The sequence below is a fragment of the Arachis ipaensis genome, chromosome B6 (genome assembly GCF_059453495.1).
Source record: "Arachis ipaensis isolate K30076 ecotype BB chromosome B6, ASM5945349v1, whole genome shotgun sequence".
Classification (NCBI taxonomy): Eukaryota; Viridiplantae; Streptophyta; class Magnoliopsida; order Fabales; family Fabaceae; genus Arachis; species Arachis ipaensis.
This window is the reverse complement of record NC_142441.1, coordinates 120,973,201-121,045,289: the sequence shown is the minus strand read 5'-3', so window position 1 is coordinate 121,045,289 and position 72,089 is coordinate 120,973,201. Positions and strand designations below refer to the sequence as shown.

Sequence of the window (72,089 nt, the reverse complement as noted above, 5' to 3'; positions counted from 1 at the left end):
TGCAGCATAGAACCAGCGTTCAACGCCCTTTTTCGTCATATAAACTTGGCCAAAGTATGGACTATTATATATTGCTGGAAAGCCCTGGATGTCTACTTTCCAACGCAATTGGAAGCGCGCCATTTTGAGTTCTGTAGCTCCAAAAAATCCACTTTGAGTGCAGGGAGGTCAAAATCCAACAGCATCAGCAGTCCTTCTTCAATCCTCTGAATCTGATTTTTGCTCAAGTCCCTCAATTTTAGCCAGAAAATACCTGAAATCACAGAAAAACACACAAACTCATAGTAAAGTCCAGAAATGTGAATTTAACATAAAAACTAATGAAAACATCCCTAAAAGTAACTAGATTCTACTAAAAACATACTAAAAACAATGCCAAAAAGCGTATAAATTATCCGCTCATCATCTACTGTTCTTCATGAATTAATGCAAAGTACTATTGTTTTTGTATTCAATTCAAGCTTATTCTTATTCCAAGATATTCACTTGCACTTCAACCTGATGAATGTGATGATCCGTGACACTCATCATCATTCTCACCTATGAACGCGTGCCTGACAACCATTTCCGTTCTATCTGCAATAACTTGAGTGTGTATCTCTTAGCCTCCATTCCGAAAGATCGGAGTCTTCGTGGTATAAGCTAGAATCAATTGGAAGCATTCTTGAGATTCGAAAAGTCTAAACCTTGTCTGTGGTATTCCGAGTAAGATCTGGGATGGGATGACTGTGATGAGCTTCAAACTCGCGAGTGTTGGGCGTAGTGACAGACGCAAAAGGATCAATGGATTCTATTCCAACATGAGGAAGAACCGACAGATGATTAGCCGTGTGGTGACAGCGCATTTGGACCATTTTCACTGAGAGGACGGACGGTAGCCGTTGACAACGGTGATCCCCCAACATACAGCTTACCATGGAAAGGAGTATGAATGATTGAATAAAAGCAATAGGAAGGCAGAGATCCAGAAGGAACAAAGCATCTCCATACGCTTATCTGAAATCCCACCAATGAATTACATAAGTATCTCTATCTTATTTTATATTTTATTTATGATTTTAATTATCAAAACCTCATAACCATTTGAATCTGTCTGACTGATATTTACAAGATGACCATAGCTTGCTTCAAGCCGACAATCTCCGTGGGATCCACCCTTACTCACGTAAGGTTTATTACTTGGGCAACCCAGTGCACTTGCTGGTTAGTTGTGCGGAGTTGTGAAAAAGAGTTGAGATTACATTCGTGCGTACCAAGTTTTTGGCGCCGTTTTAGAGATCACAATTTCGTGCACCAGGCGACCAACCTCAATAACTAAGATAAGGAGTTTTCTGGGCTTAGCTGGCTACTATCGGAGATTCATCAAAGGCTTTTTACAAATAGCTTTGCCATTGACAAGGTTAACCCGCAAGGACGCGCCATTTGTTTGGACATCTGAGTGTGAGGGGAGCTTTCAAGCGTTGAAGCAAAAGTTAACCACCGTGCCTGTATTGGTGTTATCTGAGCCGAATGAACCATTTGAGGTGTATTGTGATGCCGCACTAAAGGGTCTGGGGTGTGTGCTGATGCAGCACCAGAATGTGGTGGCGTATGCCTCACGAAGTTAATTACCCGGCGCACGACCTGGAACTTGCTGTGGTTGTGTTTGCGCTAAAGGTGTGGAGACATTACCTCTATGGGGTTAAGTTCCAAGTTTTCTCTGATCACAAGAGCTTGAAATACCTCTTTGATCAGAAAGAGCTTAATATACGGCAGAGGAGGTGGATGGAGTTACTGAAGGACTACGACTTTGAGTTGAATTACCATTCGGGAAAAGCGAATGTTGTGGCGGATGCGTTAAGTCGGAAGTTGTTGTATGCTGCTTGGATGATGCTTCGAGAAGAGAAGTTGCTCAAGGCATTCGAGAGTCTGAAGATCAGTGTTCAAGAAGTGTCTGGAACTCTGTGTTTGATTCGATTACAAATCTTAAGTGATTTTAAATCCGAACTCCTGAAGGCTGACCAAAACGATGACGTGTTATCGAAGGTGTTGCCAGCTATTGAGCAAGGGAAGCAGTGGAGAGTGTCATGGGATCAAGATGGGTTATGGAGATTCAAGGGTAGGATCATTATGCCGGATGTTAGGATTTTGTGGCAAGATATCTTAAAAGAAGCACACAAAAGCGGATTCTCTATTCACCCGGGGAGTACTAAGATGTACAACGATCTAAAAGCTATGTTTTGGTGGCCTGGTATGAAGAATGATGTGGCGGAATATGTCTCAAAGTGCTTAACTTGTCAAAAGGTGAAGATTGAACACCAGAGACCTTCCGGGATGTTGCAACCCTTGGAGATTCTGCAATGGAAATGGGAGAGCATTGCGACGGATTTTATGTCAGGATTGCCAAGGACTAGGACCGGTTTTGATGCTGTCTGGGTGATTGTGGACCGACTGACAAAGTCGGCTCACTTTCTACCCATTCGGATGAACTATACTCTTAAGAAGTTAGCACGCTTGTACATAAAGGAGGTTGTGAGACTTCATGGTGTGCCTACTACTATAATTTCTGACTGAGATCCCTGTTTCACTTCGAGGTTCTAGGGTGCATTTAAGAGGGCTTTTAGAACCCGTTTGAGCTTGAGTACAGCTTACCATCCTCAAACAGATGGTCAATCCGAGAGGACGATCCAAACCCTAGAAGATATGTTGAGGGCTTGTGTTCTAGCCATGTGTTAGAACTTGAATCGGTCTAGTTAAAGGTAGATTTGACTCTACCGGTGACTCCGGTCAGAATTGATGGCATGAGTATTAAACGGTTGCGCGGGAAAGTGGTTTCATTAGTCAAAGTGGCTTGGAGTCGTGCTGGTATTGAGGAACACACTTGGGAACTTGATTCAGAGATGCGAACGGACTACCTGCACCTATTCTCACTTAACTGAATTCGAATTTTGTGGACAAAATTCCCATGTAGGTGGGTAGAATGTAAAATCCGGTTAATTAATGACTAATTAATCCATAAATTAAAGTTTATTCTAGAAAATAAGAAATGATATTTTTATGATTTAATATGATAGAGAAAATTAAGATGAGAATTTCGACACTAATTTTAAAGAATTTGGCTAAGATTGGGCCAAACGGGCCAAACCAGACCAACTGGGCCCGTATTGGGCCCTTGGCCCAACCCAAAAACCCATTAGAACAAAAGAACACAGCTCTTCCTCCCCTTCCTCAAAGCCAAACACGCTGAAACATGCAAGGAAAGGGGGAAGAACACTCTTCCAGAGTTCTAACCCTTACTTGATCTTCAAATCGCCATATCTTTTGATCTGGAGCTCCGATTGCCGCACCGTTTGTAGCCACGCAACCACATCACCAAGCTCTACAAAGCTCACAATTTTGTTTTTGAGGTAAACCACGTTCTCATCTCATTTCTTCCAGCCTTGATTTTCGAAATTTATGGATAAAAATGTTGAGATTTGTGAGCTTTTGATGTTATAGGATCCAACTAGCTTGAAGGAGAGGCTTAATCTTGTCTCCTTGATCCTTGGGTGTGGTAAGGTTCTCAACCCTAGTAGAATTTATTGGTTTATGATGTTTGGGTATTAAGTGGCTATGTTTGAATGTGATATTGTGGTATAGGTAGTGTATATATGTGTGTTGGAGTTTGATTAAAGTCTTGGAAAGCTTGGAAATGGGCCTTTTGTGCTGAAAATCTAGTTGAAGGGTGTTGGAGCTTTGAGAGCCTGTGAAATAGTGATATTTGAAGTGTTTCAGGTTGAGCGGGGAATCGACCAAGGTATGGTTTCGGTTTCCTGTATCTAAAATGTAATGTAGTGTGAAAACTTAGGCTAGAGACCCTAAGATAGGATTTGAAATATTGATGCTGTTCATTGGTTGAGATGAATTGTGTTGTTATGTATGTGATTAGTGGATTTTGGATGTTTTGATGGTATGATGTATGAGAGATATGCATATTTTGATATATGCTTAATAATTGGTTGAGATTGAATTATAGGTGAAACCAGGTTGATGGTGAGGATGATATTGATTGTATGTATTGATGGCTGATGGAATTGGTATTGTTAGAACTTGGGATGGGGAAAGATATATGATATGATATTTTGTTTAAAATTGAGTTATTTGATTGAGATTGGTCAAAATGGTGGATTGGTGGATTGTGAATTTAATAAGAATGTTAAAAATAGGAGTTGAGGAGGCTTGAGGTTGATTTTGGTAGGTTTTGGCTGGTTTTAAAAGGATTTGGAAGTGTATGTTTTGAAAATTGGAAGCTTGTGAACTGTTGTAAAAATGAATTTTTGATGAACTTCAACGGATCATATCTTGAGCTACCGTGTTTGAAATTTAATGAATTTTGTATCAAATAAAAGATAATTTAACAAGCTTTAAAATTGTTTAAATTTTGTGGGAATCTAAATTCTGTAAAAGAGATATGATCGTTGAAAGTTGGTGCATGAAATCTGAATTTTGTGAATGCTGCAGAATTTGTGATTTCTGGTTTGTGTGCGCATGCACACCCTGTGGATTTTTGAAACTGTGCCCACACACACACGGGAATGTGGCTACTGCTGGGAGCGTTAGCACGCTCTGTGCGCACACCCAACAACTAACAAAGTCTTGCAAGCTGTGCGCGCGCACAGCCTTGTGCGCCCGCACACGTTGGGAGGTGTATTCTGTTGATGGCGTTCGCACGTCCTGTGCATGCACTCAACAATGAAAAGTTTGTTTTCTGTGCATACACACAACTTGTGTGCACGCACGCTTTTTTAAAATTCTTCTGGGCGTGCGCACACACACCCCTGTGCGTACGCACACTGCCCTGTTTTCTTATAAAAACCTTGTTTTTAAATGTTTCATCTTCCTGACAAGCTTGTAATCTTCCGTGACCCTCTTTCCAGCAAGTATAATTTTCTTTGGTGTTTTTAAAACTGAATTTCAAGCTTGTAAGCGTCATTTTCATCCTTTAAGTCCTAAATCAATATAGAATGCCTAGTAATTAAGAAGAAGCTAAGGAAGGGGGTAACTTGTGGATGAAGAAAAGGGAAATATTAAGGTATTATGACCAATAATGATTGTATAAGTTGTTGGGGAGGATGGTGGGAGTGCTGTGTATGATATGAACCGAATGATTGTATGTGATGATGGGTATGGCTGGTTATGAATTTCGATTTTAAGCCGGATGGCTGAGATAGATATTGAATTATGGCTGAGAATGAATGCATAGATATGCTGATTAATTGATATTGTGATTGTTGCACTCCACCTATCTGAGATACGAGTTTCTCTGGGTGAAAGCAGTGGCTAGCCACCACGTGCTTCAGGTTGAGACTCGATACTCTACTGATCCTATGTTGTAAGTGTGGCCGGACACTGTGAAAGTTTCGGATGAGCTCGCCCCCGTGGATAAACACCGGTGAGGGTGTTGTATGTGAATTATGATTATGTTTGTGAATAACTCGAGTTGGGGATGCGCGACAGAGGGACAGTCCAATGGTTAGCTACCAGGACTTGTCGGGTTGGCTTTATAACCGACACAGATGAGACTCATCAGCCACTAGGACATGCATACATCATATGCATTATATGTGATTTATTTGGAATGCCTAATTGACTGCATAATTACTTGCTAATTGTCTAACTGTCATATCTTCTTCCTACTTGTGAATTTCCTTGTTTGATATAATTGTGTTTGTGATATTAAATTACCGGTGGCGGTTGGAAGGTTTGAAGGATTTGGAAAGGAGAGTTTTAGTTAGACTGAAGATCCTTAGTTAGTTGCCTATTTTCATTTTTCATGGTTTAGTTATGTTTATACGCTTTAATTATGAATTTGGGAGTCTAGGATTGCCTTCGGCTTTCCCAAGACATTATATGTTAGATAATTTGGCACTGTTACCATGCTGAGAACCTCCGATTCTCACCCATGCGAATTTTGTGGTTTTCAGATGCAGGATGTGAGGCTCCTCGCTGAGGCATGCTGGAGACTTCTGTTTTAGCAAAGATCCTTAGCTCTCGGAACTTTATTTTGGTTTTATGTACTTGCCTAGATACTTATTATCTCCAGTATATATATATATATATATATATATATATATATATATATATATATACTGTATTGACTCCTCTTAGAGATTATTTTGGAGACTCAGGTTTTGTAACTCTGTATTTTGGGTTTTCTTTTGGGTCGTTCCCTTATATATGTATGTATACTTCTATGCTCGGACCGGTTATCTTCGCAAACTGAGTCTTGAGCTTTGATATATGTATTTTTTGGCACTCTCTTGTATATATATTTTTGCGTTAGCTTACCTTATCTGCTTCGTTTACGTTATCGATCAGAGTGTTGCGCTTTTCAATTTAACGATTTTGTTTTACCCCTTTTTCTCCAAAGGCTCCTAGTTATAAACATTTTTCACAGTACTATATATACTAAATTTTATTTTTTTTGAGGTCGTAATACCTCGCCACCTCTGTTTTATGACTTAAGCATAAGACTCTGTGTGGTAGGGTGTTACATTATGGTATTAGAACAGTTCATTCCTGTAGAGCCTGAGGGACGAACTGACTATGCTTCTGTGCATTCTCTGTGTATGTGTTTATGTGCTATTGGGAGAATCCAAAATACATATATATACAATCCAAAATATCCCAACGACATAAAACAAAACACCTATTTCTCCAAGATAGCCTCTAAGAGGAACAAATATAAAATATATACAGAGGAGAATCTATTTATATATATATATATATATACATAGCATAAGTACAAAATACAACATCCCAAAATAAAACTTCGCTTGCATAGGAAGTCTCCAGACACTCAACGAGGTATCTCTCGACTTGCATCTGAAAAACAATAATATATGTATGGAATTAGAACCGGAGGTAATATATAAGGTCCCGAAAAAAGTTAGAGGCATTTTTTAGAACTCTGACACTTAGATTTCGGCTTAAAGATCCAATTAAACCAGAAATTAGGTAAGTTATCTAAGGCATTCAGTTTCTAAATCTAACTTTAACCTAACACTTCACTTTTTATCTCCTCCATCCCTCCGAATCACCAGTGGAACAACCCCCTCAGACCTCCACCAAGAGGGGTCTCTCAGAAAAAATACACATACAATTCAAGTAAGAAAAAGAAAAATAGAATATAAATACAGCAAATAGACAATTAGCAGATAAGCATAGTTAAACAATTAGGGAAACCAAGATAATGCACACTCAAGCAAAATATATAAATGCATATGATGTATGTCTGTCTTACGGCTGATGAGTCTCATCTGTCAGTTATATAGCCGACCCGATATGTCCCGGTAGCAAACCATTGGAGAGTCCCTCTGTGCGCGCATCCCCAAGCTCAAAAATAATATCTATTGAGTCAAACTCTAAGCTCACTAATATTCTATGGAGTCAAACTCCAAACTCAATTATATATATATGCATGCCCATGAGGGAACCCGCGAAGTTAAAGTGCCCAGTCATATCTTGCGACAGAGGGTCAGTAGAGTATCGAATCGCAACCTGGAATAAGTGGTGATGAGCTACTGCATCTACACAGAGAAACTCGTATCTCTGATAATAAAAGTGCATAAGCCATATAATCATTCAATATCAATCAATCATTATCAAGTTAGCCTTCATTCATTTCATATTCATCATTTCCGCACTTTTTAAACATAAATCATTACTTCATAAACTTTCCTCACTACCAGGTAACTCCCTCTTTAGGTTCACCCCTCTTCCTATAATTTGAAATTAGGTATCAGACTTTAGAAGGTAATTTTAGAGGTTTGGAAAGTTATAGGATTGGTTAAACGTTCGAAAATCTCATTTTTGACCAAAACAGGAGTTCTGCGTACGCATGCCATCTGCATACGCGAGTGGTGTAAAAAATGGGCATCTTGCGTACGCAATCCCTGGTCCGCGTGCGTGAGCTACAAAACAGCGAAGAATTCTCACGTCGCGTGCACATTCTTGCATACACGAGCATCCAAATTGGTGTGTCCGTGTATGCATGCCATGCTCTGCGTACGCGGAACGCCTGGGCAGAACCCAAATCCTGCATCGCGTGGACATCTCGCGTACGCATGCTCCCTTTTTTCTTTAAAAGTTGTTGAGTTTGCAGAAAATAGATTTTGACACCAAACTTCAAACGCGTATGACTTTTTCGTTAAAAATTATTTTTAGTCCGTTCTTCGAACGTCATAAACTTCACGAACCCAATTTTCATTTGAAACAAGTTTGACAAAATTTGAGAGTTCGAAAGCCATATTATATCCCGCTGAAGTTAGTCAAAAATCAAATTTTTACCAAAAGTATCACACCTATAAATTTCCAAAGCTCTTAATTCAAAACCAATGTTATTATACCCAAAACAACATTAAAGGTATTCAATGCAATTCCATATCCTTTCCATAACATGCTCAGACTCAATTTTATCACTTTCATTCCAATTAATCCAAAATCAAAACCATACAATTCATTATTATTCAATCTATCATCATCATAACTTACAATCATCAATAATCATTATCAATCCTCATCAATATCAATATGATTATTTTAATTTTTAGAAGACTAATTTAAAAAATGTGTGTTTGTTGGAGTTACAGTGTTGGTTAAAGTTACAGTTAGATAGAAGGAAGATTTTTTTTTCTATTATAATTGCCAGAGCTTTAGTTAGGTATTTGTTAGCAAAGTTTCTCTAGATAATTTGTGCTAGTTCATTAGTGTATTCATCTTTCTATCACAATCTATTACAATTTTTGAGGGACGAATCTAAATATTAATCAATCCTTTACAAAATTATTTTTTAATAATTTCAAATCCGTTAAAGATACTTAATAGTCGAAATTGTAAGAAAATGACTCTTGAGATATAAGAAAACACGTTGATAATCTCTGGGTATCTAATAAGAAAGTTTCTTCATACGTATACAGCTGTATATAAAGTCCCACATTGATTAGAGAAAGAAACAGAATCCAAAATGGATAATAGTAAAAATAATGACAAAGTCCCTACATCCATCCATTAAAATGCGTCTAAAAAAAATAGTATCCACATGTTTCATTTTCCTCCCTAACCAATGTAAAATTTTACACTACTAAGATATAGTTCCTCGAGGAACTCATCCTCAATTTACTTCAAAGAGTTTCAAGACCTAAGCAAAAGCATACGAGAATTTGATGGATTCCTACGAGAGAGATAACTTTATTCCTATCTCTGCCGCTATTTATTTGTACGAACGGATTTCCATTCTTATGAAAATTTTGCGGGTTCTTTTTAACCTCTTGTCATGGGTAATATCTATTTTTTTATTCAATAAAATATCATCGGACACATTTAAAATCAAGTTATCAAATATAAGGTACTCTTAACTTTGCCCCGTTTACCCAGTTGTCTAGGTGGTACTTTTCCAATTACAAATTTTGTACTCATTATTCTTATCCTAAAACACATAACGAATTTTCAATATTCACAAATATAATTTTCATTCCACTGTAACCTCTATTATATTTGTGCTATAAATGTTGTCTCGTCCTTAGCCCATTTTAAATAGGTCTTGGTCTTGTTTCAAATGATTTTCTTTCTTTTATTCTTGAGAAAATACTCAGTTTGGTCCTTGAAATTACGCTCGAGCTTCAATTTAGTTCTTGAAATTTCAATTGCCTCAATTTAGTCCCTAAACTTTTTAAATTTTAATTATGATAGTCCCTCTGCAGTGATTTTCATCACAGTGTCAATTGAAAAATTTAGAGACTAAATTGAGACAATTGAAACTTTAAAAACTAAATTAAAATTTGAGTATAACTTTAGGGACCAAATTGAGTATTTTCTCTTTATTTTTAATGTTAGAAAGAAATGACAACTCTCACTAATTATTAGTTTAGCAAATCGTCCTAATAAGATATGGTAGCGATTATTATAGTATTCAAAAGAATTTGTTAATATGTATATATTTTAATAATATTATATAAATAAAAACATTTGACTAAAATTTTAAAAAAAATATATTTTTTTTATATTCTTAATATATTAAAGACTAATTTGAATAAGTTTATAAGTAATTTGTTTTAACTTTTAACTTATGTAAAGTTACTACATTAATATTTGTTATAATTTTTAAATTAACTTGTGACTTTTCAAAAAATTATTTAAAGTATTTATGAAAAAAAAATTTAACTACTCTTATAATAAAATTTTTTTTTATCAATTTTCATTTAAAATAAACACTTTTGTAACTAAAAGATTAAATACAAAATAATTTATTTATAAAATAATTTTAATATAATTCTTTTTGTTTTATTTATTTTTTAAATAACTTAATTAAATTGTTTATCCAAATTGAGCTTAAATATATTAAAAACTTAAAATTTTTTATTATTATACTTTTAATATATATTTTTAAGGCACATTGTAGCTAAATGTTTTTTTTTCTGTTATACCTAATTTTCTCTGACTTATCACCAGTAATGATTTGATTCTAGAAAAAAACTTTCGTTTTTTCCCCTCATAAAAGAAACAATCTTTGGTGTAATCCATATATAAGCCATAGTTTTAGTTTCAAAAAGGAAAAAAAAAGCATAAATCACCAAATTATCTGTTTCATTCGAAGAGAAGAAGACATCAGAACAAAAATATAATTCAAAAAGAGTATTATATATGCTTGTTGGTTGAAAACAAAATAAAATATACTTGAAAAATAAAGTAATGTGCACGTTTCAATGATAGAATTGAAGTTTGGCCACATTGATAGGGAAAACAAAAGTAGTTCTGCAGGTCACATGGACATGGGTCGTCGTACCACACACACAAAAAAAACGTTATCAATTGCTGTTATGGATGTGATCCTTGGTATATATTTTGATCTGTTCCCAAGTCTGTCTCTAAAATAACGTAATTTAATTATTTATATAACTACAGGCTTTAGATGCAATAAACATCTTCCCATGGAAAATGATATGTACAAATGTGTCACACTCCAAAAATTTCCCATGAAATGCATGGTTGGGATTTTGGGAAGGAAAATGTGATTGCAATTATGATTGCTGGGTATTTGGAAGGTACTGGTGATAATAGTGAAGTACTGAAGATGATGGAAACATTTGGAGAGTATTTAGATTTAAGGAGTTTTTCCAGTTGAAAAAGTATACGAGTTGTTCCAAATTTCAGGGTATTTTTTGAAATTGTGAAAAATGTTGTGGTGAGTTTGTAATATTAGAAATTTTGAAACAGTTCCAATAGAAGTTTTTACACTACAAAAAAGTAGTTTAAAACTGTTGAAATTGACCAAAATATCTGACGATAATATTGTTACTGTTGGATTTATTATTGGACGAAATTAGACGCTATAAACATCACCGGTAATACATTATCATCGGATCACTTAAATTCATCGCTAATTATCATTGAAAATATCCTACGATAATAGCTTTAGGACAGTTAATACGATTTGGTTTTACCGTCGAAAAAAATTCAACAATAATGATAGTGTTACGATATGGATGTCCATACCCAGCAAAATTTAGCAGTGGGGGCAAAAATATAATAAAATTTAGGTACAAATAGTTTTTTTTGACTTTTTACGATACTCAATAAGTTAAGGACTAATTCCTTGTGAATTTAAGTTTCACCGACAATGAATTGTTACACATACGAGATAGAATTTGAACCTTCAATACTTATTTAAGCGGACAACTAAGCTATCACTTGACCAATCCAAATTAGTTTAAACATATTTAAAATTTTAAATGAGAACTATCTATACATATTGATAAGAACTAAAAATATATATACAATCACTTATTATAATATTTAAAATAATAAAAATATAATTTCATACACACAGTATAATATTCAAAATAATGAAAGAAAATAATTTATAATGACTTTTTTTAAACATGACTAAATATTATTTTTTATATATTTTTAAATAATTATTTTACTTTTTATTATTTCATATTTAATTATCAAATCTACTTATTATAGTCTTTATGGTATAAATAAATTTTTTAACTAAAATAATTACAATATATTAACATATAGATAATATATTTTTTTATCTTAAATAATTTTTAGAAAATTACTAATAATTTAAGTGATATTTAATTAAAAAACTAAATTTTAATTTAATTATTAATTAATTAACTAATATAATAAAGTTAATTATTACTATTTTTTGAATTTATTTATTTATTTTTTATACTAAATTAAATTTAATAAAATATTTTTTTAACATAAATACAAAAAAATTATTTATATTTTATTTTAAGATAAATATAATATAACAAGTATATATATATATATATATATATATATATATATATATATATATATAAGTATTAGTTTTTTTTTTTTAAAATTGTGGGGGCAAATGCCCCCTCTTCTATAAGCATGGGCCGTCCCTGTCCATATTCATCTATTCAGCATGATTTATTCTTCTTTTGAAGTTCTATTGGAAAGCACAAATATTAAAGGATATGCGGTGCATGCTTTCCCAATATTTGTAAAGTGAATCTTTTTACTAGTATAAATAGGGGAGTGAATCTTTTTACTAGTATAAATAGGGGAATAAGGCTGAGGCTTTATTACACAAGCAAGTAATAAGAAATCAATTCTCTCTTTATGTTGCAATCAAATACTCTTCTCTTTATATTTCTACTACAATTCTTTCTCTTCTTTTATTTTATAAGTATTTTAAATACTCTTTTCTATTACTCTTTACATATAATATTAATATCAATATTAATCATCTTTATTATATTGAGATAGTAATTGTAGTACTAGAATCTTCTATTTATACTTATTTACTTTATTTTATAATTACATCTTCCTTATTTATTTAGTTGTTTCACAACACGTTATCAGCACGAGACTCTGATCAAATTTTTAGGAAGACTCAGGTAACAATTTTTCATTATGTCGAAACTCTCTCATCTTGAATTCAATGCTCTTGATATATCTGGAAACAATTATTTATCATGGATATTAGATGCTGAAATCCATCTTGATTCAATGGATCTTGAAGATACCATTAAGGCTGAAAATAATGCATCCCAGAAGGATAAAGCCAAAGCCATGATTTTTCTTCGTCGTCATCTTGACGAAGGATTGAAAAATGAATATCTCACATTAAAAGATCCTGCAGATCTTTGGAAAGACCTTGAAGAAAGGTACAATCATCAAAAAACGGTGATACTTCCTCAAGCTCGATATGAATGGACGCACCTGCGTCTACAAGATTTTAAATCTATAAATAAATATAATTCTGCAATGTTTTGAATCACCTCACGAATGAAATTATGTGGGGAAAAGATAACTGATCATGATATGTTGGAGAAAACTTTCTCAACCTTCCATGCCTCGAATGTGCTCCTGCAGCAGCAGTATCGAGAAAAAGGGTTTAAAAAATATTCTGAGTTAATTTCTTACCTTCTTGTTGCTGAATGCAACAATGAGTTGCTTTTAAAGAATCACGAAGCGCACCCAGCTGGCGCCGTCCCATTTCCTGAAGTAAATGTGGCAAATTACCCTAGAAGAGGTAAATGACAAGGTTTTAATAACAAGAAAACTTATGGAAGAAAAAAGAATTATATTCAAAAGAGAGTATCTCACCAGAAGTGGGATAAAGAAAGAAATATCGGGCAGAGTAAATTAACAGAGGATAAGTGTTTCCGTTGTGGTGGAAAGGGCCATTGGTCACGTACCTGTCGTACCCCAAGGCACCTGGTCGATCTTTATCAGGCATCTTTGAAAAAGGATGACAAAGGAAAGGAAACAAATTTTGTTTCAAATGATACTGAAAATTCCACCACTCATTATGATGTATCTGATTTCTTTGAGGACCCTGAAGGAAATATTGGCCATTTGATCAATGATGGAATAGTTTAATATGTGAGATTGTGAAGTATCTATGTAAATAAATAATGTAAAGAATTTATTGTTAAGTTTTATTTTCTATGTATTTAAGTTTCAAATGTGATGTATATAAATAATGAAATATTAATGTTTATGAATTTTGAAATTATTAAATGTGTCAAATTTTAAAATAAAATTTTAGTATATGATATTATGTGCAGTATTTTTTAGAAAAATAATTCCGATCAAGTATTCAATTTAACTATGCATACTACTCATGTTATTATTATTTGTCTTTGAAGTAAATGGCAAGGATATATAATGAAGATGTATGCCTTGCGGATAGTGCAAGTTCGCACACAATTTTCAAAAGTGATATATATTTTACCCATATTGTGCCAAAAGAGGAATATGTTAATACTATCATTGGCTCATGCAATGTGATAGAAGGCTCCGGAAGAGCTATAATTTTGTTTACTGGAGGAACAAAATTTATAATAAATAATGCACTATTATCTACCAAGTCCCTGAGGAACTTGTTGAGTTTCAAAGATATTCGCCGAAATGGATATCATGTTGAGACAATGAATGAGGAAAATCATGAGTATTTATGTATCACAACTCATGATTCAAATAAGAAAGTTATATTAGAAAAATTACCCTCACTTTCATCTGGGTTGTATTATACTAAGATTAGTGCAATTGAATCACATGCCATTGTAAACCAGAAGTTTACTAGCCCAAATGAATTCATAACTTGGCATGATAGATTGGGTCATCCGGGAACAACCATGATGAGGAGAATTATTGAAAACTCTCATGGACATTCACTAAAGAACCAGAAGATTCTTAAAACTAGTAAATTTTATTGTGCTACATGTTCTCAAGGGAAGTTAATTTTAAGGCCATCACCAGTAAAGATTGGATTTGAGTCCCCTGAATTCCTAGAAAGGATTCAAGGTGATATATGTGGACCTATTCATCCACCATGTGGATCTTTTAGATATTTTATGGTCCTAATAGACGCATCTTCAAGATGGTCACATGTGTGCTTATTATCTTCTCGCAACCTGGCGTTTGCGAGATTATTGGCTCAAATTATTCGATTAAAAGCACAATTTCCAGAAAATCCAATTAAAACAATTCGTCTTGATAATGCTGGTGAATTTACTTCCCAAACTTTTGATGCTTATTGTATGGCTAATGGAATAAGTGTTGAACATCCAGTAGCTTATGTTCACACACAAAATGGGTTAGCAGAATCGCTTATTAAACGCCTCCAATTAATTGCTAGACCCTTACTTATGAGAACAAACCTCCCAACATCGGTTTGGGGCATGCTATTTTACATGCCGCAACACTTATTCGTTTGAGGCCAACGAGTTACCATCAGTTCTCTCCTATGCAATTAGCTTTTGGCCAGCAGCCAAATGTCTCCCATTTAAGAATATTTGGGTGTGCGATATATGTTCCCATTGCACCACCTAATCGCACCAAAATGGGACCCCAAAGAAAATTGGGGATATATGTTGGATATGATTCTCCCTCTATAGTGAGGTATCTTGAGATACAAACCGGAGATGTATTTAAAGCCCGATTTGCGGATTGTCATTTTGATGAATCAAAATTTCTAACATTAGAGGGAGAGAATAAGCTTCCTGAAAAGGAACTTAATTGGAATGCATCATCCTTGATGCATTTAGATCCTCGATCAGGGTAATGTGAACTAGAAGTTCAAAAGATTATACATTTGCAAAGAATAGCAAATGAATTGCCTGATGCATTTTCCGATACAAAGAGGATAACCAAATCTTATATACCAGCGGAAAATGCCCCAATTCAAATTGATGTCCCAGTAGGACAAGTAGCCACTAAAGCAAATTCACGCCAGAAGCGTGGCAGGGCGAAAAATGGCCCAATTCGAATTGATGTCCCAGTAGGACAAATAGCCACGGAAGCAAATACACGCCAGAAGCGTGACAGGCCTGTCGGTTCCAAAGATAAAAATCCTCGAAAGAGAAAAGAGGTAAATACGATTCCTGTTGAAAAAGACATAGTAAAGACACCTGCAGTTGTCCAAAATTCTGACATAGTGTTAACGCCAGAAGACGTTCAGGTACCTGAAAATTGTGAAAATGATGAGATCTCAATAAATTATGTCTTTACAGGAGAGAAATGGGACCGAAATAAGACAATTGTCAATGAAATATTTGCATATAATGTGGCATTAAATATCATGCATGAAAGTAAGGATCTTGAGCCAAGATCAGTCGAAGAATGTCGACAAAGGAATGATTGGCCAAAATGGAAAGAAGCCATGAAGGCTGAATTAGACTCACTTGCAAAACGTGAAGTCTTTGGACCTGTAGTCCGTACACCTGAAGATGTAAAACCTGTTGGATACCGATGGGTATTTGTGAGAAAATGAAATGAGAAAAATGAAGTTGTGCGCTATAAATTTCGACTTGTGGCACAAGATTTTTCACAAAGGCCCGGTATAGATTATGAAGAAACGTATTCCCCTGTAGTGGATGCGATAACATTGCGTTATTTGGTCAGTTTATCTGCATATCATAAACTGCATATGCATTTAATGGATGTGGTAACAGCCTATTTATACGGCTCATTAGATCGGGATATCTATATGAAAGTCCCTGAAAGACTAAAGATATTTAAACCATCCAGTGAATATTCGCAAGGGTTATACTCAGTCAAATTGCAAAGATCTTTATATGGTCTGAAGCAATCTGGACGAATGTGGTATAATCGTCTTACTGAGTATCTGGCCAAAAACGGATTCAAGAATGATGATATCTGCCCCTGTGTTTTCATAAAGAAAACTGCATCTGGATTCATTATTATTGCTGTGTACGTTGATGATTTAAATATCATTGGGACTCCTGAAGAGATTCCAACAATTATAAAAACTCTAAAAGAAGAGTTTGAGATGAAAGATCTTGGAAAGACTAAGTTTTGTCTCGGCCTGCAGATCGAGCATATAAAAAGTGGGATCTTTATTCATCAAGCATCATACACAGAGAAGATCTTGAAGAGATTTTATATGGATAAGTCACATCCATTAAGTACTCCAATGATCGTAAGATCTTTGGATGTGAAAAAGGATCAATTCCGTCCTAAAGAAGAAAATGAAGATATCCTTGGTCTTGAAGTACCATATCTTAGTGCCATTGGAGCGCTAATGTATCTTGCTAATAATACACGACCTGATATATCATTTGCTGTGAACTTACTAGCAAGGTACAGTTCCTCTCCAACCAGAAGACATTGGAGTGGAGTCAAACAAATCTTTCGATATTTTCATGGAACGGTTGATATGGGATTGTTTTATCCCTATGGATCCAAGTCACAATTAGTTGGCTATGCAGATGCCGGATACTTGTCTGATCCACATAAAGGGAGATCTCAAACAGGATACCTGTTCACATATGGTGGTACAGCTATATCATGGAGGTCCACGAAACAGACGATAGCAGTAACCTCCTCTAATCATGCTGAAATACTGGCGATTCATGAAGCTAGTCGCGAGTGTTTTTGGCTGAGGAGTCTGATTCAATATATTCTGTCATCATGTGGACTGATTGATCATAAGATAGCTCCAACTGTCCTGTTTAAAGATAATACAGCATGCATTGCTCAACTTAAAGGCGGATACATCAAAGGCGACAGAACAAAGCATATTTCTCCCAAATTCTTTTTCACTCATGATCTTCAAATCAGGGGACAATTGATGTCCAACAGATCCGCTCAAGTGACAATCTGGCAGATTTATTCACAAAGGCACTCCCAAAATCTTCTTTTGAAAGATTGGTACATGAGATTGGGATGCGCCAATTTCGAAACATTAAATGATGTCGGCAAGAGGGGGAGACCGTACTCTTTTTCCTTGGTCAGGTTTTTTTTTTCCTATTGGATTTTTCTTGACAAGGTTTTTAATGAGGCAGTCCCCATTACTAAAGGATATTGTACTCTTTTTCCTTCACTAAGGTTTTTTTCCCCACTGTGTTTTTATTTAGTAAGGTTTTAACGAGGCATAATCCTAAATGGACATCCAAGGGGAGTGTTACGATATGGATGTCCATATCCATCTACTCAGCATGATTTATTCTTCCTTTGAAGTTCTATTGGGAAGCACAAATATTAAAGGATATGCGGTGCATGCTTTTCCAATATTTGTAAAGTGAATCTTTTTACTAGTATAAATAGGGGAATAAGGCTGAGGCTTTGATACACAAGCAAGTAATAAGAAATCAATTCTCTCTTTATGTTGCAATCAAATACTCTTTTCTTTATATTTCTACTACAATTCTTTCTCTTCTTTTATTTTATAAGTATTTTAAATACTCTTTTCTATTACTCTTTACATATAATATTAATATCAATATTAATCATCTTTATTATATGAAGATAGTAATTGTAGTACTAGAGTCTTCTATTTATACTTATTTACTTTATTTTATAATTACATCTTCCTTATTTATTTAGTTATTTCACAACAGATAGCGCCATTTTAATTTTTTGACACTATAATTACTGTCGAATTTTTTCACCGAAAATTCAATAATAATAGTAATTAATAATTATTTTTAAAAAATAAATTTATAGATTACCGTGAGAATTATTTTACAGAAAATTTAACAATAATATTAATTAATAATTATTTTTGAAAAATAAATTTATAGATTACCGTCTGATTTATTTTTTGCAAAATTCGACGATAATAAAAATTTTTTGTTAATATTTTTAATTAATATTCTTTATTATAACCTGCTTTAGTGGATCACGTTATCATAGTTGATATTTAAATAAAAAATAATAAAAATTGAATATATTTTATTAAAAGAGTTAATTACTGATTCGGTATTTAAAAAATTTAGGTGTTGACAAATAAGTTTTTGATAGATACAATTGATAAAACAACCCCTTAAATACTTTAAAAATGAGACAAAAATAACTAATAAATATTATATTTTTATAAGTGACAAAAAATTCATATTTAGTAGACGACTTATTTATTTGATCTGAATTTTTGTGATAACGTTTGAATAAATATTTAAAAAGTACACAAAAACATTTAGAGCAAAATTTGATATCTAGATTTATCTTTTTATTTTTCAAAAAAAAATTAGTCATTCACAATAAATAGTTTTTAAAAAAATTCTCTTCTTTTAAATATGAAAACATCTTATTTTTTAAATAATACTTGCAAAAAATTGTATTAAAATCTGGTTTCTAAAGTTATTTTACATATTTAATATCTAATTCTTTTTGTCGTGCTTTTTAAATCTTTTAGGACTTTATTTGTCGTTAGAATCTTTTGGGGTTATTTTTGTCAACGATATATATAAACTTCCGGATACCATTTTAATAATTTATTCTTCATTAAAAGAAAAAACTAAAATGGGAAATAACAAATGTCAAAAACAAAATAAAATAATATCGTCAACCAAATAAAGAATAGTAATATCAAACAAGACAAAACAAAACCCTAATGCCTATGGATCCTTAAAATTGTCATCGTCCTCCTCTTCCTCTTGATCATCCCATTGGTCCTGATGTGGTGACGCTATGGGTGCCGGTGTCTGTATTGGTGCAAGTGCAGATGACGAGGTGGGCCCTCGTCCAACAACAGCGCTGCCACCCACGCGTATCTACTCATAGTAGATCGTCATCTATGGCCACATTCACTGTATGTGCTACAAGTCTTGCCTGAGCTCCTACCTCAGGGATTCTGTCTCCGTATCCCAAGCATCCCACTCTACCTTGCATGCAAGGAGTTCATTCTATCTCTCCTCAGTCAAATGTAGCTGTTATCCCTAATCTTGTAGGCTCTGGGTTAGACTGTGAACTTGCACACGCAAATCTATGTCCTGAGGATTTGTAGGGTTGATGGCCGAGGTAGAAGATGCCCTGAAGGTGAAAGTGTGAAGGCCATTGACAAAGAACGACCACACTTCAAATTTGCGGTTCTTTTGCGACTCGGATGCGGTCTGGCACCACATCGCATCAGGATCCACCATGGATGCGATTGAGGCATTGCCATCCTCCCTACTTTGTTGAGATTGCTGGTTGTGGTCTCAAAGTTCTAGCTTTATAAATCTCAATACATGGCATGTGAATGGTAAGATAACTATAGTTATGATAGTATTTTATTGAATAATTTTAGTCAATTACTCACATAAAAGTCCGCAGACCGCTGATAAGCAAATCCCTCCTTCTCCTTGAGCATATGGATTTTCTTGAAAACCTCCACCATGGCAACAGGATGGTCCAGTAAGTTTGTCTACACACAGTGGACAAGCAGATTAAACGAAGTGATAATTAATTAAAGAAACAAAGATAAAACAAGCTTTACATAATGAAAGAAGTTTTACCATTTTGGTCCTTTTTTTTATAATTGTGGCTGAACCCCCTGTGTACTTTGATGCCTTGGCCGACACCTTGTTAGCCCTATTCGTGGCCTGGCGATGTTTGAAACTCTCATCAGTCTCCCAGTACAAATATATGGCTTTCTTAATGTCGGACCGAAGCCACTGCGTAAGGTGATCCCTTCTCGTACGCACGTCCTGTAACATCTACTGAAGATGCTTAACCATGCGATAGTGGTGGGCCTCATCCCACATTAATTTCTCCTACAAATAGAACTAAAAGGCAAAGTTGATAGTAGTATTACTGCCCACTTATCAAACCTCGCTCTCTGATCTCAGGGGGAACCTCTTTATAACTCAGCCAAGGGTGGTCATACAACAGCTTAATAACGTTTATATACTCCTATGTACAAGCATTATTATCCGATGCAAACCTACGAATGGAGAACTTACACTTAGTAAAAACATACATTAAAACATTTTCACTCTATATTGTATTTATATATGAATTAGAGAAGTTTTTACCTAGTAATGCCATAGAATAAATTGTCATTTTAGTGACCATCTGTGCTACGGGATCTGGCTAGGACCCATGAGAGGAGGCTGGCACTGCTACAGGGTCTGTCACGAGAGGAGGCATAGATGTAGAGGTCTGCTGAAGGGGTGGAGGAGTTGGAGGAGTCCACTCTGACTCATGCTAAAGAGGAGTAACAGCTGCAGGACTCACATAATTAGGGATGGGGATCATGATGAATGACTAGTGATGTGGGCCTGTGCCTATGATGTCATAGGCGTAGTCGATATAGAGGGTGACTGAGTGGTCTCTGAGGTGTGTGTCATCCGCCTTCTATCCCGGCCACGATTCCGACCCCTGCCACTACCTCTGCTTGAATGTCTACTTGAAACCAATGTAATTTGGGTAGAGTTTCGGCTATAATTAGATATCTCCACCAAATACAATTTTAAATTTTTACAAACCAAACATGACTTTAAACAATTTTAACGAAAAATCAGTAGAGTTTTTCCTTAATTCAAAGACCTCCATAAAAAATTTCTCAATTTTCACAAAGAAAACAATTGTAAGCATAAATTAAAACAAATAAACATTCAAGCAAATATCAAATCGTAGCCGTTCTAGTGCGCATTCTCTTGGTTTGGGGATTGAGGAATTAGAATCCTAGAGTCATTAATGTCCAACATTTAATGGTAGTTTTGGGTTATTAGTTGATTTGGTTTTCACTAACCCATAAAACCAAACGATTCTAAAACCATATTCCTTTTGTCCAGCAACAGAGGCAGCCGCAACCATAGCTCCATATTGCTTCTGCAACAACAACAGCAACTCCAAACGCGACATGCAAGGACTGAAACTCAACCTGTACTTAGAGAAGAACCAAGGAATAGAGCAGCTGCAGCTCCGGTGATGATTTTCAACGAGCAGAACAACGGCTGAGAGCATTAGTGGCAACGCAGCCGCTTGTTGTCACACGCAGCAGCGCCACCGTCACCACTCTTCTGGTCAGCCTCAAACAGTAATGGCAGCGGCTCCTGATGGCTCCAGTGGTTGCAACGGCGGTGAAGAAAATCACTACACCATCCTCTCTTCTCCATTGCGTCCTCTCTTTATCTCGTCTGACTCTTCTTGCGGCAGCTCGACAGTGACGCTCCTCACGACTGCGTCTATGGAAGGTTCAGCGGCTTCCTCCGGCGACTTCTCCCGAGCAAAAATGACATCAACGTGAAGAGTTGGAAGATACGAATACTTTAATCGGTTTTGATTTTTTATTAGAATTACGGATTGCAAAAAATCGAAGCCAGAAGTTCAACAGTGCCATAAAAACCTCTCTCCCACCCACGATCCTTTTCTCTCTATTTCCCTCAATAATACGGTGATGAAGATGATGATTAAAGAGGGATTAAGGTGTTTCAGTGTTTAGTTGACATGTGGGGGGTATGTGTCACGGTTTGGAGCTGTTGAGTCAGCGATTCAAGTTATAAATATTTTAAACGGATAACTATGAAGTTGGATATATTAAAACACAAGTAATAATATAAATAGGGATAAATATGTATGAGTTACTAATATAAATGATATTAGTAACATAATAATAAAAGGTATACAATAAAACATTAACAAAGCTAAGTTCACCGAAGAGTATCAATATTTATTCATACCAGCAGATTTTAAACTTAATAATAGTATTAACTAAACTTTATTTTAAATCAAAGCAGGTAATAATAATAATAATAATAATAATAATAATAATAATAATAATAATAATAATAATAATAATAATAATAATAATTGTATCTTTTTTCAAAATATCTTGTTATAATAAAAAAATTTATATAAAAAAATTAATTTAAAATTTGATAATCATAAAATCAATTTAATTATTCTTAATAAAATAGTTTCTAAAAATAAGGAGTTTTAATTAATAAAATAAATTATAACTTATTTATATTTAGATTTTTTCAAAAATGCGTATAGTTGTAAAACACGCTTCTTTGGATATTTTGGTGGATTACACCAATGGAGGCCCAATATTAAAAAAAAAAGTTCCACAAAAAGTGTACGAGGGAATCATATTTTTATTGATAAAAATCAATGGCATCTTTGTTGATTTTAGTTTGAAAAAAAAAAAACACTTTAAGCGTCTATTTTATGCATTAAATTTAATACTATTTGTCTGATTTTTAACAATAATCTAGATCATCCAAATATATCAATGACAATATAGGATTGATATTTTAAATAATAAATAGATGCAATATTCGTCGATTTTTTAAAAAAATATTTTTGTCCAGCACTTCGTCGATAATGTGACAATAATAGAAAAATATTTAATGTCACCAAAATAATAAACAATTTGACTGTCAATTTTAATATGTTATTTTTAATTGTTTTTTTTTTTAAATTATACCGACAACAAACTGTTAAAAAATATGGATAAAAAATTTAACCGTTCATTTTTAACGTCGAAAATACACTGCTCGTAGTGTTTTTTGCTTCTTATGTTCACACCTTTTAAGAGATAGGTTTGGTTATGTTTATGGTGACTGTTCTTGATGAACCTTGTGTCTAATCTTTCGTGGTTTTAAATATATCACATTCTTTGACTTTTCCTAGGGCAGTTATAATTTTTCTTCCAAATTATGCTTTTTTACATTACTATGTGGGAGGTTCTACATTTTTGCACTTTAATATCTATTATGTTCAGCCTTTTTTCCACCTCATCTTCTATTCTTTTCCAATTTTTTAAGAGTAAGCATGAGTTTCTAAAAGACTATAGACTTTTTTTCAGTACTCTTTCCATATCTATTTTGTTTTGGAAGAAAAATTGATAAATTTTGGATTTTAGGTCTATCACTCTCAATCCGTCCACCATCTTCCAAATATTTTTTTACATTATTGAGTGTATTCACGAGCTGTTGATATTTATGTCTAGCTAATAGAAATACTTTTACTAAACTATTGTTGCATCTTTGTATTTATTTTTTCATCTGTTCATTGTCGTGTATAATTAATGGTTTTTTTTTTTTTTATCATATTTTGAGTTAGTATTTTATGTATGAGAGATTTTTCTCATTGCTGACATTTTGGTGTTTGAGAATGGAACATAATAATACCGATTTAAGGAGCACAATAACAATTTATTCACAATATTATACGGACATTTGCACTACACTTCTTCAAATCCTATGAGAGCCTTTAGCTTGGGTTAAAGGCGAGAGAAAAAATTAATTGTGCTGCTTGAAGCTTTTTTTTTTTTTTCACCAAAATTAATTCCTAATTTTAAATTAAACAAAAAAATAAGCTTTAGAAATAAGATTAACACACACCAAAAGATTAAAAACATAACGATATTTTACATTCACATATTTAATATATTGGTTTCAAATTTTTAATAGCTTTAATTGAAGTGATAATAGTAAAATGTTTATCCAATATTGATTGATATAAAAGTATATTTTTTTTTATCTCAAACGTTTTTGAAAAATTTTAAGAATATTCTTCGTATTTAATTTTGTTTTATTTTTTTAATATTTTAAATATATTTTAATTATATTCTTAGCGGTTTATATCATTAACATCGGAATTTATTTTTATTATGGAAAAGCAATTGGTGTTTTGGGAGAATATTGGAGGCTGGGGTGATTTACCGGGTGGTGGAATACGCAGTCAACACGCAGGGGCGTGGTGAAGCTGCTGCGGACCAACGTGTCACCACCATGCAGGGACGAGGTGAAGCTGGCGGACTAACGTGTCACCACCACGCAGGGGCGTGGTGACGCGGCGACCATGCACGCGTCTGACACCACGCAGGGGCGAAGTGCAGCTGGCGTCGCGGAGTTCCAATGCTCCTTATTCACCTCGGGGGGCGTGCTGCAGGTGCTGGCATGCAGGGGACAGGTTTCCCGGTAAACAGCAAAGCGTGGTGGTGTTCAAACTCTATATAAGGAGCATTATTCCCCTCCATATACAAGACAGAAAGGGTGAGTTTGTGAGAGGGTGAGTTTGTGAGAGAGTTTCGAAAGGGTGTTAGTGAGAGGGAAGAAGGGGGTTGCAGGGGAAGGGTGTTGCTGTTAGTGGATAGGGTGAAAAAATAATAGACAATAAAAAAAAATATTATTTTGTATTTATTTTGAAGAATGGTTCGTAATTATAATGCTCCGGAAGAACATATAATAAATTATTTGGATCATCCTATATATGTAAGTTGATAAATTATATTTTTATTGTATATTTTATCTGTTATTTTTTGTTGTTTAATATGTTAAAAAATAATTTTTTGTTAATTTTACATTAATTTTCTAATATAAAAATACTAAAATAAAATATATATTATATTATACTATACTATACGATATACTAAAAGTTTTTAAAAAAATATCTACAATAAAAATATAAAAATAATACTCTAATAAAATAAAAAATATATATACTGTAAGTAAATAAATATGTATATTTTTAACATATTCAAAAGTTTAACATATAAATGTTAAAGTAATAAATAAATATTAAAAATATATATAAGTTGTTATTTATAATATTAAAATATCAGAAAAAATATTTTAACTATTAATGGTACTGCAGTCTACGTTAATAATTTTGATAAATAAAATATTAAAATAAATAAATATGTAAATAATATTATTAATTGAAGTGATTACATACATTTTATAAATAGATATGGTAATATTTGTTTATTAATAAATGAATAGTTATAACTAATATAATAAATATATTTTTGTTGATGCAGCCTAACAGAAATTTGTTGGTGCGTAAATTGGATCCGCCACAGAGTTGGAATTCGAGGGTCGAAAACTACTTACGCGCCACTGGATTCTACCACGTATCTAGGATTGGGATGATAAGAGGATTTCACCCGTTGTTAGCTGCTCTGGTTGAAAGGTGGAGGCCGGAGACTCACACTTTTGTGTTGCCGGTGGGTGAGGTTACAGTGACATTGGAAGATGTCGCACATATATTTGGGTTACCAATTGATGGAGAGCCTGTGAGTGGATGGACTGATAGTAGTAGTGATTTTGTTCAGAGTCAGAGCATGGCAATATTCAGACGTCAACCGGTGCTCAGTCGTAATTCGAAATCCTATATAAAGCTTGGTTGGGTTCGAAGTATTAGAGATGAAGAGCCGTTGGATACTGAAGAGTCCATAATGAGATACATGAGATGTCAGATTTTCTGTCTGTTAGGGTCGACTCTATTCACAGATAAGTCGACCGCATACGCCCATGCGAAGTATCTACCGTTGCTTCGCGATTTCGAGCGGATCCATACTTATAGTTGGGGTTCAGCATGTCTTGCACATATTTACAGAGCACTATGCCGTGCATCACGATATGATACGAAGGAGATGGATGGTCCTCTTAATCTGTTGTTTGTTTGGGCATGGGAGCGAAACACTCGACTGCGGGATCTACACCCTCTTATGACCTGGGATTTCGTACCGACCCCGGAGTATCGGGATTGGTACATGCGCTCGTACGGACATATGCTGAGATTGACGGTGTATGTTCCTCAGCCAGCTGCACCACAGCCACCTGCACCTCAGGTCCCACATGCACCTCATGTCCCACCTCAGTATGCAGTGTTTGAGCCAGTTCCTTATTATGTACCACAGCCACCACAGCCACAGGACCAGAGTGCGTCCAGCCACCATTCCCAGCACTCTCAGCACAGCCACCATTCACAGCACTCTCAGCCGATGCTGACGATTCCAGTCGGTCATGATTGGTTTGACTTTTCCATCGGCGGTCACGGAGATCAGCAACTACAAAATTGGGCCAATGCTAGTTTGGGTGGTTAGTCAGATTTTAGTGCTATGCATTCACCGTCAGCCTCAGCTGATCCACGTGGGACATCAGTAGGTATGAGCCATGGTTTGTAGCGTCCTGCTTCCGACCACATGTCAGAGGGTGCATCGTGTGATAGTGGTTACATTCGGCGGACATACACACTTGTTGACGAGTTCAACCCCGGTGCATCTGCTCCAGCAGAGGCAGGTGGGTCGGCACTGCCGGCAGAGGCGGGTGGGTCGGCACCTGGAGAAGAGGCAGGTGGGTCAGCCGCTGCAGATATGGGTGACGCAGTTCCCGGTCACCCATATGACCTACGGACGGAGCGAAATCCACCCGATAGGTATACTCCGTCAAAGCCAGGTCTGGGCATAATGGGTAAGGGACTGAACTGGATGGGCCGTAAGAAGTGAGCATGGGGTTGGGGTTTTTAGATTTCATACTAGGGTATCAATGTAATATGTATTTAATGTTCTGTATGTTCGCCAATGTTATTAGTAGTTAAAAATTTGTATCTTTGCTTCAGTAAGGCAGTAAATGTTAACATTATCATGGTCTTAAACATCAATGGATAACCTCAAATTTAAAATTACAAACATGACTAAGACAAAAAAGAAAATCTATTATAAAAATGCAAATTCAAGGACTGAAAATAAAAATAAAAATAAAAATTCAAAGATACAATCACACTGAAAATAAAAGTCATTCCCCCCCACCACTTGATCCAGCACGCTGAGGACATCGACTCCGACTATGTCCTTGAGCACCACAGAGACGGCATATCCGAGGACCACGCATGTCGCGTAAGTCCATTTCGTTCAAGTATCTGGTCAATTTTGGGCGACCTTTCGACGTTCGCCTCAAGGCGGGATTAGCGACCAATGTGGGTCCCTCATACGCAGACCATGTCTCGGCATCACCTAACGGTGAGAACTCGAATCTATATACCTTACGGATTTCTGTCATCTTGTACACGTCATGCACATACACGTGCCAGTCGATCCGCTGGTTAGCACAGCAAGCAATAACATGGCGACATGGTATTCGTTCCACCTGAAAGTGCCCACAATCACACGTACATCGTGCAAGATCAACGACTAATACCTTTCCGCTACTCATTTCGCGCACCTCAAATACTTCATTCCGTCTGTCAAAACGGTGCACAACTATATTCCCAGCCTGTTGCATACTTGCCTCTATCCGCTGTTGTGCGAATACGGAATAAGTATATCCAGCACGTTTGCGTTCGTGAGACTCAGCACTCTTCCGTGTGAAAAGTTCATTTAACCGATAATACGTTGCTCGGACTAGCGCCAACACAGGTAGATTACGGGCACCCTTCAACACTGAGTTAATGCACTCGACAAGGTTCGTCGTCATATGGCCCCATCGATGTCCCTCGTCGAATGCCAATACCCAATGTCTAAGTCCAATGGCATCGCACCACCTGGTATATGCTTCGCCTCGCTCTTGCAACCTCTTATAGTTGATGTTATACTCCTCCACCGTTCTTGAATACCCAATATTGACCACAAGCTTTTGCAAGTGAGGGACTTTGAATGCTCGTAGGAAGTTGCTGCCGATGTGCCTTATACAAAACATCCACCATGCTCTTGGAGGTTGCCAATCACCTCCGGAACGATTTACTGCTACTCGAATTGACTCATGCCGGTCCGAGATGATACCCACACCATCTTTTCTAACAACATGCATTCGCAGATTCCTTAGAAAGAAGTGCCACGCATCAGCTGTCTCCCCTTCCACCAAGGCAAAAGCGATAGGCACAATGTTTTGGTTCCCATCTTGTGCAACAGCTACCAGAAGTGTACCTTTGTACTTTTCATATAGGTGTGTTCCATCTACCTGAACTAGGGGCTTACAATGCCTGAATGCCCTAACGCATGGATTGAAACTCCAAAATACGCGATGAAGTATTTTTACCCCTTGCGCCTCTTCATTCCCATTGTAGAGTGGGCGTGTTTCTATCTGGACAACTGACCCAGGCATCTTCTAAACCATAACCGAGAGCCACCACGGCAAGGCTTGGTAACTCTCTTCCCAATCACCGAAAACTTTCACTATGGATTTCTGCTTTGCCAACCAAGCCTTTCGGTAACTGATGGTATAGTTGAACCTTGACTGGACTTCGGCTATTATAGTTTTCACCTTTATGGACGGGTCAGTCTCGACCAATGGCCTTATAGCCTCAGCAACTGTGTCCGAGTCCAACTTGGAATGATCCTGTGAAATCACTCCCATCGTGCACGTGTACCTACCGTTGTATCTGCGTATCTCCCAACAACCTTTTTTCCGTATCAAGCTGGCTCGGATTAGCCAGTCGCACCCGCGCCCATACATCTTGCATTTTGCATAGAACGTCTGTGGCTCAGACTCATACACGTCGTAGTCAACTCCTCTAGCGATAGTGTAACTTCTAATTGCTGCCACGACCGACTTTCTAGAACTGTATTCCATTTCAATCCGGAACTCTCCGTCCTCGGGATCAACAACGCCTACAGAAAGTGCCCATCATCGTTTATTAATCAATCCAAATTATATATTAAAAAAAAACATATTATTCGGTCATCACGTACCTATGTTTAAATATTCCGGAAACTCCGCTGCATGCATGGCGTCGAGATCCAACTCACGCATAAAAGGTGGCACGTTCATCGGTTGACTGCTCGATGGGTGAACCACTACATTATCAGCTGCTGTCTCAACTCCCGCATCACCATCCTGCTCTTCGTCACCGGCTTCATAAGTGGCTTCGAAGTCCTCTTCGCTGTCACTACTCATTCCCTCGTACACTGCAGCTCTATCATCTCATTTTGAATCCCTTCCGCCTCTACAGTTTCAAACTCAACATACAGCTCAATCTGTGGCTGTCGCATCTGAGTCTGCCGGTGAATTTGAAACATATTACGCATAGTCACTTCGTCAGTGACTGGCATGGTATCAAACTGTATTAGACCACCAAAAACTATAACCGGATTCCGGTACAGAATTCTGCTCACTCTCATTAATGTACCGTTCTCCATGCTTTGACAGAGACCGTTCTGAAGTTCCATAAACGTCATCGCGCATGGAACCACAAACGAAAACGGATTCTGACACACAAACCTCACTCCCTCATGAGTATTACGTATTATCTCACCGTCACGATACACTACTAACTTTGCGGTATCCTCCATTACACCAGAAACACACTCAAAGAACACTCTCACACTTCCTCAGAATGAAAATGAACCCAGCCACGGCCTTATATATAGAGTAGCATTCACTACGAACTCCAATCACGTACTGCCACGTGTCAGGACGCCCCTGCGTGCTGACTCAGCACGCCCCCACTTGATGCCCTCGTGTACCAATCAAGCTTGGCCACGTGTCCATCACGCCCCCACGTGATGCCACATCACCATCACGCCCCCCCCCGTGCTAGGTCAGCACGCCCCCACGTGTTGCCTACGTGGACCATTTCTGCTTCTACACGTCACCATCACGCCCCCGCGTGCTAGACCAGCACGCCCCTACGTGGTGCCACGTGTCCACCTCAGGCCGCGCCACTTCATCACACGTACCACTTGTCGCAGGCAACATGCCCCTGCGTTTTGGGCTTGCATCCATCATTGGGTGAAACACACCATTGCTCCATTTCTGGCCAAAACACCCATTTGCTTCCCATATTCAAATTCTTGAGCCCATTAACATAGATATTAATGTGATAATTATATCCTGACGTGTCATTGATTCGTCGCAACCATTAATTCACGTGTTAGTAAGACATCAACAGAATTACAGATTTTGTTTTTGATATTAGAGTAGCAACAGTACTTTTTTTAAATGTGGGTTAATTGTGTGTTATTTTTAAATATGAAACCGTTTAATTAGATAAACAAAAATTAGACCGTCCGATTTGTGAAAATCGAAGTACAGAAATTGGATCATTCGATTTGTGAGAATACAGAAATTGGATTGAAGGATTTGTGAAATCGGATCGAAGAATTTCTGTTAAAAAATTTTTTAAAAATTTGAAATATAGAAATCGAACCCTCCGATTTGTGTATCTTCCATACTTTTAAAAAACATCAAAAATTATAATGTTAAGGTATATCACTACTTTTATTTTCATATACAAAAAAAAAAAGCCACAGAATTATTACATCATGTATTGTCTTATCTAAAATATAATTGAAACACATTATTAAAATATTAAGGGTATAATTGAAACTAAATATTAAACATAAAATTAAATAAAATGTAAATGTTTAGACTTTAGAAAAAAAAATATTATTTACTACTTAGTAAAAAAATTTTTAAATAAAAATTATATTGATAGTACTTTTAGAATGTACCAGTTCTATTCAAACTTACTTTAATACAGTAATAATTTTATTAAAAATAAAAATTTTGGTAAGCATTACTTTTAGTAAATTGTATAATTTATTTTATTGAAGCGTATCACTTTAATTATATAAAAATAATTTGAATATCTTTAATTTTTTTTATATAATTTACTAATAAATGTGTGATTATACTTATAGTAAGTAATTTAGTATCATATGTTTTTATGAGTGACGACACTTCTTCAGCATACAATTTCTATGTCAATATTATCGTTAGCGGTGTTAATGTTCAATAATATAATTAAAGTATTAAAAATAAAATTAAGATAAATTAAATATGAAGAATATTTTTAAAATTTTTTAAAGGTCTAGGATATAAAAAATATACTTTATCCTAAAATTTTTAAAAAAATTAAGAACAAAACTTAAATTCAAATTAAATGTTATGGAGGAAAAACAAAGTATTACCTTAAATTTTAAAGGACACCATCATATTGTATTTTGTATTATTCATTTTTCTTTTTATTTAAAGATAAGGATAATCACTAAAAGTAGGTAAATCAAATCGGTACATTGCCGTCTAAGAATAATCATAGATGTTAGATAAGTAAACACTAAAAGTAGGTAAATCAATTGAACTAATAGAAATTATTAAGGTTAATTATTTTTATTCATCTAATGGCTTACAATTTAGTTAGGTCTAAACTAATTAAAAGTCTAATCTATATAGTAAGAGTTCAAATCACACTTTAGAATCTATCTGACCTCATAAAAGATCGGTCTACGCAGCGCTAATATGGTCCGACTTATTTAAATAAGTTAAATATTAATCAATTCTTATTATCTTTATTATTCATCTAAAAAAAATCTTAACAACTTCTCTAATAAAAGGAAATAACAAATTCATCATCAAAGATGGAACTCTACTCAAAGTGGTTATTGACTTTATATCTACACTTATAAATAATCTGATACCCTTAAGTATTTTTCGAACTCAATCTATTAAAAAACCTGCTTAAACTCTTACTAATTTAAGCATCGAAGTCTCTTACAGGTAGGGGTGGCAAGCGGGGAAGGCCGCCCCACCCCGCCCTGTCCCGCCCCGCCAGAAGCCCGCCCTGCCCCGCCTAGTGAGGCGGTCTCAGAATCCCAACCTGCCCTACTTAGCCCGCCAAATATCTTTTTTTTTTTTACTTTTAACTATTAAATAATATATATAAAGGCATAAAAAATTTCTTCTGTTTTTTACTTTTAACTATTATAATTTCTAAAAGTATAAACAAATTATAATTTTTATATTCACAAACGTTAAAGTCTTTGTAATTATAAATATTGTTCCCAAAACAAAAAAAAAACATAATCCAAAACATAATTATAAATATTATCTCTAAAACAAAATAAACATAATCCAAAACACTCAATTTTCATCTTCATTCTCTAGTAAGTTGGGTTGGGGAAAGTTGAGTTTTGGCAAAAAAAATTGTAAAAATACCCCTTACAAAAAAATACTAAGCCCGGCGGAGAAGCCCGCCCCGCCCCGCCAAAGCATGCGGTTTAGGCAGTGTGGGTTAAGCGTGCTTTTGCTATTTGGCAGTCCCAATTTTTCAGCCCAGCCCGCCTTTTTTGGCAGGTTATGCGGACCGGCCTGACAGATTTAAGCCCGTTTGCCACCCCTACTTGCAGGTATATCACCCCTACTTCCTTAAGAGAAACTCGGAAGGCAGCACCTTGATACCAGCTGAAGTTGGACGATGTCTCAAAACCTCGCATTTAGGCCAAAATACAACCCATTTTCAAGTAATCTTGGGGACAAGTTCCCAAATTAATAATAATAAAAAAAGAAACTCATTATTTACAAAAGAAAAAATATAATTTACTCACAAATAATGTGTTATTTTATCGTATCCAATGATCTTTTAATTTTTGATCATCTAATTTCATTTGTTCAATAATCACTAGATATTATTATTAACATATATTTGAAGCATAAAATCCCCCTCTAATCAATTGATGATACATGATAACCTTATGTCATTTTCATCAATTTCTTGCCACATGCACACTCACTCACAGAATCACAATCACTTACATGCCCATGAGTTGCAAATGTATCAAAATCAAAGGACATTATTGTAACTAAATCAAAAAGGCTCAAATGTACTCTAACAAGGAACATCCATCCACTTTACTAGGAAGTGGGCACAGAATATGAACTTCTACCTCTTCTTTTGACATAGCAACTGCCAACTAGCATGCCATTAAATAGTAGTTCTTATATAAAGTGCAAAAATGCACTAACCAGAATATAAAACTTGAGGTCTCAACTTAATGACAAATGTAGACCTTGAGTTCAAAGAAAAGAACCATTACTATTCATTGAAATGAAATGAAATGTAAGCCACAATATTCCTAGTTCCCCAAAACATTTTAATAAAATAATAATTTATCTTCATAGTTCACACTATAAACCAAAAACTCCCAAATATTAATCATTGAACTTCATAACAACCTCTTCCTCTTAATTACTCAATCTCCCAACTTCAGTTCCCACTTTTCTCTTCCACAAAGTTTCAATTTTTATATTTCCGTTGCAATTTTCTCTCAAATGGGTATCAAAATCTTCATGGTTTCCTTCATTGTAACCTCAATATTTCTCATTTTCTTCTACATCCCCATAAGACTAACCACACCAATATCTAACAGCAGAAGCTACTTCAATGCAATCAAATCCGTCAACAACAACAACAACAACAGAACATACCCAGTTACATTTGCCTACTTGATCTCTGCATCAAAAGGGGATTTTGTGAAGCTCAAGAGGTTGATGAAGGTTCTGTACCACCCAGGGAACTACTACTTGATTCACATGGATTATGGGGCACCACAAATTGAACACAAGAAAGTTGCAGAATTTGTGGCCAATGAACCTGTGTTTGGTGAAGTTGGGAATGTTTGGGTTGTTGGGAAACCCAATTTGGTGACATACAGAGGACCAACAATGCTTGCAACGACCCTTCATGCCATGGCAATGCTTCTTAGGATCTGTCACTGGGATTGGTTTATTAATCTTAGTGCTTCTGATTATCCTTTGGTAACACAAGATGGTATGGTGAGTGGCCTTAATTAAAGTGGTGTCAAATTTTATGTTATTTTTTTTTCTGTTGTTTCATAAGTATTATTTGTATAATTATACTCCTTACCCTTAGTCCTTTTTGTTAATTGTTGTTGATTTGCATATGTTGATGATTACTATGAATATTTTTCAGATCTGATTCAAGCTTTTATTGAGGTACCAAGGGATATCAATTTTGTACAGCATAGCAGTCGCTTGGGTTGGAAATTGTAAGTAGCATTGTTGATTTATTTAGAGTTTTGTGGTTTGTTTCTAAATTATTCTAACTTTTTTTGCTTTTTTTTAATACCCTTTTTTCAGTAATAAGAGAGGGAAGCCTATGATTATAGACCCGGGTCTATATAGTCTTAATAAATCAGAGATTTGGTGGGTCATTAAGCAAAGGAGTCTCCCAACATCTTTTAAACTCTACACAGGTTGGTTTTTTTTTTTACTTTTACTTTGCCTTTCAATGTCTATTCTTATTATTCTGGGTTTTGTTATTAGTATTGATAATATACTTAATTTTATATTGTTCATTAAACATACACACACATTCTTATTAATGGATTTGGTGTTATTAGGATCAGATATAATATCCCATCTAATAGTAATTAAGATATGAATCAAACCATTTTTTTATGCTAATATGATGTGTGGTTATGAATCTTATTTAAATGGCTTAGATCAGGACGATGTGAAAAACTCTGAAACCTGAATAGTTGTACCACGAGTTGTCTTTTTAAATATTTATATGGTGCAAAACTGCAAACTGCAATGATCAATTAAGATCATAATTATTTTCATGGGGTTAAGGCCCTTAGTTATTTATATAGTTATATTTTACATCTTATCTCTATTTTTAAATATTTTTCTTCCCTCTTGTCTTTACTTATTGGTGCGTATAATATCATTCTACATTTCATGTCACTAGCTTAGGAAATTTTGGATTAGAGCAATATTTTCTACATTATAAAGGTCAACATTTGCTTAATAATGATGTAAAACAAAGCAACAAAAACACCTGAACCTATAGAGTTATATAGGTAGTGATTGGATTTAGGGTTAAATTTAATTTAATTAAAGTTTAAATATTATACAACTATTATTAAAGAGTTGTGGATGGTACCAAATTGTCCTAGTCAGATCTTGGCAATTGGTCATGGTCATGGATGCTTGGTAATTATTAATTAAATGGTTGGTGGTGGTGCTAGCTGTTCATGGATTTGAAGAATCACATGTGGCTTCAACAACAACTTTACCATACCTTTGTCGGTTGAGTGTAATTATATTGAGTGAAACCCCACACCTATCACTTATCAATCACCAAGAATTCAATAGTATCTCTTCTTAACTATTATCATGATTAATTAATTCTTGGATAGCTCTTCAACTTTGGGGGATGCACATGTTCATGTGTGACATATGACAATTTACTTCTAAATTTTTAGACTAAATATCAAACTTGTAAAGGGGGAAAAACTGCATAACCAGGTCCTGCAGTGTGAGGTGTCCACTATTTCTTGTTTGATACACATGCAACCATAGATGCCTTATTACTTAATACTTTTAGAGCTGTTTTGATTCCAGCAATACACGTGCCTTCTTTCTCAAAGTGAAATTTGTGTTTAGATAAAAAATACTATATCACCAATAAAATTTATAATTTTTAGTCAATACTTTTAAGTTTTAAATACTAATTTTAAGTCCTAAACTTTTAAAAATAAAGTATTACATTAAATATTGACTAATATTGATAAAATGTATTGGCTCTTAACATTTCTCAATTAATTAATCAATTCAATCACATTTTTTTCTCTGTTTTAGTTGCGAATTTAAAATTTGTAAGTAATGTGAGCGAACAACATTATAGCAGCCAATTTTAGTCAACAGTATAACAAGTTGCCTAACAAATCCTGTATAAAACCTACTAAAGATGAGCTTTTATTAATTTTAAATTTTGAATTTTTTTTTAATTCAGTTTTGAATGTTTTTATTTTTAGGGATTTTAGATTTTTTTTTTCTTATATTAAATATTAGCTGCAATGTTGGTTATGTAATGTTGACTGTCAAAATTTTCTCTTATCAACATAAGATGGCATCTCTTAGGTAGCGTTTGGTGGAGAGACAGAGACAAAAAGACCGAGACTGAGAGACAGAGACTAAGAAACATGGATTAAAATAAATTTTAGTATTCTGTTTGGTGCAAAATAGGAGACATGAATTGAAACAAGAATAAAACTCTAATTTAATTTGCACAACGGGTAAAATTAGAATTAATTAATTGAAATGAAAGCATTTTAGGTATAAAATGTTATTAAAGTTTCAGTCTCCATCTCTAAAAATTTCAGTCCCCCTATGTCTCTACTTTTTGGAGGTACTGAAATACTGAAATTTTAGAGACAGAGACAGAAATTTTAGTACCAGTCTCTGAACTAACAAATACGATACTGAGTCTCAATCTCTCAGTCTCTGTCTCAGTACCTCAAAACAAACGCTACCTTAATGGTGTTTAGCATTGCACTACATTATTTGAATATTGTCTCTGAGATAGAAATATAGAAATACAAAGATAGTAAATATATAAACCCGTTTGGTTGTGAAGACAAAGCATAACTTTTTCTAGAATTTACAGTTGATTTACGATCTAGAATCTAAAATAAACAAAACAATTTGAAAAAACATTGGCTTATGTGAATGAAAAAGGTTGGCTTTCTATTACTCGTCCCAAAAATAGTTCAGATAATAGGGACAAATCTCTTTTTTCTTTTTTTCTTTTTTTTTTTTTTATTTCAAAGACAGAATTCAACGCAGTCTTGAGACATAATATTGTATTATACTTTTAAAGATGCATGACATATAATCCATATTTGTGACATATATGTTGAATCAACTAGATTAATTAATAATGTTCTTCGGAAATGGCAAAAACAATTTCAGGTTCAGCATGGACAATACTATCAAGATCTTTTTCAGAGTATTGCATTATGGGCTGGGAAAATTTGCCAAGGACCCTTCTCCTTTACTACACTAACTTCGTGTCGTCGCCGGAAGGATACTTCCAAACGGTCATATGCAACTCTCATGACTACAAGAACACCACTGCTAACCATGACCTTCATTACATCACTTGGGACAATCCTCCAAAACAGCATCCGAGGTCTCTGGGGCTGCGAGATTTCCGGAAAATGGTTATGAGTAGCCGTCCGTTCGCCAGAAAGTTCAAGCGGAGTGATCCTGTCCTCGATAAGATCGATAGAGAGCTTTTGAAGAGACATCATGGGCAATTTTCTTTTGGTGGATGGTGTTCATCAAAGAGTGATGGAATTCATAGAACATGTTCAGGTTTGAGGAGTGAGAATTATGGTGTGCTCAACCCTGGTCCGGGATCAAGAAGGTTGAAGAGTTTGATAACAAAACTTCTAAACGAAAGATTTTTTCACAAACAGCAGTGCAAGTAAACCATTGATTTATTCTTTTTCCTTATAGGTTTATACAATTGCTCACTTGTAAAGACCATATTCTAAATTTGGTTATGATTTAATCCATCATTTTCTTTTTCTTTTTTGCAACTTGAAGTTTTATTTGTAAAATTTATCTTGATGAATACTAGAGAATAGAACACCAAACAAATAGGAGCAAGAATTGATAGTAGGATCTTCTTAGGAGGGACCTAGACATTTTGTCAATCCATATCTCCGAATCAGATAAGGGGTGGTACCTACAAGATAGTCTGACAATTGGGTTAGTTTAAGTTCAAGAGCTATTAAGATTAGATAGCATACCTTTCGAGTGGGTGTCTCACCCAATATTTATAAGAGTAATATTACACATTCAGTGAGAGAGTTTGAAATAAAATTTTGGGGGCAAAAAATTTACCATAAAAATTTAATAATAATATTTATATTAAAATAAAATTTAATAAATATAATTCTTCTTTAAGTTTGTTATTAATAAAATAATAAATAAATAATTTTATAGATAAAAAATATAAAATAGTTTATAATGGTACTCTTCGAGTCTTAGTGACTTGAAATCTTCAATAATTGAATCAGAACTAAACTTTTCAGCAATTTCTTTCTCAATGTAAATAATCAAACTATCTGCGAGAAAGTCGTCCTTCATCTTGTTTCTTAACCTTGTCTTCATTATTTTCATTGCTGAAAATGATCGCTCTGTAGTAGCTGTAGAAACTGGAAGAGTTAATATCAAACAAATCAATCTATCAATTAAGTAATACCCTTTTGACTTTTTTGTTTTTGCTAAATATTTACACAGTTCATGAATCGTTGACAAATTCTTCATTTCTAGATGCTGACAAGTATCAAGAATAAAATGCTGAAGCTGAAAAGGAAAATTAATCTTCTCTTGTTCAGTAAAATCTTCAGGATAGTAATTGTCAACAAGAGTAGAAATCTTAGCAATGTCAAATTTTTTGTAAGCATTCTTAGGCGTGAGAGTAGAGCTCGGACTTAGTAGATCCATTGCTTGATCATTAAATCTGCTATTTAACTCTTGTAATTGCTTATTAATTGTGACTACAAATATCTCCACTCTAAAATAATGCTCAACTGTAATATTATATTTTTGGTGACGCGAGCGTCCTTGCCTTGCAACATAAGAAGCAGTTAAATCAGGAATTAGAATATCATGTTGCTCACAAAATGATTTCACATTTTTTAATAATTTCCCCCATCTGTCATCTCTCATACTTTGGATAAGTGTTTTTGTAGAATGAACTAGTTGCACAACATTAACTATGTCTTGAGACTGCTTTTGTAAAGCTTGACAAAGAATATCAGTTATTTCCATAATATCTTTCATCAAATACAAGATTAATACAAATTCAAATGAGGTCAAGGTATTGTAAGCACTATCTACATCACCACGTTGAGAATAAGTTGATCCATCAACAATAATATTTTGTAAAACAGTCAACGTTGCACCATACATATTTATCAAACTACAAATAGAAGAGAAATGAGAACTCCATCGAGTATCACCTGCTCGTCTCAATGTACCAATTTGGTTTGCCCTTTTACCAGTTTCAAGTTCATCAATCTCTAATAAATGGACAATTTCATTTTTCTTGACAGCATGTAACTCATCATGTCACTTACTAGAAGAACAAATGATATTGACGATGAAAGTCAATTTTGAAAAAACTAATGGACAGGAATAACTTCTCTTGATGCAGCAACTAATGCAAGTTGTAATCGATGAGCAAAATAGTGGATATAGTAAGCATAAGGGAAATCTTTTAAGAATAATGGTTGTAACTCATTCCATTCCCCTCTCATGTTGCTGGCACCATCATATCCTTGACCACGAATATTAGAGACATTAAGACCATGTCGAGAAAGAATGCCGCACAATTCTTGTTTCAGAGTTAATGATGTAGTATCTTTGACATGTATAAGATCAAGAAAATGCTCCTGAATAAAACCATGTATATCAACAAATCTCAAAACAAGTGCCATTTGTTCTCTTTTGGATTCATCACGAGTTTCATCTACTACAATGCAAAACTTGGAATCTCCAATTTCCTCACAAATATGCTTTCTCACCTTGTTTGAGAGAATATGCAATATTTCTTTTTGAATTTGATGTGAAATATATTTTGCATTATATGGAGCATTTTCTAACACAGTTTTTGCAACTTCGTCATTGTAAGATGCTATGAGTTTTATCATTTCAAGAAAATTACCTCGGTTTTTTTTATTCTAGAGTCTCATCATAGCCTCTGAAAGCACAAGCTTGAAATGTAAGCCAATGAGTTGCATCAATGGAGGATTTTAGACGCAATCGATTCTTTTAAATTTTCTCAGAAATATGATCCTCAATTACATTTTGGATGTGACTTGTCTGATTCAGTAAATCTAGACATGCTCCAACTGCATTATTGTGTGGTGAGCAAGGATCTTGATGAGCAGATATTTTATACGCTTTTTGGCGTTGTTTTCATATAGTTTTATTATGTTTTATTTAAGTTTTATTATGTTTTCATAGGTTTTAGTGCAAAAATTCACATTTTTAGATTCTACTTTGAGTTTGTGTGTTTTATGGTGATTTCAAGTATTTTCTGGCTGAAATTGAGGAGCTTGAGTAAAGGTCTAATTCAGAAGCAGAGAAAGGACTGCAGATGTTGTCAGGATCTGGCCTCCTTGCACTCGAAGGAGCTTTTCTGGAGCTACAGAAGTCCAAATGACACTCTCTCAATGGCTATAGAAAGCTAACATCCCGGGCTTTCCAGAAATAGTTTATACTTTGTTTTGGAATTGACGGCTAATCCACGACTTCGTTGGGGACTTCTCGAGACACCAGTTCAACCGAGGTATGGGAAGATTAAGGTCTTTGTGGTTAAGGCTAGAACCAAAGGCGTAGCATTCTCTGATCCGGAAGATTTGACCTTGTTTTTGGTGTTTTGAGTAGGACCATCAAGGGAAATGGACTGCAAGAACTTCACCCTCAATCAGACTGGATGTGGACTAACCCTGGTGTTTAGCCTAGAGGAAGATTGGCGACTTCTCAAGAAAGGCGTTGATCACATACAGCCTGCCATAGAAGAAATCATTGAGTTGGCATAGATAGTGAGACCGAATTAATCCAGAAGAATAAAGCATCTCTGAAGCCTTAACCATCTTCTCATCGTTGCATTCACCATCAACTGAGTAATGTTATTTTTATTTTACTTTTATGCGCTTTAAACAAACAAACAACTTTTCTATCTACCTAACTAAGATCTACAAGATAACCACAGCTTGATTCAAGCCAACAATCCTCGTGGCATCGACCTTGATTCACTCAGGTATTACTTGGACGACCCAGTGCACTTGCTGGTTCAGTTGTGCGAAGTGTAATTCTGCGCACCAAGATTTTGGCGTTGTTGCCGGGGATTGTTCGAGTTTGATCAAACTAATGGATTATCTTGTTTCTTAGATTAGGTACTTTTTAATTTTGTTTAAGTCTTTTATTTTCTTTTTCGAAAAAAAACCCTTTCAGAAAAGCAAAGATTTTTTAGTCCTGTGTTTTCTTTTCAAAAATTTTTCAAAACCTTTTCTTTTTTATCTTTATCTTTTCTTTTGTTTTCTTTTCAAAAAAATTTCAAAACCTTTTCTGTTTTTGGATATGTATTTTGTTTTGATTTTTTTTACTTTGAGTCTTCCCTTTTTCTTGTTTTCTTTTTCAAAAATTTTTCAAAACCTTTTCTTTTCTTTAGTAATCTTTGTCTTTTGTTTGAGTCTTGTGTCAATCTTTAAGTTTGGTATCCCATCTGTTTTTATCCTTTTCTTTAAATTTTTGAAAGTGTTCTTATTTTCCCTTCTTCATATTCGAATTATTCTTGGTTATTTTCCTTCTTTGATTTCAAAAATTTTAAGTTTGGTGTCTCTTTGTGTTTTCTTGCTTATTTTTGCAAAATTTGAATCCTTGATCCTAAAAATTTGAAGTTTGATGTCTCTTTGGTGTTTCTTGATTTTTCTCTCCCTTAATTTTTCAAAAATTGTTCTTGAGTGTTCTTCATTGTGTTCGAATTGTTCTTGGTTTTTCTTTCTTGGTATTCAAGTTGTTCTTGTTTCTTTTCTTGTTTTGATCTTAAAAGTTTTAAGTTTGGTGTCTTTTGGAGTTTTTCTTTGCAATTTTCTAAATTTTGTGTCGTTAGATCTAAAAATTTTAAGTTTGGTGTCTTTTGGTTGTTTTTCTCTTTCTTCATTAATTCAAAAAATAAAAAAATATCTTATCTATCTTTATTTCAAAATTAATTTCGAAAATCTCAAACACAATTTCAAATTTTAATTTCAAAATCATTATCTTATCTTATCTTAATTTCAAAAATCAAATTTCAAACCTTATCTTTTTTTATCTTATCATGTCTTTCTTTTAATTTGATTTTATCTTATCTTATCTTATCTTATCTTATCTTTTTGTTATCTTTCATTAAATTTCAAATCATAATCTTATCTTATCTTAATTTTAAATTTCAAATCTTTTCAAAAATCAAATCTTTTTCAAATCTCTATCTTATCTTATTTCAAATTCAAAACTCAAAATTTAAAATTCAATTTTTCAAAATCTTTATCTTATCTTGTTTCAAATTCAATTTTAAAAATTTAAATTTTAAAATTCAAAATTCAAAATTCAAAATTCAAATTTTAAAATAAAATATTATCTTATCTTTCAAATCTTTTTTAAAATTCAAATTTCAAATCTTATCTTTTCAAATCTTTTTAAATCTTTACTATCTTTTTAAATTTGATTTTCAAAATCTTTAAATTTTAAATCTTATAATATATTTTAAAATTCAAATTTTAAAATTCAAATTTCTAAATCTTTATCTTATCTTGAATCAATTTCAAATTTTAAAATCAAATCTTTTTCAAAAAAATTCAAAATAAAAAATTTTCAAAATCAAATTTTTTCAAAATATTTTCAAATCTTATCTTATGTTGTTGACTTATTCTTTCAAATCTTGTTTATTAGTTATTTACTTATCTTATCTTATTCTCTTTTTTACTCTTCTTTCTCTCTCTTCTTTTTCAAAACCTCCTAACTAATTCTTTTCTCTTCTTTTTTGAAAATTCTTACCTCTCTCTCTCTCTCTCTTCTATTTTCGAAAATCATCTACTTCTTTCTCTCTCTTCTTTTTCAAAAATCACCTTTAAAATTTTCAAATCTTTTTAATTAATTAGTTGTCTTAAAATCTTCTTTTATTTTTCTTTCTCTTTTTTTTTTTTTTCGAAATTAACAATTAATTAAAATAAAAGAAATAAAAAAATTAATTTCGTTTTCTTTTAAAAAAAAATCGAATTCCATCTCTCTCCCTCTACCTCTATTCTTCTTGTCTTCTCAAGACATCTTACTGGAAGTGCTCTATACTCTAATATAGAGACACACACTTTCCCATTTTCTTATTTCTTGACTGAGTGTACAGGAACAGGAAGAGTTCACCATGAACCCGAATGGGGATGAACAGTTCAGAAGAACTTTGGGGTCTTATACAGCCCCCACTCCTGACTTCTACCGAAGCAGCATTAGTACCCCTCCTATTGGAGTAGCTCATTTTGAGCTCAACCCACAATTAATCACTCTAGTGCAGCAAAACTGCCAGTTTCAGGGACTTCCTCAAGAGGAGCTGATAAACCACTATTTTATGGTTTATCTTGTGCTAATTTGAGTGGTTTTTATCAATTCTTTGCACACTTATTCATACAATTTGTATGGTTTTACAAATCCTTCCCAATTTTGTTCTATGATTGAAAACTTGCTTCCTAAACCTTTAAATTGTGTATTTTTAATTCCCCTTTATACCATTCGATGCCGTGATCTGTGCGTTAAGTGTTTTCAGGCTATATAGGGCAGGAATGGCTTAGAAGATGGAGAGGAAGCTTTCAAAAATGGAAGGAACACAAGAAATAAAGGAGGTGACCAGCGAGGATCGACGCGCACGCATCGCTCACGCGTGCGCGTGCTTTGGAGATTTTCACAGCGATGCGTACGCGTACCTGACGTGTACGCGTGACAAGCAAAATTGCACATCGACGCGTGCGCATACCTGATGCGTACACGTGACACGCAAAGAGAACCATCGACGCGTATGCGTGACATGCGCCACGTGCAGAAATCGCAGAAGATGCTGGGGGAGATTTTGGGCTGAGTTTGGACCCAGTTTTCAGCCCAGAAACACAGACTAGAGCCAAGGGACAAGCAGAGACTCAACACACATTCACTTTTACGCAGTTTAGCTTTTGAGATCTTAGAGAGAAAATACTCCTTCTTCTAGGGTTCTTCATATTCATAGATTTCTAGTTTTATGCTTTTGGATTGGATATTGAGAAGAGTTACTACCTCCGTTGAAGTTTCTATCATTCTAGTTTGTTTCCTTATTTCCTTACTCTTTTATCACCCATTTACCCTGTTCAGATGTTACATATGGATATCTTTGATTTTGGAGTTTATTAATGCAAAGAACTATTTTTACCTTTAATTAATTTTCTGCTATTAATTAATTTGAATTACCATGTCTTCTTTTTCCCTTTATATGTCTATGAGAATGGTATTTATGTCAATAGAGTAGACTCCTAACTTGACGTGGGAGTTGTTTAGTAGGAGACCCTTGAGTTGGAATACTCAAGTGTTGATTTTAATTGGAAGTTGTTGGCTAATTCTCTAGTCACTAATGCTAATCCTTCCATAGGAGAGGATTAGGACTTGTGAATCAGAGTTGACTCCATTACTTGACTTTCCTTTATTCGGTAAAGGTTAACTAAGTAAAAACAACAACCTCTTACTATTACACTTGGGAAAATTCAACAAGGATAGAACTTTCAATTAATCTTCTCCCAGTCAAGGCTTTTTATTTTAATTACATAAAACCTCTTGTTAATTTTCATTGCTTTACTTTATAATCATTTATTTTTCTGCTCTCCAACTCTAAAATTTCTCGGAAAATTTCTGACCAATAAAATAGCACTATTTTGTCAACTCGTTGGGAGACGACCTGGAAATTCTACTCCCAGTATTTTATTCTTAAATTGTGACAACTCTTTTTAAATTGATAAGCAAAATTTTTGTCGGTAAAGAACTGTACTTGCAACACTGTTCTTATTATAAATTTCTTAATCGGTAATTTTTCGCCCGTCAGGAGCCCACAGAATTCCTTGCTGAATTCCTGCAATATGCTGACACAGTGTACACTGATGGAGTAGACCAAGATGTCTACAGGTTATTGCTCTTTCCATTTGCTGTGAAAGGTCAAGCAAAGAGGTGGTTGGATAATCAACACAAATAAAGCTTGAAAACATGGAGTTAGCTGGTGGATAAGTTTTTGAATCAATACTTTCCACCAAATAAGTTAACCTAGTTAAGACTGGACATTCAAGACTTCAAACAAGGAGATAATGAACCCCTTTATGATACTTGGGTGAGATACAAGATGATGCTACGAAAATACCCTACTGAAATATTTTCAGAATGGGTAAAGTTAGATATCTTCTATTATGGACTCACAGATATGGCTAAAATGTTCTTAGACCATTCAGCTGGTGGTTCAATCCACATGAAAAAGACAATTGAGGAGGCTCATGAACTTATTGACACAGTTGCCGTGAATCAGCATCTGTACTCAGTCGATGAGACCTCCATGAAAGGATAGGTTAAGGCAATATCTATTGAGTCTAACCCTCCAAAGCAAAGTGAGTCATTACCGCAGCAACTGCACTTCCTTGCACAACAAATGTTGAAATTTCAAGAGATGCTGCAAGAAGCCCGAGCCTCTAACAGAACTATAGAGGCACAGTTGAGTCAAACTAGATAGCACTTATCTAAACAGATAAGAGAATAGTTTCTGGCCCTCATTAGTACCAAGGAGGCTGAGCCTAAAATGGTACACACTGTTAAGGAATTAAATGAAGAAGAGACTCAAGAAGAGGCTGGAAGTACTTTGTTGCATGCCCCTCTTATGGGAAGAAAGCCTGAAGCACCAGACTCTCAGATGCCCCAAAAGGAGACCAAGGATGAGCACTGCTCACAATCCTTGGAAGGCTATGAAAAGCTGCATTTCAATATTCCTTTTGCTAAGATTTTGGAGCAATGGTCTCTATCTACTGGAAGAAACCTCTCTGATGCTGAGAGAGGCGAATTAGTGATGAGGTTACAGAAGGATTACATGATTATCAAGGTCCTTCAACCTCTACTACCCCCTGACAAAGGAGGTACTGCCATGCAGAGTGCAATACTGAAGCCTCGTCCCTTGGTGAAAACTCATATAGTTTCCCCAGACATCAAACTTAAGTTTGGTGTTGGGCAGTCACCACCCACCAAGGAGGAAGGTCCCAAGTGGAAGATGCATAGGGAATGGAGAAACAATACAACCCCTACCCTAACAAGCAAGGAGAATCAAGCTCATCACACTAAAAGAAAGCTTGTTAGAAGGAATTCAAATTTGAGGACACTAATCTCCTCTTCTTCTCCCATGGAGTCATTTCTATTAACCAACTGGAAGAAGAGGAAGAAAGTCAGCAATCAAGTGTCAAGCTAATGACATTAAAAAAGTGCTTATTAGGAGGCAACCCAACCATGAGTAGTATATTTCTGTTCTTATTTCTTTTGTTTATTTTCATTTGAGTTTATTTTTAGAGTTTTCCCTTACTTTTTAATATTTATGATCATGTGCAGTAGTTAGAACAGAAACAGAAATAGTCAGAGCTGAAAACAGAACACCCTGGAGTAGAGTCCTTGTTGGCATTGAGCGCCAAACAAGGAGACCAGAGTGGGGGTTCAACGCCCATGAGGAGCAGCAAAGCTGGTGCAAAGCTAGCGTTGAACGCCAGCTAGGGGGCAGAGACCTGGCATTGAATGCCAGGAAGAAGCACCCTAATGGGCGTTCAACGCCCTATAAGGAGCATCAAGCTGGCATTGAATGCCAGCCAGGAGCGAGAGTTAGGCGTTCAACGCCCACAAGGGGCAAGAAACTCGAATTCCCTAGCCCCCCAGAACCAGTGGGTCCCACAAAAACTCCAACTTCCCCACCTAACTTTCTCATTCCCAATTGTTCATATTTGTTCTAGGACGAGCAAAATTCTTAAGTTTGGTGTTGCAAAAGCTTTTCTTTTTACTTCTACCACTCCTAAGTATGGCACCAAAAACTAGTGAAACCTTAGGACAAGCCCATCACTAAAAGAAGGATGGAGTATGTTAGATAACTGGCGCATGGACCACAGCAAGAGCATGCGGAGCTGCCTCAACAAGAAATCCCTGAGATGCCTTAAGGATGTATTTTCCTCCCCAAAAATTTTTTTTGGGACCAATGGCATACCTCTCTAGGAGAGTTAAGCTCCAACATGGACTAACTAAGGATGGGACATCAAAGAGCCATGAGAGAAGAACAAAAGAGGCAGGGGTGAGACATAGAGGAGATCAAGCACTTCATTGGATCCTCCAGACGGAGTAGTAGCCGCCATCATTAAGGTGGATTCGTTCCCTTTACTCCCCTGTTGCTTATGTCATTTATCTGTTTTCCGTGTATTTTATTTTATTTTATTTCTGTTTCTAGTGCACGATCATCTGTCTTTATGTCTTAAAGTTATAAAATATTTCATGCATCTATCACCTTGCTTAAAAGAAAATTTTAATTGAAAAAGAAAAGTAAGATGCATGAATTTCGAGTTTTATATTAGGAATAGTTTAATTATGTGATGTGGTGGCAATGCTTTTATTTTCTGAATGTATGAATAAACTGTGCATATTTGATGTTAGAATTTAAGAATGTTGGTTCTTGAAAGAATGAGGATACAAGTGAAGTATTATTGGTAATCTGAAAAATCCTAAAATTGATTCTTGAAGCAAGAAAAAGCAGCAAAAAGCAATAAAAAAAAACATATGCGAAAAAAATATAGAAAGCAGAAAAAAAGAAATAAAAAGCAGAAAAAGCCAATAGCTCTTTAAACCAAAAGGCAAGAGCAAGGATCCAAGGCTTTGAAAATCAATGGCTAGGAGGGCCTAAAAGAGAAATCTTAGCCTAGGAAGTTCAATTGAGCTGCTTCCCTACTATATGCTTGTGGTGTGAAGGTGTCAAGTGAAAAACTTGAGACTGAGTAGTTAAAGTCGTGGTCCAAAGCAAAGAATGTACTTAAAAATTCTGGACACCACTGGCTGGGGACTCTAGCAAAGCTGAATCACAATCCTAAGGGGTTCACCCAGTTAAAGTGTCTGTGGCATTTATATATCTGGTGGTAATACTGGAAAACAAAGTGCTTAGCGTCACGGCCAAGACTCTAAAAAAGCTGTGTTTAAGAATAAAAAAGAACTTAACTAACAGAATCATTAGTATCATCTGGAATCTGAGTTCCTAAAGATGCCAATCATTCTGAGCTTCAATAGAAGATGCCAAAACTATTAAGAAGCAAAAAGCTACTAGTCCCGCTCATCTAATTGAAACTGAATTTCATTGAGAACTCTAAAATTTATTGCATCCTTATATTTCTTTTTATCCTACTTTGTTTTTGGTTGCTTGGGGACAAGCAACAGTTTAAGTTTGGTGTTCTGATGAGCGGATCTTTTATATGCTTTCTGGCATTGTTTTCATATAATTTTTATTATGTTTTATTTAAGTTTTATTATGTTTTCATAGGTTTTAGTGAAAAATTCATATTTTTAGATTCTAATTTGAGTTTGTGTGTTTTATGGTAATTTTAGGTATTTTCTGGCTGAAATTGAGGAGCTTGAGCAGAAGTCTGATTCAGAAGCAGAGAAAAGACTGCAGATGCTGTCAGGATTTGACCTCCGTGCACTTGAAGGAGCTTTTCTGGAGCTACAAAAGTTTAAATTGCACGTTGTTAACGGCTATGGAAAGCTAACATCCAGGGCTTTCCAAAAATATATAATAGTCCATACTTTGTTTTAGAATTGAAGGTCCAATACTAGCGTTCAACGCCAGCCACCAGCTCATTCCTTAGGAAGCAACTGGAGTTCAACGCCCAAAAGGGGGTCCCTAGCTAGCGTTCAACGCCCCTAAGGGACATTAGCACATGGGAGACACTCAATCTCATCCCAAACACTCACCAAGTGGGCCCCAGAAGTGAATTTTCGCACTCCTAAGTCTAGTCTATCATATTTCTGTAATCCTTAGTCATTAGATTAGTATATATAGGAGAAGATCACCCATGTTTAGGATCTTCCACCACTTTACACTAGGGGTGCATATGACCCGGCCCGACCCGGTCCCGAACACTTTAGGGGCTAATTTTGTGTGATTTCATTGGGTTTAGGGTCGGGTAAGGGTCTCAAAAATAGACCCGTCATTATTTCGGGTCGGGTCCGGGCCATAGCTCGGGTCACCCGAAGTCGGCCCGGTGGCCCGGTCATCATACACAATTAATATTTTGTGTTATTAGTGATGGATCATGACTATTCTTATGTGGAATTTAAGTATTGTAAACCTTAATATTTTGTGTTATTAGTCATTATAAGACTATAATTTAATATTTTATGTTTAGAATGTATAAGACTTTAGACTAATGCATAATATTGTGTTATTTGTATTGATTTAAATATTTGGTATTATTAGACAATATTAGTATTGATTGTGGTTATGCTTTAATTTTGAAGAAGGACTGGTTCTTGTTATATTTTTCTAAATGAATTTTACCATGTTAAATAATGGTTGGAGTCTTGGAAATTTGGATATTTTTACATGCTAGCTTACAAGAAGGTATCAACGTAATGTAATGTTAACGGCCCGGTTTCACCCGATTTTTTACCCGGTATAATTGTGGCCTGAAAGTGTATTAGTTTCATCGGGTCTAGGGCCGGGTTCGGGTCTAATAAATAGACCCGGTGTATATTTCGGGTCGGGTCTGGGTCACATCAAATCCAACTTCACCCGACCCATGTGCACCCCTACTTTACACGTTTTACATTGTTCTATGTACAGTATGAGCCACTAAACCTCCTAGGTTAAGGTTAGGAGCTCTGCTGAGTTTTATGGATTAATAAAAGTATTACTGTTCTATCTCAATTCGTGTTTGATTCTCTATTCTAAGATGTATCTTCGTTCTTCAACCTTATGAATGAGTTGAACCGGCACAAGGTTATCTCTATTCTACATGGGTTCAGTGAGCATCTTTCATCGGATATCAATGAACCACTAGTAATGCAAAGAGTATTTTTCCATTTAATTTCTTTATTTGCTTGATTATCTCAATTCAATTCCAATTATCATGTTTTCTTTCTAATCCCTTTACATGCATGCAAAATTGGCATCCATGTCAATGGAGTAGGCTTCCAACTTGGCTTTGGAGTTGATTAATGATTAGCGGATAATTTATACGCTTTTTGGCATTGTTTTTAGTATGTTTTTAGTAGAATCTAGTTACTTTTAGGGATATTTTCATTAGTTTTTATGTTAAATTCACATTTCTGGACTTTACTATGAGTTTGTGTGTTTTTCTGTGATTTCAGGTATTTTCTGGCTGAAATTGAGGGACTTGAGCAAAAATCAGATTCAGAGGTTGAAGAAGGACTGCTGATGCTGTTGGATTCTGACCTCCCTGCACTCAAAATAGATTTTCTGGAGCTACAGAACTCAAAATGGCGCGCTTCCAATTGAGTTGGAAAGTAGACATCCAGGGCTTTCCATAAATATATAATAGTCCATACTTTGCCCAAGTTTAGACGACGCAAACTGGCGTTCAACGCCAGCTCTCTGCCCAATTCTGGCGTCCAGTGCCAGAAACAAGTTGCAAAGTGGATTTCAACGCCCAAACTGGCACAAAAGCTGGCGTTCAACTCCAAGAATGACCTCTCCACGTGTAGACTTCAAGCTCAGCCCAAGAACACACCAAGTGGGCTCCGGAAGTGGATTTATGCATCAATTACTTACTTCTGTAAACCCTAGTAGCTAGTTTATTATAAATAGAACTTTTCACTATTGTATTAGACATCTTTTGATCCTGGATTGTATCTTTTGATCATATTTAGATCTCTAGACCTCCATGGGAGGCTGGCCACTCGGCCATGCTTACCCTCTATTCACTTATGTATTTTTAACGGTAGAGTTTCTACACTCCATAGATTAAGGTGTGGAGCTCTGCTGTTCCTCAAAGATTAATGCAAAGTACTACTGTTTTTCTATTCAATTCATCTTATTTCGCTTCTAAGATATTCATTCGCACTTCAACTTGAATGTGATGAACGTGACAATCATCATCATTCCCTATAAACGCGTGCCTGACAACCACTTCCGTTCTACCTTAGATTGAATGAGTATCTCTTAGATCTCTTAATCAGAATCTTCGTGGTATAAGCTAGATTGATGGCGGCATTCATGAGAGTCCGAAAAGTCTAAACCTTGTCTGTGGTATTCCGAGTAGGACTCTGAGATTGAATGACTGTGACGAACTTCAAACTCGCGAGTGCTGGGCGTAGTGACAGACGCAAAAGGGTAGTAAATCCTATTCCAGTATGATCGAGAACCTCCAGATGATTAGCCATGCATTGACAGCGCATCGGACCATTTTCACAGAGAGGAATAGGACGCAGCCATCGACAAGGGTGATGCCTCCAGACGATTAGCCGTGCTGTGACAGAGCATTTGGACCATTTTCCAGAGAGGATTAAAAGTAGCCATTGACAACGGTGATGTCCTTACAAAAAGCCAGCCATGGAAAGGAGTAGGATTGATTGGATGAAGACAGCAGGAAAGCAGAGGTTCAGAGGAACGAAAGCATCTCTATGCGCTTATCTGAAATTCTCACCAATGATTTACATAAGTATTTCTATCCTTCTTTTATTATTTAATTTCGAAATCTCCACAATTATTTTATATCCGCCTGACTGAGATTTACAAGGTGACCATAGCTTACTTCATACCAACAATCTCCGTGGGATCGACCCTTACTCACGTAAGGTTTATTACTTGGACGACCCAGTGCACTTGCTGGTTAGTTGTATCGAAGTTGTGACAAATTATGAATTGAGATTAGAGCACCAAGTTTTTGGAGCCATTACCAGAGATCACAATTTCGTACACCAAGTTTTTGGCGCCGTTGCCAGGGATTGTTCGAGTTTGGACAACTGACGGTTCATCTTGTTGCTTAGATTGGGTAATTTTCTTCTTATTTTCAAAAAAGTTTTAAAAAAAAATATTTTTCAAAAATCTTTCAAAAAAAATTTCTCATCTGTTTTCGAAAAAAAAAATATTTTCAAAAATATATTTTTCTTCAGAATTTTTAAGACTGAATTCTAGTGTTTCATGAAGAATGTTGAAGCCTGGCTGGCTGTAAAGCCCTGTCTAATTCCTTTGGATATGGTATGTCAGGCGTGTCATGTCTGAGTTACATACTAAAGCTTGGCTGGCTATTAAGCCATGCCTGACCCTTTGATTAGAGCTTTAGTTTAAAGAGCATAAGATTCCTGGAATTCATATTAAAAATTTTGGAATCCTTATTTTTCTTTTTTCTAAATAATTTTCGAAAAATATAAAATAAAAATCCAAAAAAAAATCATAAAATAAAAAAAAAATCAAAAAAATATTTCATGTTTCTTGTTTGAGTCTTGAGTCAGATTTTAAATTTGGTGTCAATTGCATGTTCATCTTGCATTTTTCAAAAATTCATGCATTCATAAGTGTTCTTCATGATCTTCAAGTTGTTCTTGGTAAGTCTTCTTGTTTGATCTTTGCATTTTCATGTTTTGTGTCTTTCCTTGTTTTTCCTATGCATTCTTGAATTCTTAGTGTCGAAGCATTAAAGAATTCTAAGTTTGGTGTCTTGCATGTTTTCTTTGCATATAAAATTTTTCAAAAATGTGTTCTTGATGTTCATCTTGACATTCATAGCATTCTTGCATGCATTCATTGTTTTGATATAAAAATTTCATGCATTACATCATTTTCATGTTCTTCTCTCTCATCATAAAAATTCAAAAAAAAAAAATCAAAAAAATATCTTCCCCTTTTTCTCTCATAAAATTCGAAAATTTGAGTTGACTTTTTCAAAAATTTTTAAAATCTAGTTGTTTCTTATGAGTCAAATCAAATTTTCAATTTGAAAATCTTATCTTTTTCAAAATCTTTTTCAAAAATCAAATCTTTTTCATTTTTCTTAGTTGTTTTCGAAAATTCTAAAAATATTTTTCGAAAATCTTTTTCTTAATTTTATATCATAATTTTCGAAAATAACATCATCAATTAATGTTTTGATTCAAAAATTTCAAGTTTGTTACTTACTTGTTAAGAAAGATTCAAACTTTAAGTTCTAGAATCATATCTTGTGATTTCTTGTGAATCAAGTCATTAATTGTGATTTTAAAAATCAAATCTTTTTCAAAACTAATTTCAATCATATCTTTTCAAAAAATATCTTCTTATCTTATCTTTTTCAAAAATTTGATTTCAAAATATCTTCTCTAACTTCTTATCTTCTTATCTTTTCAAAATTGATTTTCAAATTTGTTTCAACTAACTAACTAACTCTTTGTTTGTTTCCTATCTTTTTCAAAACCACCTAACTAACTCTCTCTCTCTAATTTTCGAAAATATCTTCCCTCTTTTTCAAAATTTCTTTTTAATTAACTAACTATTTTAATTTTTGATTTCTATTTTCGAAAAACTACTAACCTTTTTCAAAAACTATTTTCAAAAATCACTAACTCTTTTTCAAAAATTATTTTTGAAATTTTCCTTCTCTCATCTTATTCTATTTATTTATTCATCTACTAACATCTCTTCATCTCAAATCATTTCTCCTATCCTTACCTTTGTATTTGGATTCTTCATTCTTCTTCACCCCTATTCCTTTTCTTCTTCTACTAACAATAAGGAACCTCTTTACTGTGACATAGAGGATTCCTCTTCTTTTCTTGTTCTCTTCTCTTTCTTATGTGCAGGAACAAGGAAAAAGGCATTCTTGTTGAAGCTGATCCAGAACCTGAAAGGACTCTGAAGAGGAAACTAAAAGAAGCTAAATTACAACAATCCAGAGACAACCTTATTGAAAATTTCGAACAAGTAAAGGAGATGGCAGCCGAACCCAACAACAATAATGCAAGGAGGATGCTTGGTGACTTTACTGCACCAAATTCCAATTTACATGGAAGAAGCATCTCCATCCCTACCATCGGAGCAAACAATTTTGAGCTGAAACCTCAGCTAGTTTTTCTGATGCAGCAGAACTGCAAGTTTCATGGACTTCCATCTGAAGATCCTTTTCAGTTCTTAACTGAATTCTTGCAGATATGTGATACTGTTAAGACTGATGGAGTAGATCCTGAAGTCTACAGGCTCATGCTTTTCCCGTTTGCTGTAAGAGACAGAGCTAGAGTGTGGTTGGACTCTCAACCCAAAGATAGCCTGAACTCTTGGATAAGCTGGTCACGTCTTTCTTAGCCAAGTTCTTTCCTCCTCAAAAGCTAAGCAAGCTTAGAGTGGATGTTCAAACCTTCAGACAGAAAGAAGGTGAATCCCTCTATGAAGCTTGGGAAAGATACAAGCAGCTGACCAAAAAGTGTCCTTCTGACATGCTTTCAGAATGGACCATCCTGGATATATTCTATGATGGTTTATCTGAGCTATCAAAGATGTCATTAGATACTTCTGCAGGTGGATCCATTCACCTAAAGAAAACGCCTGCAGAAGCTTAGGAACTCATTGACATGGTTGCTAATAACCAGTTCATGTACACTTCTGAGAGGAATCCTGTGAGTAATGGGATGCCTATGAAGAAGGGAGTTCTTGAAATTGATACTCTGAATGCCATATTGGCTCAGAACAAAATATTGACTCAGCAAGTCAATATAATTTCTCAGAGTCTGAATGGAATGCAAGCTGCATCCAACAGTTCTCAAGAGGCATCTTCTGAAGAAGAAGCTTATGATCCTGAGAACCCTGCAATAGCAGAGGTAAATTACTTAGGTGAACCTTATGGAAACACCTATAATCCATCATGGAGAAATCATCCAAATCTCTCATGGAAGGATCAGAAAAAGCCTCAACAAGGCTTTAATAATGGTGGAAGATACAGGTTTAGCAATAGCAAGCCTTTTCCATCATCCACTCAGCAACAGACAGAGAATTCTGAGCAGAATTCATCTAACTTAGCAAATTTAGTCTCTGATCTATCTAAGGCCACTGTGAGTTTCATGAATGAAACAAGGTCTTCCATTAGAAATTTGAAAGCACAACTGGGCTGGCTGAGTAAAAGGATCACTGAAATCCCTCCTAGTACTCTCCCAAGCAATACAGAAGAGAATCCAAAAGGAGAGTGCAAGGCCATTGAATTGATCACCATGGCCGAACCTGTAAGGGAAGGAGAGGACGTGAATCCCAAGGAGGAAGACCTCCTGGGACGTCCAGTGATCAATAAGGAGCTTCCCTCTGAGGAACCAAAAGAATCTGAGACTCATCTAGAAACCATAGAGATTCCATTAAACCTCCTTATGCCATTCATGAGCTCTGATGAGTATTCCTCTTCTGAAGAGAATGAGGATGTTACTGAAGAGCAAGTTACCAAGTACCTTGGTGCAATCATGAAGCTGAATGCCAAATTATTTGGTGTTGAGACTTGGGGAGATGAACCTCCCTTGTTCACCAATGAACTAAGTGATCTGGATCAACTGACATTGCCTCAGAAGAAACAGGATCCTGGAAAGTTCTTAATACCTTGTACCATAGGCACCATGATCTTTAAGGCTCTGTGTGACCTTGGTTTAGGAATAAACCTCATGCCCCTTTCTGTAATAGAGAAACTGGGAATCTTTGGGGTGCAAGCTGCTAAAATCTCATTAGAGATGGCAGACAATTCAAGAAAACAGGCTTATGGACAAGTAGAGGACGTGTTAGTAAAGGTTGAAGGCCTTTACATCCCTACTGATTTCATAGTCCTAGATATTGGGAAGGATGAGGATGAATCCATCATCCTAGGAAGACCTTTCCTAGCCACAGCAAGAGCTGTGATTGATGTGGACAGAGGATAATTGATCCTTCAAATAAATGAGGACAACCTTGTGTTTGCAACTCAAGGATCTCTCTCTGCATCCATGGAGAGGTAGCATAAAAAGCTTCTCTCAAAGCAGAGTCAACCAAAGCCCCCACAGTCAAACTCTAAGTTTGGTGTTGAGAGGTCTCAATAAAGCTCTGCACATCTGTGAGGCTCCATGAGAGCCCACTATCAAGCTATTGACATTAAAGAAGCGCTTGTTGGGAGGCAACCCAATGTTTATTTATCTAATTTTCATTGTTTTTCATGTTTTATTAGGTTCATGATCATGTGGAGTCACAAAATAAATATAAAAATTGAAAACAAAATAAAAAACAGCAGAAGAAAAATCACACCCTGGAGGAAGACCTTACTGGCGTTTAAACGCCAGTAAGAAGCATGTTTTGGGCGTTCAACGCCAGAACAGAGCATGGTTCTGGCGCTGAACGCCAGAAATGGGCAGCATCTGGGCGTTTGAACGCCAGAAATGCACCCTGGAGAAGGGCTGGCGCTGAACGCCCAGAACAAGCATGGTTCTGGCGTTCAACGCCAGAAATGGACCACAAATGGGCGTTCAACGCCCAGAACAAGCACCAATCTGGCGCTGAACGCCCAGAGTTGTGTGCAAGGGCATTTTGCATGCCTAATTTGGTGCAAGGTTGTAAATCCTTGAACACCTCAGGATCTGTGGACCCCATAGGATCCCCACCTACCTCCACTCACTTCTTTTCACCCTTCTTTCACACAATCCCATAAACACTCTTCCCCAAAACTCTTCACCAATCACCTCAATCTCTTTTCCCTATTATCCCTTCACCACTCACATCCATCAACTCTTCCCCATAAACCTACCTCATAAACTCCACCTACCTTCAAAATTCAAAATCAATTTCCCACCCAAACCCACCCTAAATGGCCGAACTTACCCCCCTCCCTTCCTTATATATAGCCCTCCATTCTTCCTCATTTTCACACAACACAACCCTCTTTACTCTTCTTGGCCGAAACACACCTCCCCCCTCCTCTCCATATTTTCTTCTTCTTCTTCATCTATTCTTTCTTCTCTTGCTCGAGGGCGAGCAAAATTCTAAGTTTGGTGTGGTAAAAGCATAAGCTTTTTGTTTTTCCATTACCATTGATGGCACCCAAGACCGGAGAATCCTCTAGAAAAGGGAAAGGGAAGACAAAAGCTTCCACCTCCGAGTCATGGGAGATGGAAAGGTTCATCTCCAAAGCTCATCAAGACCACTTCTATGATGTTGTGGCCAAGAAGAAGGTGATCCCCGAGGTCCCTTTCAAACTCAAGAAAAATGAGTATCCGGAGATCCGACATGAAATCCAAAGAAGAGGTTGGGAAGTCCTAACAAACCCCATCCAACAAGTCGGCATCCTAATGGTTCAAGAGTTCTATGCCAATGCATGGATCACTAGGAACCATGATCAAAGTAAGAACCCGAATCCAAAGAATTATGTTACAATGGTTCGGGGGAAATACTTAGATTTTAGCCCAGAGAATGTGAGGTTGGCGTTTAACTTGCCTATGATGCAAGGAGATGAGCGCCCCTACACTAGAAGGGTCAACTTTAATCAAAGGTTGGACTAAGTCCTCATGGACATATGTGTGGAAGGAGCTCAATGGAAGATTGACTCCAAAGGCAAGCCGGTTCAATTAAGAAGACTGGACCTCAAGCCTGTGGCTAGAGGATGGTTGGAGTTCATCCAACGCTCCATCATCCCCACTAGCAACCGATCTGAAGTTACTGTGGATCGGGCCATCATGATCCATAGCATCATGATTGGAGAGGAAGTAGAAGTTCATGAAGTCATCTACCTTGAACTCTACAAAATAGCCGAAAAGCCCTCCCCTGGGGCAAGGCTAGCTTTTCCTCATCTTATTTGCCATCTATGTTACTCAGCTGGAGCTTTCATAGAAGGAGACATTCACATTGAGGAAGAGAAGCCCATCACTAAGAAAAAGATAGAGCAAGCAAGAGAGCCCATTCATGGAGCTCAAGAGGCGCATGAATCTCATCACCATGAGATCCCGGAGATGCCTCAAATGCATTTTCCTCCACAAAACTATTGGAAGCAAATCAATACCTCCCTAGGAGAATTAAGTTCCAACATGGGACAATTAAGGGTGGAACATCAAGAGCACTCCATCATCCTTCATGAAATAAGAGAAGATCAAAAAGCAATGAGGGAGGAGCAACAAAGACAAGGAAGAGACATAGAAGAGCTCAAGGACATCATTGGTTCCTCAAGAAGGAAATGCCACCATCACTAAGGTGGACTCATTCCTTGTTCTTACATTCTCGGTTTTTCGTTTTCTCTATGTTAAGTGCTTATCTATGTTTGTGTCTTCATTACATGATCATTAGTAGTTAGTAACTTTGTCTTAAAGATATGAATGTCCTATGAATCCATCACATCTCTTAAATGAAAAATGTTTTAATTCAAAAGAACAAGAAGTACATGAGTTTCGAATTTATCCTTGAACTTAGTTTAATTATATTGATGTGGTGACAATGCTTCTTGTTTTCTGAATGAATGCTTGAACAGTGCATATGTCTTTTGAAGTTGTTGTTTAAGAATGTTAAATATGTTGGCTCTTGAAAGAATGATGACAAGGAGACATGTTATTTGATAATCTGAAAAATAATAAAAATGATTCTTGAAGTAAGAAAAAGCAGCAAAGAACAAAGCTTGCAGAAAAAAAAATAGGCGAAAAAAAATAGAAAGAAAAAGCAAGCAGAAAAAGCCAAAAGCTCTTAAAACCAAGAGGCAAGAACATAAAGCCAGTAACCCTTAAAACCAAAAGGCAAGGGCAAATAAAAAGGATCCCAAGGCTTTGAGCATCAGTGGATAGGAGGGCCTAAAGGAATAAAATCTTGGTCTAAGCGGCTAAACCAAGCTGTCCCTAACCATGTGCTTGTGGCGTGAAGGTGTCAAGTGAAAACTTGAGACTGAGCGGTTAAAGTCAAGGTCCAAAACAAAAGAAGAGTGTGCTTAAGAACCTTGGACACCTCTAATTGGGGACTTTAGCAAAGCTGAGTCATAATTTGAAAAGGTTCACCCAATTATGTGTCTGTGGCATTTATGTATCCGGTGGTAATACTGGAAAACAAAGTGCTTAGGGCCACGGCCAAGACTCATAAAATAGCTGTGTTCAAGAATCATCATACTGAACTAGGAGAATCAATAACACTATCTGAACTCTGAGTTCCTATAGATGCCAATCATTCTGAACCTCAATGGATAAAGTGAGATGCCAAAACTATTCAAGAGGCAAAAAGCTACGAGTCACGCTCATCTGATTGGAGCTATGTTTCATTGATAGTTTGGAATTTATAGTATATTCTCTTCTTTTTATTCTATTTGATTTTCGGTTGCTTGGGGACAAGCAACAATTTAAGTTTGGTGTTGTGATGAGCGGATAATTTATATGCTTTTTGGCATTATTTTTAGTATGTTTTTAGTAGAATCTAGTTACTTTTAGGGATGTTTTCATTAGTTTTTATGTTAAATTCATATTTCTGGACTTTACTATGAGTTTGTGTATTTTTCTATGATTTCAGGTATTTTCTGGCTGAAATTGAGGGACTTGAGCAAAAATCAGATTCAGAGGTTGAAGAAGGACTGCTGATGTTGTTGGATTCTGATCTCCCTGCACTCAAAATGGATTTTCTGGAGCTACAGAACTCAAAATGGTGCGCTTTCAATTGCGTTGGAAAGTAGACATCCAGAGCTTTCCAGAAATATATAATAGTCTATACTTTTCCCAAGTTTAGATGACGAAAACTGGCGTTCAACGCCAGCTCTCTGCCCAATTCTGGCGTCCAGCGCCAGAAACAAGTTGCAAAGTGGAGTTCAACGCCCAAACTGGCACAAAAGCTGGCGTTCAACTCTAAGAATGACCTCTCCACGTGTAGACTTCAAGCTCAGCCCAAGCACACACCAAGTGGGCTCCGAAAGTGGATTTATGCATCAATTACTTACTTCTGTAAACCCTAGTAGCTAGTTTATTATAAATAGAACTTTTCACTATTGTATTAGACATCTTTTGATCCTGGATTGTATCTTTTGATCATATTTAGATCTCTAGACCTCCATGGGAGGCTGGCCACTCGGCCATGCTTACCCTCTATTCACTTATGTATTTTTAACGGTAGAGTTTCTACACTCCATAGATTAAGGTGTGGAGCTCTGCTGTTCCTCAAAGATTAATGCAAAGTACTACTGTTTTTCTATTCAATTCATCTTATTTCGCTTCTAAGATATTCATTCGCACTTCAACCTGAATGTGATGAACGTGACAATCATCATCATTCCCTATGAACGCGTGCCTGACAACTACTTTTGTTCTACCTTAGATTGAATGAGTATCTCTTAGATCTCTTAATCAGAATCTTCGTGGTATAAGCTAGATTGATGGCGGCATTCATGAGAGTCCGGAAAGTCTAAACCTTGTCTGTGGTATTCCGAGTAGAACTCTGGGATTGAATGACTGTGACGAACTTCAAACTCGCGAGTGCTGGGCGTAGTGATAGACGCAAAAGGGTAGTAAATCCTATTCCAGTATGATCGAAAACCTCCAGATGATTAGCCATGCAGTGACAGCGCATCGGACCATTTTCACAGAGAGGAATAGGACGCAGCCATCGACAAGGGTGATGCCTCCAGACGATTAGCCGTGCTGTGACAGAGCATTTGGACCATTTTCCAGAGAGGATTAAAAGTAGCCATTGACAACGGTGATGTCCTTACAAAAAGCCAGCCATGGAAAGGAGTAGGATTGATTGGATGAAGACAGCAGGAAAGCAGAGGTTCAGAGGAACGAAAGCATCTCTATGCGCTTATCTGAAATTCTCACCAATGATTTACATAAGTATTTCTATCCTTCTTTTATTATTTAATTTCGAAATCTCCACAATTATTTTATATCTGTCTGACTGAGATTTACAAGGTGACCATAGCTTGCTTCATACCAACAATCTCCGTGGGATCGACCCTTACTCACGTAAGGTTTATTACTTGGACGACCCAGTGCACTTGCTGGTTAGTTGTATCGAAGTTGTGACAAATTATGAATTGAGATTAGAGCACCAAGTTTTTGGAGCCATTACCAGAGATCACAATTTCGTACACCAATTAATATTTGGAGACCCTTGAGTTGGAAGACTCAGGAGTTAATTTTGATTGGAATCTCTGGCCACTAACGCTAATCCTTCCCAAGGGAGAGGATTAGGACTTGTGAATAGAAGTTGGCTCCCTACTTGACTTTCCTTTATTCGGTAAGGGTTAACTAAGTAGAAACAACAACCTATCACTATTAATCTTGAGAAATCCAACAAGGATAGAACTTCCAATTAATCTTCTCCTAGCCAAGGCTTTTTATTTTAATTACATTAATCCTCTCTTGTTAATTTTTATTGCTTTAATTTATAATCATTTATTTTTCCATTCCTCATTCAAAAATTTTTCAGAAAACTCATAACCAATAACAAGAACACTTTCCTGCAATTCCTTGAGAGACGACCCGAGGTATTAATAAATTAATAAGGGAAGAGAATAAATTAAAGTAATAGAATAAATAAAAGTATAAGAAAACTAAATTAAAGGAACATTGAACCTGGAATTGGGAAGAAATAAACCTAAAACTAAGAAAAATCCTAAAACCTAGAGAGAGGAGAGAGCCTCTCTCTCTAGAAACTACATCTAAAATCTAAAATTCTGAATAATGAGAAGTGTATTAATGTGTCTTGAGTCTCTGCTTGTCCCCTGGCTTTAGTCTGCGTTTCTGGGCCGAAAACTGGGTCCAAACTCAGCCCAAAATTGCCCCCAACGTTTTTTGCGATTTCTGCACGTGACGCATGTCACGCGTACGCGTCAGTCACAAGGAATGGCTAGGAATGGCTTTGGAATGGCTAGGAACGGCATCGAATGGTATAAAGGGGAATTAAAATACACAATTTAAAGGCTTAGGAAGCAAGTTTTCAATCATAGAACAGAATTAGGAAGGAATTGTAAAACCATGCAAATTCAATGAATAAGTGTGAGTTTAGTGGATAAAATCCACTCAATTAAGTACAAAATGTACCACAAAATAGTGGTGCATCAACTAGCTTGATTATACATCTCTTAGACGGCTAATCCACAACTTCGTTGGGACTTCTCGAGACACCAGTTCAGCCGAGGTATGGGGAGATTAGGGTCTTTGTGGTAAAGGCTAGAAACAAAGGCGCAACATTCTCTGATCCAGAAGATTCGACCTTATTTGTGGTGTTTTGAGTAGGATCATCAAGGAAAATGGACTGCAGGAGCTTCACCCTCAATCAGACTGGATGTGCACTAACCCTGGTGTTTAGCCTGGAGGAAGATTGGCGGCCTCTCAAGAAAGGCGTTGATCACATACAGCCTGCCATAGAAGAAATCATTGAGTTGGCATAGATAGTGAGACCGAATTAATCCAGAAGAACAAAGCATCTCTGAAGTCTTAACCATCTTCTCATCGTTGCATTCACCATCAACTGAGTAATGTTATTTTTATTTTACTTTTATGCGCTTTAAACAAACAACCACCTGACTAAGATCTACAAGATAACCACAGCTTGATTCAAGCCAACAATCCTCGTGGGATCGACCCTGACTCACTCAGGTATTACTTGGACGACCTAGTGCACTTGCTGGTTTAGTTGTGTGAAGTGTAATTCCGTTGGATTTTTTGCTAACCAAATAACAAAATGAACAATATGCAGCATCTTCAGAAGGTGAATACCCTAACCATGAAGGAAAAATACCAAACCAAGCATATTGAAATCGTCTTGGATGCTTCGTACCAGATAGAGGATAATTGTCAAGATGTTTTTGATATGGACCCCATTTAAGATAAGCTTGTCTAACCTCATCTTTCTGGTTTGGGTGAAATTGCCAAATTTGAAGCCATTTTCCAGGGTCTCGTTCCAAAGAATTAAGGTCAAACTCATCAAATGCAACTCTTTGAACTTTTAAAGGTTGTATCTCACTTTCTTCATGATTCATTAAAATAGAAGAACTATTTACAAGTATTGATGTTGTAGAAATTATATGTTCTCCTTCTTGAATATTAGCCTTCCTCTTAAAAAATGTATCAATTCTTTGATTTTTTATGATTATTTTATATAAAAATTTGAATATATATCCTGTAAAATATATAAAAAAAGAAGTTAGAAGGACAAATATTAAAATTTATAATATTTATTAAAAATTTTTATCAATTTATACAAATACAATAATATCAATACTTATTGAATATTCTAATATTTTTTATCATATAAAAAATTAAATTAAATAAACAGTAAAATATAAAATAATATTAAACTAAATAAATAAAATACCTAATTTTTATATTTGAACTCAAAGGTAGAGAGAGTGTTGCTTGTTGAATAGAGAGTTGAGAAATACGAATAGAAAAGCTGCTAGCAAAGCAGCGGGTTTTTATAATGATGTTTTTTTATCTTTTATTTTGTTAGATGATCTTTATTTATTCTTATTTTTTTTGTTAGATAACTTTTTTATTTGATTTGATTGTTAGATGATTTTTTTTATAATGATGATTTTTATCTTTTATTTTATTTGATGATTTTTTTTGTTAGATAACTTTTGTTATTTGATTTGATTGTTAAATGATCTTTTTTATTCTTATCTTTTTTGCGTTTTTATAAAGATGATTTTTATCTTTTATTTTGTTAAATGATCTTTTTTTATTTTTATCTTTTTTTGTTAGATAATTTTTTTATTTGATTTGATTTTATCTTTTAATTTTGATGTGTTGTGAATTGTGAACCAACAAAGGCCCACTCAGTTCAGTCCAACAAGAGATGAAGATTGAACCTGGATACTTTAAGTCATAATAAAATATTTGAGTCAACTAAATTATTTTTTATTTTTTAAAAAAATACTACTAATTTTTTTATAAAAAGTTTGGAGGGTCATGACCTCCTTGTCTCAACTAAACTCTGCTCCTGTACACATCTAAATTTTTTTATAAATTAAGTCCAACCAAGTTAAATAATAATTTTTGGAATAATGCTAGCCATAACTAATTTTTATTATATTAGATCAAATTGATTAGACTTAATTAACAAAATAAACTTGGATAGGTAGCATTATAATGCGTCTTCAATTGGTTTGGAGGAGAATCTTTACCAAATTCTAGTCAAATCTAGCGGAATATGATTTTAATTCTAGTATCTTATGGATCAATAATGCTCCTAAGGAGGATGCGTTTGGATCAGAGAGACACTTGAGGCCCAGTTTTCCTACACAATATAATTTCTTTTTTGGTTGGAAGCTTCGTTTAAAAGTTTGTCGCTAGCTAATGAATTGCTACATGTATAAAACAAGATTCGAATTCCCGACTCTTACTTAAGCGGACGAGTGAGCTGACCACTCGACCAATCTAGTTCTATCCATTTAAAACCTTACACCATAATCTAACATAGGAGCAGTGCCATGCCTCAAAATTAGATCCTTCTTTATTTGTTGAAAAAATATGTGATAGAGATTTATTTCGTTGCCATATAAAATCCATATTTGCCATTTGCATTTATCTTGGACCTAATCAAATTTCATGGTTTGAAAACTCATCCTATATTTTGTAACAACCTGAGAATTTTCCTCCTTACAGCAATCCAATTCTCTGCATAAAAGGAAAAGCACTTTGAGCTTGATATCTTCAATTTTTTAAAGAGATCATGTACTAAGCATCAAATAGTAACGATATATAGTTGGCTGAAGGGAAAAGTAATAGAATTAGTGTAGTTGAGTTAGCAAATTGGTAGAGTAACATTAGTCTTTTACAAAACCACATGTTCATCCTATTTTCTATTGAATTCATTCATAATTGTATACATTCGTACCCACAATCATCAATCCACTTAAATCTTACAAACACAAATTCCCAAGGCATTACACAACTGTACATCATTCATATTATTGCACGATAAGAACATGCTAAGTAGCATGATGTGTTCATTGAACCTGTTGCTGCCCCTCAGTGTGAGAGATTATATTCCGTGACAAACTCGCGGTCTTTTCCGCCCCGAACTTGATGAGTTTTAGAGGACAAGGGATGTTAAAGATTTGGTCAAAATAGATTAGGTGTTATCAATTTGTTAGGTGTAGCTTACCAGTAACTACTGTTTTGTTTCCGTTTTTGTTTGACTGAACTGAGTCTTTTTATCTTGTCTATTTTACTTCTTTCGTATACTTTTTTTTTTTTATAATATAAAACACAAATATTTTATATATCTCATTTCTTATCAATTACATTTAAAATAAAAGATAAAGAATATATAAAAAGTGTATATGTGCCTGTTACTCAATAAAAATATTGGCAATTGATGAGTCAAGTTCTAGATTAGTGATGTTCGTCGAGATCGAGAAAGAGTTCTATTGATAGAGTTTGCAAGACAAATTTTTGTCTATATAAGCTTGACTGCGAGAAAGACTTGGATTAACTTTGATAATGTTGTAATTCGTCTTATTACTAGAAAATTGCTTGTTACAGGCGAATTTATAGACAGATTTGATCTTTATTACAGACGGATTTTTAGTTACCGACCGATTTTGTCCGTCTTTAAAAGCCTCATCAAAAATTAGTTACTGACAGATTTTTTTCATCAGTAATTTACCAACAGATTTTTCTCTATTACCGACATATTTTTTTTGGTAATCGTTCCATCCATTTTGCTATAAACGTCAGATTTTTCGACATATTTTATGTCGGTAACTAGTGTCAATTTTTTGACAGATTTTCTGTTGGTAATTAGAGCCAAAGAAAGCATTTATAATTCTGCATACAGACAAATTTTCTATCTATTAATCCGTCAGTATAATAAAGCAGATTTTTTTTTAGATTTTTTCATTGCAAAATAAATCTATTTTTATACAAAATAAATATAAATTTAATCAAGACAAATTTTCATCCAATTTTTATCTAACTTATATTAAAATATTTATAATATTTTAAAAAATAAACAAATTCATCATATTATCAAAAAATAAATAACATTTAGCCAAATAGCCCGGTGCTTTTTCACTACTCTTTTTGGTCATTCTACTTACCTTCTTAAGATCTCAATGCCAGAGCTAACAGTGTTGTGTCACTATACATGCACCCACCAAAATCACAAGACTATTTTTTCTCCGATCAAATTGCTAGTCATGCTTAGTGTGTTATGATTGTTGAAGCTAGTGTTTCATCCAATGAATAAGTAACTTTGTATACCTTGCAAAGTAATGCATGAGAGTCATCTTGTTGTTTCATGCACGTGTTTCAGTAAGCTTTAGAAGACTATCCAATCTGAATCTAATGGCAAAGCCTAAAAAAATATTGGAGTGTGTCAAAATATCTCAACTACCGGACTCCACTAAAAAGGAAAGGAAAGTAAAAAAAAAAAATTTGAGAATAAAAGAAGTTATCATGCCTCATCTGCTGCAGCATTCATAACATTCAGGTTATTTCTAAGGTCAGCAAACCTACAAAAAAATAATGACTCACTCAACCTGCAAATTAATTTAAAATTCAATCTTATAAAGGATTCAAGTAATGGCAGTTTTTCTACCTGAGTTTGGAACTGAATCTTGAATGAAAAAACTTGCATCAACCCTAAGAACTCTAACGAGAATTTTATGGAGATGTAAGCCAAAACATTCCAAGTCATGGTAGAAATGTAGTCTCCACCATTGAAGATAAGCAGTAATATTTGGTATTTACCAACCTTAAGTAGTTTCATCTCTTATTTTGTAAGACAAAACTTTATGATATTCTCAACCTGATCAATGTCTAGTGCTGACTCTTCCAATGTTAGCACTGAGCTCTATAAACATTCAAAAGAAGTAATGGTTACGTTGATGATAACTCTTATCAGAACTTATCATCTAGATTATTCCATATCATGAGCAAGACTAGAAAAAGAAAAGAGTAATGAAGCATACAATGTAAAACAAGTCCTACCCATTATTCTTAAATGAAAACATTAATTCCATAGTCAAAACTTCAACTTATCATAGGGTACATCAATCTTACCATTAATTCATGCAATGGCACCTTTCAATTGTATAGATCGTCATTTACGAGCTATATCTCAACTCATTCCTATCAATCCATAGTTCTTTTAATTCTTATATGATTATCTTGTATAAATTCTAATAAATCTGCATATAAATCCAGCACTATGTCTTTGTTCCTGATAGAAAAATAAACTCTTTATTCCTGCATATAAATATGATTGTGGTTTAAAATTTAAATTGATTGAAGAAAGTATAGGAAGGAAACATTACACGTACATAGGTGGCATATCAATCTTGTTATCCAACATTATGTTGCTAAACAGCTTCGCTCCACTTGTTTCTTTTGCTTTATCCACAAGGTACGATCCATCACTTGAAGCCTTCGGCTTATGAATGCATTAACAAATAATAATAATAATTCCAATTATCTTATTATTTTCATTTCTTCTACTTCAAATTATCTTATAAATATTTCCAATTCATACACTACTATAAACAATATAAACTAAAGTGCTAAACCACATTAACTCTATAACCTGCAATTAAAAGACACTACTACACACGTAATTGTTCAATTGATAAACTTTTTACCTTATTTTAATCTGAAATAAATGTGTACATATATGGCACTAATAGAGCAGATTCACAATTGTTGAAAATAATAGAGTAGATTCAGACAAAAGCAACTAGACACATTTAAAACAATTGCATATTTGGCAGAATCAGAACAAAAGCCATTAATCAGATTTACAACAGAGCAGATTCAGACAAGGACAAGAAGGAGGAGCCTAAATCAGCAGTCATAACAAGAATAGGAAAGAACAAGAACATGCATGCAAATTCTAGATAAAAACTTTTAGCAATTCAGATATATAGTTCATAAACAAACTTCATTCTATATCACAATCATAAAAAGTGTTATGTTTCAGATTCATAAATTACATAAATATATAAACTTTATACCTTAGAATTTAAAAACTCCGTTCTCTGTAGCAGCAACAGCTGATTTGCAAATCTAAGAGCTCTCCTTGATCATATTCTTTGATTTTCAACTTCAAGAAGAACAAGGAAGGGACAGGTTTAGGGCTAGGGACGAGAAGTAGGCGGAGGCCTACATGAACTAACGGCGACCAGAAGGGACAATGACAAATCTCCAGCGAGGAGAGAAGAAGTGTAACAACCCTAGTTTTTGAAAATCAAATAATTAGTTATTTGTAATTTATTTTATTTGTTGATAATTTTATTTTAAGAAAATTATTTTACTAAAGGTAATTAAATAAAGTTTCATGATAATTGAAGTTTAAATTAATTAAAATTTTTATATAATCTTTATTAGATATTTGGCATAATTAAAATTATAATTTTGATAATTGAAAAATAAGAAAAATTGTATAAATTCTATTTTGAATGAATTATGTTATTAATTTGAACTCCTAGAAATAATTTTATTAAAAATGATTAGATTGATATTTATAAATACTTTAAGTTTAAGTCAATTAATATTTTTGTACAATGTTTATTATTAGTTATTTTACAATTTGAAATTAATGTTCCGGTGACCGAAAAATGATGAAAAATTATACCATTTGATTTAAATAATTAATATTGAGTTTGAACTATATTTTATAAAAATGTGATTAATATGTTTATTTTATATTTTAAATTAGAAATAATGGATTGAACTTAGTAATATGTTGATAAACAATGTTCTTAAATATTTTTAACGGAGTATATTTGATTTTAAAATTATTCTACCCTCCAATTTTATCAAAATATCTATTCATATCTATCCATATTCTTTTATAAAATCCCTAATTCTTAAGCCTAAATTCCCAAATTGAATCAGAAATCCTAATTCCTAAATTACGAAACCCTAACCCTAGCCCCTCACCACAGCCGCACCCCACCCCCTTCCAATCTTCCTTCAGCGTAATGTTCAGTAGCAAAACAGAGAGCAGAGAGAGAGGGTTCGAGGGAGAGCGTGACGGAGAGCTGAGAAGGGAGAGAGGGAGCTGCGCCCTGCTGCTGATCTGCCACCGAACTCGCCTCCCAGCCGCACTCTACGCTGTCTAGTTCGTCGCCACCGCCGCATCTTGCCTGTGCCGTCACCACCGTTCCATGGAGCCCCATGCGTCGCCGCCGCTGGTATGGTCGGAGCCGCTATCGCTGGAGAGAGAGAAAGCCCATGCTTGCCGTTGAAGGAGACTCCATCGTCGCACCCAGCCGCTGTCTAGCTCGCCATCACCGGTGTCTCACCGCCGTCACTATGGAGACCAAACGTCGTCGAGCTTCTTGCCGCCGCCTTGGAGTCCGTCGTTAGGTCCGAGTCGGAGAAAGGAGGAGGCATAGAGTCAACGTCGCGTAGAGAGGGATTTGCTGTTGTCGTTGCGCGCCATCGTGTGCCGTCGCTGTTGTCCGAGCCGTCCCCATCGCCGTGGGTGAAGTCCGCCGCTGGCGCCAGTTGAGGTCGCTGCTGTGGAACATAGATGAGAGAGAGACGTTGAGAGGGAGCTGCGAGTTGTGAACCACTGACCGAGAAGAAGCTTCGTTCTCGTCATTGCACTGGAGTCTTCGACGCCAACGCCGCACGCCATTGTCACCATTGCCGTCGAAGGAAACCTCGCCGTCACAATTCAATCACCATCAAGCCTAAAGGGAAGCGCCACTGCTATTGCTCGACAGCAGCTTCCCCTGCGTTCTCAATTCCATTCTTGAAACTGTAACACTCTTGCTCATGCTCTGTTTTTCGAATCTGTTTCTCTACCATATTTTGTTTTGATTACAATAGTATATGTTAATGTCTCTGTTTAGTATTATCGTCCTTATCCGGAACCACTGATGTCACCGCTATAGAGGTGATTGGGATAGGCGCGATTGTCATTGTTGTTGCTGCCCCAGAAGAAGTGAGGCTGCTGCTGCTGTTCCGGCCGCATTGGCTGTTGTAAACTGGGAAAAAGAAAGGGATCGTTGCGTTTAAATTTGATGGTTTCGACTAATTGAGGTAGGGGATTTTATTTGAAATTAACCGTTTTTAACTTATGAATGCCAATGAGGTTTAGTGAGTAATTGCAAATAATTCATAAATATGATTAATTGATAGGAATAAGCTTGGTTTGAGATTGTGAAATTTGGATTAAGTTTGATATTGAGATGATATTCTGGTGTTTCAATTAGTTTATTGAGTTTAGGTTATGGTGGAGAATGTCACTGGGTTTTGTTATCGTGAGTAATTAACTTGACAAGATTAATTTTGGTTAATGCTGTGACTGATATTGGTTTTCTAATTTTGATGAATTTGTTGGAAATTCTGATCTTACATGATATTGCTGAATTGGTTGAAATCTGGTTGTGAATTGTATTTTGAATTACTGATTTTTGTGATGAGTTGGCTAAGATGCTGACCTTGAATGAGTTATTTTGAATTATTTGATATTGAATTGGAATTTTAATATATTCGAATAGCTGTGAAATGGACTTGTGACGGGTTGGAATTGGTTGAAATGTGGCTGCAAGTGGTGATTCATTTAATGTTACTTATTAAATTGAAATATGATGAGCTAATTATTGAATGAAATGTATTTGAGAAAAGTTAGTTGTGGTGATTATTCTGAGTTATGATTGAAGTTGGATGCGGATGTGAATTGAGTTTAGATTATGGCTGTGATTGTGACTGGTTCTGTTGCTGTGAGTGATTGATTAATTGATAAGATTAATTCTGGCTAAGTTGTGGCTGTATTCTGATTATTAAGAATAAGTGCTTCTTGTTGTTTTTAGTTATCTGATGTAACGGAACGACTGTGATACTGACAACAACTGATTGGAATTGGCTTTGATGGTTTTTAAAGTTGATTCATGATTAATTAGAATTAAGTTTGAGAACTGTTAAAAGATTGAAGTTTGATTACCAAATCATTTTCTTCAAATTTTACTTTTAAAACAAAATAGTAACTTTGCAAAAGAGTAAATGACATTAAAATAATTAGAATTATGAAAGGCTGATTTTTGGGATTACTAGTTGATTGAGTTTAATTTTGAAAGGAATCTATGATATGTGAAAAGTAAATATGAATTGATGAGATTATAATTGGATTGATGGATTAGTTGGAATTGTGGAGTACGATTGATTTGTTAATTATTATGAATTGTGAATGTCTGATTGATTGAGAATTGCCTGTTTGAAATTGTTGATAAAAAGGCTGGTGATTTGTAGAGAAAGAAGGAACCCGTAAGGGTGGCTAAGTCCGAGTTTTAGGGGAGGTGCTGCCGAAATTTTATAAAAAATCTGAGGTTTCATTTAAAAAGTTATTTTAGAACTTTTGAATTTGAAAAATTATATTACTTGAGTTTTATTTAGTTAAGAAAAGAATTATTTTATTTTGAATTCGGTTTACCAAGGAAAGGTTTATATTTCAAAATTAAATTATTTAAGAAAGAAACCATGTTTTGAGATTGAATTAATATGAAAAGAATTATGTTTTGGGTTTAAAATAAAGGATTGCTGTTTAGAAGTTTAATGAATTTATAATATTTGAATTTGAATAGTAAAGAGAGATGATTTTTGAATCTTTGGGAAGTTAGTAAACTTGAGAAAGAGTTTTATTTGATTACTTCTAATGAAAGGTTATGTTTTGAAAAGTGTTTAATGAATTTAAAAATAAATGATTTTCTTGAGTCTTTGATAGAGAACTAAAATGAAAGATAGTTTTAAAGTTGGCTTGACTCAAGATTGCCATAGCAGAGATTATGAACTGAATTGATGATTGAGATTTTTATGGACGAATGGTTGAGAAAGTTAAGAAAGGTTTAAGAAAATGTGTTAAGGATTCAAAGGGAAAAAGAGAATGGAGAATTGATAATTTGTTAAATTCGAGAAGTACCCACGAACTGAATGATTATTGATCTCGGGGAAACCTATAAATTGTTATTTGTTTTAAATGCGGAAAAACCCACGAATTGATAGTCATTGATTACGGGAATAACCCACGAACTGTTGTATGTTGATCTCGGGTATAACTCACGAACTGAGGATCGTTGTTTACTGTGTATTGATCTCGGGTATAACCCATGAACTGAGGATCATGTTTGTTGTTGTATGTTGATCTCGGAGAAACCCACGAACTGAGGATCATTGTTTTGTTTGTGAATCAATCTCGGGGACGCCCATGAACTGAGGATCACTGTTTCCCCTTGTACGTATATTATGGGGTCGGGCTTTGCGCCGACTGCCGGTAGTCATGAAGGAGTGGTATTCTTACCACCGACACATATGCACTAAGGACACAATGGGAAACCATATCTGGGACTTGTTCTTAGGTAATATCGGGCTGCAGGGTGTAAACCGACACGTGAGCTCATGGCCTGCTTTGGACAGATATGCATCATAATGGTTGTGCATTTGCATTTAGTTGTGTTTGCTTGTATTACTTCTCTGTGATTGTATTGTTTGTTTTATTGTGATTTGTTTGTGTATTGAATTGAGTTTCTTACTTGTGCGAGTAGTCTGTGAATGTATAGAGATGATTAATAACTGTTTGTTGTGACTGAAAAT

At 35.2% G+C, this 72,089-nt stretch overlaps 2 protein-coding genes, 1 non-coding gene and 1 pseudogene across 3 annotated transcripts; 1 reads left to right on the top strand and 3 right to left on the bottom strand.

Annotated features, from left to right (window-relative positions):
• Positions 1–27,263: 27,263 nt before the first annotated feature.
• LOC107647191 (uncharacterized) lies at positions 27,264–28,568 on the bottom strand. Its single transcript, XM_016351304.2, has one exon. The coding sequence runs from the start codon at positions 28,566–28,568 to the stop codon at positions 27,264–27,266; it is 1,305 nt and encodes a 434-aa protein (XP_016206790.2).
• Positions 28,569–33,198: 4,630 nt separating this feature from the next.
• Positions 33,199–37,591, top strand: UNE7 (Core-2/I-branching beta-1,6-N-acetylglucosaminyltransferase family protein). Its single transcript, XM_016306469.3, has 4 exons — positions 33,199–34,011; positions 34,174–34,249; positions 34,341–34,456; positions 36,960–37,591. Exons 1-4 carry the CDS (start codon positions 33,513–33,515, stop codon positions 37,478–37,480), a joined length of 1,212 nt encoding a protein of 403 aa, XP_016161955.1. The 5' UTR covers positions 33,199–33,512; the 3' UTR covers positions 37,481–37,591.
• A 403-nt stretch (positions 37,592–37,994) lies between these two features.
• LOC107647190 (uncharacterized) lies at positions 37,995–62,527 on the bottom strand (annotated as a pseudogene).
• Positions 53,928–54,035, bottom strand: LOC148562513 (small nucleolar RNA R71). Its single transcript, XR_015888024.1, has one exon. It is a non-coding gene; the product is annotated as a small nucleolar RNA R71 (small nucleolar RNA).
• Positions 62,528–72,089: the final 9,562 nt, after the last annotated feature.

Bases quoted from the DNA above. Each gene is read 5' to 3' on its own strand.
- LOC107647191 (XM_016351304.2), bottom strand. From the start codon at position 28,568: ATGCCTGGGTCAGTTGTCCAGATAGAAACACGCCCACTCTACAATGGG.
- UNE7 (XM_016306469.3), top strand. From the start codon at position 33,513: ATGGGTATCAAAATCTTCATGGTTTCCTTCATTGTAACCTCAATATTT. The intron at 34,012-34,173 runs GTATGGTGAGTG...AATATTTTTCAG, and splicing joins TCCTTTGGTAACACAAGATG to ATCTGATTCAAGCTTTTATT. The intron at 34,457-36,959 runs GTTGGTTTTTTT...AAACAATTTCAG, and splicing joins ATCTTTTAAACTCTACACAG to GTTCAGCATGGACAATACTA.